Below are 56,675 nucleotides of genomic sequence, written 5' to 3'. Positions count from 1 at the left end.
CAAAACAATGGAATACAGTTCTATCTATAAGCGAATGCAAAATTCAAAAGGGCAGACTGTAAATTCGACGACGAGAATAGATTTCAGTGCCATAAACAAATACGTAATTGCCATGTAATGCCTTCTGTTGACAGGGATCCGACAACTACATAGAGATAGAGATACGAATAAGAGATAGAGAGAGAAAAAGAGAAATGAGAAAATAGAAATTAGCATAAAACTTCGATTTCGCACACAAACAGCTGAAAAAAAGGGGGCAAAAACGCAATAGCCATAAACCAAAGTGGAGCTTACATGAGATGGAAATTGGCTACATACATACATGCTCACACACACACACACACACACACACACACACACACACACACACACACACACACACACACACACACACACACACACATACACAAACCACTCGCTTGGAATATATCTGTAATACTTTTGCATTAATTACTAATTTATTCTAACTTTTAAAACTTGCAACTTGGCACACAATGGTTTAGCAAAATTCTCGCCCTTCTTTCCCTCCCCTTTATTGCCTGTCTGTATATTCTTCTTCATTTTTTGTTTTTTGTCTATTTTGTTCATTTGACTAATTAAATTTTCGAAAAGTTATCTGTTAAAAATTTTATGAATATTTAAAAAGTTTTGGGCAAATGATTTGCCTCCACCAACTTCACTTGACTCGTTGAAGAAGACAAAAGCCTTCAAATTGAAAATTCATCATCAAAAAGTTGGAACAGTTTTGTAAAGTGGATAAAATATTCATGCATGCAAGTTTTTATTAGTACCTACCAGAGAAAAAGTTGGATTGGCTAATAATTCTCGAAAAAGCAATTAGCTTTGGCTCTCAACACCACAAAACTTCAATTGCTGTTGCCTCAAAAAAACAAAAAATGTGCAGAGAGAATCCAAAACGAGAAAGGCTTGAGGTCAGATAATAACTATGCAAGTTTTTCAAGCTAATCGAGCATAGAAGTTTTGGCCCAAAAATTAGACAATGAGCTGCAAAAACCCTTTACACATAAATAGATGGAAAGAATTGTCACATAGTTTTAGGACAAGATAACCCTAATTATTTATATTCTGACCTCTAGACCCATGACCCGAGCCATATTTGGGTGCAGCTCGGAATCTCAAAGTTAGAATAGGCAAAAACTTTACACATCTTGGTTTTTTCTTTGAGACGCAACGCAAAAATGGGTTGATGGGGAATGGGAATCAGGCGAAACTACTTCACGCATATTAAACTGACATTTCACAAGCAGAAGGAAACTTTTTCTAATATGCAAATTCATGGCAAATACCAAAGGCAAAGAAAAGGATAAAGTAGCGACACACAGTAGTAGTAACGGCAGGCAGTAGGCATTACACCCAGTTGAAGTAGAAGCACATCCTTGAATTAACACGTGCGAGTTGGCATTAATTTGTGTAAAACTGGTGTTGGCAACCAACCAGACAGAATGGGTTGGTAGGTTTTCCTTTTGCATCCACACATGTATCTGAGCATGGTCGTAGCTGACCAGTTTTCGAAAGGGAGAAAAATAATAATAGCAAGCAATAAGTTAGCTCTATGAAATCAAGAAGAAAAAAATATCAAAACAAGGCAAGACATATCCAAATGGTTCTATGAAGACACATTTGACTAAAAGGTATTTAAAATATTAGGCGGTTCGAGGGTTAAATAATGAGGGAATTACACTACTCACGGGGTACATTGCAGATATGACGATCTTGAAATAGTTGCAAGCCAAGACCCAAACATTCAGTGGCTCAAATATCGCCACACATTGCGACCCGTTTTTTTATAGTTTTTTATACCCTTGCAAAATATAGAGAGTAGAGTTGGTCAGAAGTGTACAACATTTCCGACCATATAAAATATATATATTCTTGATCAGCACCACGATAGCTCAAAGTTCGTTCGTCTGTCTGTCTGTCCATTCGTAAGGATCAACGCAAACTCCTCTTAGACCGTAAGAGCTACAGAGTTAAAGTTTTGCATCTAGGCTGTACAGTTTGTATATTTCGGATTCAGGCGGTTCTGATCACTATATCATATAGTTCCTATACAAGGGAAACCTCCCATAGGTAAGGAAAGAGTAATAAACAACTTACAAGGTATACAAACTTTGACGCGGTCGAAGTTAGCCCCGTCCTCTGGTTTTTTTTTTTTGGCTTCTACGCCCTTGTTTTTTGAGAAAGCAGTTTTTGTCGTTAGATATGCAAATGTTGGGTGAAGACTGAGGGAGAGTCAGTGGCATGCAACTAAATATTATTTACCACACTGGCAGATGCTCAAGATGAGAAACTGTGCCGCCACTTCTAGTCACAAATTAACATAGAACAACTAAAACAGTCTTTTATAAATATTTATGAGTGGTTGAGGATTAGTACTTTACTTTACTTTATTCCACTTGGTTTTTTCTTTATATACCTATGTACATATATACTTTTTTTTTGGTTTCTAGCATATGAAAAATAAATAATAAAATGTGTGGTTCTAAAGGTGTTTCCTTTTTTAAATTGCAAGTGTTAAATTCCTTCAAAAACTAGAGGGCCCTTGCAAGTTTTTTCCCGAATTTTCGCGAAAAAACGGACTACAATTTTAGTCTGGAGCAATGCGGCGCAGGTAGCGATTTTTTATCGTACATGACAGCTATTTAAAAAGGTCTTTAATTGTTATATCAAGCTTTTAAATAATATCTTCTATTACGATAGCGTTAAAAGTAACGAAGTTAGTTCCAAAAGTCACTGTTTACCACCGATCGTTCCTAAGAGAACTGTATAATATGCACACACAATCTTGATTAAGTTTGGCACAGTCATTAACGGATATATTAAACTATTAAATGCTTCATTTCCAAGTAGTCGCGTCAAAAGTAACGAAGTTATTTTTAAAAGTCACTGCTTTCGACCGATCGTTCCTATGGGACCTATATGATTAAAAGGTATACAAAACAAACAAATATTAATTTTTATGAAAATTGCTTAAAAAACAAGAAATTTGAGAAACTATTGAGCTCCACTCGTCGTGCTGACCAAGAATATATATATGTATATAAATGTATATATATATACTATATATGGTAGAAGATATTTTCTTCTACTTATGCGTTGCACACTTCTGATCAAAATTAATATTTCTTTGCAAGGGTATAAAAAAATCATTACTTTCATTTGCTTAATTCGACTTATATTCTTTATAAGTTAAAGAAAAGTTGATTTGGTGCCTCTCAGAATTGTGGTACACTTCATTACTTTCAACACCCTGGGTGAAGGGAAAGAATTTCGATTGTTAAGTTGTGACAGGTATAAAGTATGCTGTGAAATTTACTTCAAATCTGAAAACGTAATGCTGTCAAAACCTTTTTATTATTTCTGACATTCGTTTTAATCGAAAATAATTTTGCTCATATCGGAACCACATTTTTTCGTAATTTTACTATAATGTTGAGACCAAAGAATTCAGTATGTATTTACTTGCATTTGATTTGATTGTGTGCAATATCATTAAGCTTTAATCCCTTTAGGAGAACCAAGGGGAAAAATCGAAGATTGGTGACGTTTGGGCATCCATGGAGGCACGACCTCTGTCATCTTCTGCTCCCGTTGATGAGACTGATATTCGATTGCTGAAGGCCTTCGGGGAACAACATTCGCCACTCTCCGTAAATGCAACTCGTGATATGGAAATAATAGGCTCCAACACTATTTGCAGGAAATGCTTGCTTTTCACTAATGTGTGCTACACTTTGGGACATCATTTGAAGGAGTGCAATAAGGAAATCGTCAAAGAGACCTTCCCATCTGGTGGAAATATGTAGATGATAGATAAATAAACTAGAATTACAGCACAATTTTGATTTATTTTAGTTTATTTCTATTTTTTTTTTTTTTTTTTTTTTTTTTTTTTTGGTTTCATTTGGGCGTTTAATTTTTGCGGGACTAGGAATAGGTTTTCTTAAATCGCAAGAGTTCAAATGTCCTTTAGCGCCTTGTTTGAGATTTGCCTTTACGTCACGGAGTTTCTTTCGTTTTGCTGGCGGTGGCATTGGCAGAGGATCCTTGATGTCCTCAGGAATTAATAAGGATCTTTCCATGCGAATATCTTCCATATCAACTTTGGATCTAAGCGTAAGCTTGGTAAAGCGTTTGGTATCAACAAGTGCATCTCTGGCCAAAGCTGGAAAGATATTGACATAGTGAGTTAAGTATGTATGTATATACTTGTATCGTTTATAGCAGATACTTACTGTACATTATATCAAGAAGAAGACCACGAACTTTGTGCTCGGCATTTATATTTTCCGAGTTGAGTAGATTGTTCACGAAATCCATGTCCGCATCAATGTCCAAGTTTTCCGCAACCATAGTGTATTTACGTGCTGGTGCCTTTTTTTTATTTTTTTTTTTATTTTTTTTTTTTGTTTTTTGAATGTTGAGCAAAGACATATTATAATAGAGACAGGTTCTGTCACTTGTACGTAATCGTTTTTCAATACTGGTCGATAAATATTTCTAGAGTAGCAATCGAATTAGTTGTCCTTGACTCTTAAGGTGCTTTCTGCAAACATAAACTGTATTAAGATGACCAAATATGTGACCACAGCAGCAAACATCTGTTGTATTAAAATGAATCTTTACTAAGCGTTTTAAAATATATTTGGAAATTTTGACATCACTTACACTGCTCAGCAGATGCAAATTGAGGCTAAAAAAGTCCTTGGCCGTGATCACAAACCGTTGATGCAGAGTCTGTAGCGAGAATTCGCATACCAAGTTGTTGTAACGTTTACTGGCTAGCGGTTTGATCAACTTGGATATAAGGCAACCTATTTGACGACCCTGAAATGTTATAATTTATTTGTGAAAATATTTTCAATATTAATTGACCTGTTAATCGTCTCTCACTAGATTGAAGCTTTGTTGACAATACCAACAAGTTATGGACAACTGTAACGAGACATTGAAGAGGAATCCAAAGTGTTCTATGAAAACTGTGACATGTAGGCCCCTCGTCAATTCCAGAAAAACCCAATACGAGTTGAAAACAAAGTCGAGAAAGAAGACTATAAATATGATCAACAGACTTTCGCCATACTTCACATTAAGTTTAGCAAACAGATTGTATAATTCGCTATAGCGCAGCTTGAGACTCTTCACTTCATTTGTAGAGTCATGCATATTTTCCGGTTTCCGCCAATAAAAAGGAATTGGTCTAGCTAATAATTCCAGCCGACCACGAGCTAACCTTACCTCATTGTTGGCTTCAACAATTTCCGCAAGGAACGCTACCAAATGCAATTGCAATCCCAAAGTACTGGGCAAGGATCTCCAATAGAAAATCGTGACACTCTTATCACAATTGACAATTTTGAAATAAGTCACCAAGCAATGCACCACTAAGATGGGAGTCAATAGACCGATCACAAAATAGGCCACTCTAAGATCTCTCCACAGTGGTGTTTCACGTCTAATCTCGCTATTTCTGTGAAGATATATGTGGATCACTATAATAGCATGTGCTAGAGTTTGAGTGATGAACAGAATATGCTCCAGCATGCAATCGAGTCGGCATTCTTTTAGAAATACTATCGTTCGATATAGAGTCAATATCCATATGGTTATATACCAACAGAGCCAACTGCAGGATAAGATCAAATGTTGGGCACATTGTCGCTTGCAGGAGCCCACGCCAAATAGGCTGACTATCACAAAAAAAGATTTTAGAAAAGAACGCGAGGCGACTTGTGACCAGTTTGAGGTGAACATGGTTACTACTGAATAAGCCGTTGGTCCTTAAGGAGCTTCAAAAGCTTTTAAGGCGATTTAATCCATCAATGTCAACTCGAACAACTGCAATTAGGCTAAAAGATAATATCTTAACTTACATTTTCAGCCCCTGCGTCGCCGTACCAGAAGAGGGCTATGATCAAACTGCCCATAGACAGAGTTGTAGCTGCATTGTAGATAAAGACCACAATCACGATGTTAGCAGACATCCAAGCCTCAAGCATCCAATAGGCGTTTGATATAAATTCAAAGCCTGTTATCAATTGCAATCCGAGTATTCCCCAGCCATAGCAATCGCTAAAAGCTTCGTAGCACTCAAAGATACGTTCATAGCTTAGACGGAGTGTTTGCAACTGTCGGCATTCCTGCAGGCCATACGGTTGCCAGAGATCATTTCCACTGGCTAGGGCAAGCAGGGAGCAACGCAGCTGAACGGATCGCTGATTCAGGTCCATGACATGCTGCAGCATCTGGATATATCTCATACGCAATAGCCAAATCATTGGCATGGAAAGTCCGTGTATGGGGTTTATGGAACTCTTATGATTTGCCCAAGTGCGTACCGCATCGCAGACCAATTGCAAACTGATCAAAAGTAATAAACGGAACGACACAATGCGACGACCACGGGACATTCCGAGGCGTTGAAGAAGTAGCTCCGACTGCAGGCGCAAGGTGTCCAAATGGTAATGGACATTTCTCTTCAAAATACTTTCAAAGATTAGCAGCAAACCCACCACATTGTTGCCCAGGAATAAAAATGTTCCCACAAAAGCGGAAATAACTTTCTTGGCACTATACAGAAAACCGATGCCTCGGCTTAGCATATAGCTAAAATATAGAATCCAGATGACACGCAATGCAATGAATGCTATAAAAGAATATATCTTTGCCGAAGACGGTAAAGGAACCAAGGCCCACAAACAATAACTTGCCTGGAGAAAGCGACGCGTTAGGCAGGCTAGTGAATTCATTGTCTGAGGCACCAAATACAACTGATTTAACAACTGGGGAAAATCAACTAATCGACTACTAATGCAGTAATTATATAGAATGACTTGTGACAAGAGAGAAGCATATGTGCAAGACTGTGTGATTAAGTGCGGGAAATAAGAAATTTCTACAAAGAACCATTTTATACACCGACATACTTAAAACAAGTTATTCATGTAAATCAATTCTTTGGTTGTCTGTCCTTTGTTTATGGCAAAACTGTCAATATAATGCGAATTTCCTTTTCTCTCACCATCAATGCAAAAAATACATAAATCTAAAATTCCAAGTATTTTGAGGGCCAATAAATTTTCATTTTGATAAACCCCCTTAAGCCTTTTCATGGCCAAAAACAAAGCAAAACCAAAACCAAACCAAAGCGAAACGAAACAAAACAAAAACTTTTGTGATTTATGAAGTTTTCAGCTACTTCTCTGCTCTTTTGGTCATAAAACACAACCCACATAACAACATTCGGTGGACATGATAGAAGAACTTTGTGTCCAAGTATTTCGATTTTAAAGACTCGATTCGCACACAACAAAACGGAAAGACAAACGAAAACAAGTCACCATTAAAAAGACAATCATAAAAACGAACACATTAACCCAAGTGCCAATAACAATAATAAAAACTGTTCATCTGTTAACATAATTTTCAAAAATATTATCGATTTAAATTATAATCATACAAATATGAACAATCTTCTTTGCTGTAAAGAGGAGATTGGACGGTCTCGGAGGGTGTTACAACAGCTTGTCCTAATGTTAAACCATAAACAAAATGTGACACAATTTCTTCTAATATATCTACGACAGCTTTGTGGCAAGAGGAGTAGGTGCCAGGACATGTCATCCTCATACTGGTGACATTTGCGTCAGCTGGCGATCAAAGTCAAATTAAATTGAAACAACTTTTCTTTTTTTTTTTTTGTTTTTCTCTTTTTGGCTATAACATGTCATCTTGTCTGCCGTGGAATGGATACGTGACATTAGAGCTAAAAACATCAAAAGAAATATTCTTGTTCATGGGAAAGACAAATAAATTTAACTAATTTCAATAGGCTGAAACACAATTTATTTATGTTTCGATGCCATGATAAGAGATTACAGTAGATAGTACTAGCAAAATTTCGTTTCTGCAAGGTCTGACTAACTTTTAGCCATACAATTTGTATGTTTGTAGCATGTTTCATGTACGTGCCCAAGTGATGCTTGAATAATTTTTGCAATTTATTTTGAGCTTATGGCCCCAAATGAGCCAAGAGTATTTGATATCGAGCCAAATGACTGCCAATAGGCCAAAATATCATGCCATTTAATAACTAAGCTAAGGCCCAAAGGAAGATAGAGGCTTTTGAATGGCAGCTATCATGGATTGTTATTATTTTCCAGTCATGGCAAACTTATTAACATTTACACATACAAATGAAACAATTTTTTACAGTGCTCTAAGTTAATATGTGCACCTCGTTCATATTCATGACCTTTTTTCTAATTTTTGAACTGCATACAATTTCTAAAAGCTTGAGAATAGTTTTTGTGGCGAAAGGCTACTATAAACAAAAGACAAAACAGTTTTTAATTATGATGAATAAATGATTTCTTTTTACATTCATTTACTTGGTCTAATCTTTTTTTTTAGGATTATTATACATAGGTTGCTAAAAATATATGTTATAATATATAAGTGTCATTTGCCTATTTATTTGGGGCATACTGTATATAAGTACATTAATTATTTTGATTAATGTCATTTTGCATTTACCTAATTAATTACTACGAAGGTTCACCACTGCGTATACACAACATTCATTCTAATCCACACACATCGACATTCTTTTTCTAAGCAGTGGCGACTAAGATTTTTCTTGTTTCATAGTTAAGCACTTGGCTTTGCGGCCATATTTTTGATCACAATCGGTAATGATCGACTTAAATATCGCAAAATCGATGTTTCCGACAACAAATTTATGACTCAAGAATTGCGTCGACAAGTGTTAATATTTGCCCGAATTATAAACGAAAAGGTGAGCTACAGCAAATTATAAACAATTGTATCAATTTATTATATAAATTTTATATTTTATAATTTAATTTATAAGTTTACCGATTTACAGTATGCCTGTTATAAGCTATAACAGCAGATTCAATCCATTCATTACCATTGGAAATTGAATATCATGTATGTTCATCTCCAAAATTGCCCTTTGCATGTTAATCAATGCGATAACATGTAAACAAGAACTTTTTAATTGATTTTTAAATATTAGAAGTTCCTTTTTAATTTTCAAAAGCATTATCAATGTTATTAATACAGTTTGGGCCTTTTTAAACCGTACACCAAAATGTGTGTTACAGACAGAAGAAAGCTCTTGATCAGGATCAACAGTCGAGTCGATCTAGCCACATGGCCGTCCGATCAATTTTTGGACTATCGAACCCAATTTCAGCAGACTAATTAATCCTATTAATATCTACCAACCTACCAAATTTAGAGCGTTAGAGTGCTCGTTTGTTTTAGTGAGAGTGAGCGAGATAGCATATGCTATCTTCGAATTTAATAGACATACATTTGGTGTTCGAAATTTAAAATATTTCGTCACCTAGTGGATGGTATACCGAAGTCGGCGAGATGACTTACTTACTTCATTTGTTTTGCATTGCTTGCGCCATCCGAAAATGTCTGGCTATGAGACAATTGTGCCCCTATTAGTGTCAAAAATGTATACAGGAGTTTGTAACCTTTACATACTAATGACTTTTTGACTTATATTGAAAACTAACTCAGTGGGATTGTAATAAAAGAGCCACTAATTTTATATGTGACATCATTTCCACTAATGCCATGTGATAATTTTGAAAAATTTTTTGTCGTTAGATGGCCATTTTTTTTGTCATTACAACTAATTTCCGCTTAGCTAATTAATATTTAAGGCTATGAATATTCTCTTTGGAACTATTTAACGCTTCAGTTTTTCATGAAAATGTCGCCTTGTGGTCTATTGACCACATTTATTAAGCGTTATAAAAGAAAGCTTTTAAAATTATTAATCAAAGCGTTGGCTCAAGTCGTATACAAACTCTGTGTCCTTCTAGATTTGGGTGGTTTTCACTATGTTGAAGAACTTGGATTAATGAAAAGACATCACATATCCTGGCAAGGAGCGCTTTGTGCAGCCATTTTCAAACTCTTTTGGATAATATTGGAGTTGCCTTATTATTTTGCCTGCTGTGGGCTTGTGCGTTTGTTTCTCATTGTCGGCGATATAAAATTTGAATTGCAAACAGATGTTTACGATATTATAAACAGCCTAGTCAGTATGTCTATGGCTGCTGTGATGACATTCCGTCTGCTCCAGCTATCACATAGTCGATCATACAGTTTGCTTTGCATTTCAAGTGTAAACAGATTACTCAGAATCCAACGTCGCATGAGAAGAATATTGGGACCAAAGCATTTTACTTTTGACATGGATTTGGTTTTAATTCTCTTCATCAAAATTCTTTGCATTTTGATACATGTTTGGACTCAGTATACACATATGCTTAATACTGATATTTTAATCTACGTTCAATTTCCCACCATGAATATTGTACTCTTTGAATTGATATTCATATCATACTTTTTATATCAGCTGCATGTGTTGAGTTGGCAACGTTCTTTGCTGATATTTCTACACTCATATGTAGAGTGTATTTCCCAAAAAGGTGTACCAACCAGTAAAAAAGCTAGAAAATTGGTAGCTTCTTTCAATCTCTACAATAGAATTGGCCATCTTCATGGCAAGGTGTCTAAGGCATGGCTAAAGGGTTCGGCGGCACTCTTCAGCTACATGTATACAAGTGCACATGAAACCGTTTATACCGCATACTGCTTATATAGTAGATCCGAATTAAGCATAAAATGGCGATTTTGGTTTCTAGTGTGCTATCAATTAAGCAGCTGTCTATATGGCTATTTGGCCACATTTCTTATTGCCGTTTGGAACGATCGAGTTAAGAAAATTGAAATTGATTTGGTTGATCAATTCTTTTTAATCGATTTAAAACACATGCACTGTGAGGAAGATGTAATGCAAAGGTTCGCTCGATTTATAAGAGGAAAGGTAAAGTAGAAATTATTAATCTTTTATATATATTTGATATCTTGTGATGTATTTACAGTATGCCTGTTTTTTGTTGCAACAAAAGACGCAACCTATTCGAAATCATATTTGGAACGAGAATATCATTTGTGATCGGGATCTCTTCTTCAGCTTTATCATCGCAATGCTGATTAATGCCATTACATTTTTACAATTCTTGTATAGTGCCAATGACATTACCTGTCCTTTATACAAGCAGCTTTGAGTCCTGTTTACGCTATCGATTTTGAGCCAGCGCACAGTGGTCAATTTTTTAATTTTGGCGCCATAAAGTCGAAAAACAAATTTATAGCTATAAAACTTGGCATAATTGATATATGTTGTTATATGTTTTATTTTTTGGACCGAACAAGCCACGCTCATGCCCATGGAATGTAATATATATTTTATAATGCTGTAAAAATATGAAACATTCTTTTGTTATAAATGTAGGGCCTGAGTCCACTATACCAAAATTAACAAAACTTGACACCATTTATTTATTAAAACAAAAGAATCGTCTTATTGAACACTTTTTAATTTCACGAAACCAACGCAACATCCTCGTCCAGCAACTCAAAAACCTCTTTCCATCTCGATTGTCAACCTATCGATATATCGATATATGTATGTACCTATTGTCCCACATAAATGAATATTAATGTGAAACCAATTTCGTTTATTAAGAAATGATTTATGTAAAGAAAACATTTATGTAAATAAAAATTCAAATGGCTCGACAAAAATATGCAAAAATTTTTTGGTTATTGCAATGGTTTTTATAACACTAAACATTCTTCTATAAAATTGTATTATTCTTAAATTATTAAGAAAAATATTTCGAGTCGAAATCCTGCGCTGTATATTGTTGTTGCAAAGCTTAATTTGTTATTGTAATTTCTTTATATTCCTAAATCTGAGCAAAAACAATTAGTATGAGTATACTATACTATAATATACTATTGAATAATAAGATTAGTATATTGCGTAGTATATCGTCATAATTTGAAGCGATTATATCCCTAGAGTTGTTAAGAGTATCCAATGAATCAAATTAACTTTTTATACCATGCACCCATAGGATAAAATTGTATATAAAAGTCGCCAAAATGTACAAATGTAACAGGAATAATGAAGCTTTGGCAACCCCAAAAGTATATATATTCTTGATCACCATCAATAGCCGAGTCGACCTAGCCATGTCCTTCCGTATTGACACCTTCACCTAGAAGACTACAAGAGCTAGAGCCACCAAATTGGGTATGTAGACTCGTGTAGTATGTACTGTGATCGAGTTTATGTCAAATTTTTTCGGCGCCTTCTGCTGCCCTCGAAAATTTAACAAAACTGAATTTCTCGAAGACTAAGAAAGTAAAAGTCACCAAATGTGGTAAGTAGACTTGTTTAGTATCTGCATAGATTATGATTATTTAAAAATTTTTAACAAGCCTACTTCCGCTCCTATAATTTATAAAACACTGATTGCCTTCCACAGTTTTTGTACTATCAACTATTTTTTTTACCTATTGTATGGTATACCGAAGTTGGGGAGACGACTTAGTCACTTCATTTTTATACGCTTGCGAAAAGGGTATATTAATTTTGGTCAGAGGTGTGCATCGGATAGTAGGAAGCATCTCCGAACATAAAAAGTATATATATTCTTCACAATAACTTCGTTATTTTCTGAGCCATTGTCGTGAAATTGGTGAGTTTATTACATCTATAAACGACTGTGCCAAATTTGATTAAGATTGGGTGACTATATCATTTAGCTCTAATAGGAACGATCGGTGGAAAACAGTGAGTTTGATCAATATCTTCAGTATATCCTATGCTAAGATTGTAGGCCGTTCTTTCGCAAACATTAGCCTTTTTAGATAAAACGTTTTTCCACTTGGATGGCTATAGGTAAGGAAAGAGTAACCAACGTCGACGCAGTCGAAGTTAGCCTCGGCCCTCTGGTCTATCATAAGTGAGTAAGGGTGCTTCAGTAATATACCATGCACCATGTGAAACCAATATTTATAATATCAAATGAATAAAATTCTTCTAGTAGTCATGTAACATATGTACATTTTTGTGACTTTTCACCTACGGGTGTGTAGGGTAAATTGGTGTAGTTTATCATAATTATGAAAATCGTTTTGTCATTACATATGTATGTATAATTTTATTTTAGCTAATTTGTATCCAGCTATGTAAACATACAAGTCTTCCTTATTGCTTACTAAAAGAGTAAAATTATTTCACTTTTCAGTTGCTAATGAAAATGACGCCTGGTGTTCAAAGTATTAAAAGTGGAAAAAGCAAGTTTTTAAAATTATTAATTAAATTAATGTTACGATTGGTATACAAATTCTGCATACTTCTAAATTTTGGTGCATTTCGCTATGTTAAGCGATTTCGATTAATGAAAAGAAGTCAGATATCATGGTTTCGAGCATTGGAACTAACGATTTTCAAATTATTATGGTTTGCAGTGGATTCGCCGACCTACTTCACATTATGTATGCTGTTACAAAACTTTCATATTATCAGCAAAAGCAGCAAAGTATGGCTATTACATAATAAATCACAAAATGACCTTTACAATTTGATGCATAATTTAGTCTGTGTAGTTATGGTTGCCTTAATGACATTTCGTCTTCTTCATTTGGCACATAGTCGGTCCTACAGTTTGCTTTGCATTTCGAGTGTGAACGGAGTACTCCGAATCCAACGTAGCATGAGAAGAATATTTGGATCAAAGCATTTTACTTATGATACAGATTTAGTTGTTCTTTTCCTTATCAAAATGCCATTCATTTTGATGCATGTATGGACTCAGTACACAAATTTAGCTAATTTTAGTACTGCTAAATTACAGCTTGACGTAGAATTTCCAACCATGAATATTGTACTCTTTGAATTGATATTCTTATCATACTTTCTATATCAGTTACATGTGTTAAGTTGGCAACGTTCTTTGCTGATATTTCTACAGTCGTATGTAGAATGCATTTCCCAAAAAGGTGTACCAACCATTAAAAAAGCTAGAAATTTGGTAGCGTGCTTTAATCTTTACAAGCAAATTGGCCAACTCCATGGCAAAGTGTCTAAGGCATGGCTAAAGGGTTCTGTTGCCCTCATCCCCTACATGTATGCGGTTATACACGACAGCACTTTCACAGCATACTGTTACTATTATCACTACGAGTTGAGCATTAACTGGCGATTTTGGATTTTAATAAGCCATAAATTAAGTCCCTGTGTATTTGGTTTTGTGGCCGCATTTCTTATTGCTATTTGTAATGATCGAGTTAAACAGATTGAAATTTATATATTTGATCATTTTTTTTTAATTGAACTAAAGCACATGTACTGCGACAAATATATAATGCAAAGATTCGCTCGATACATAAGCGGGAAGGTAAAGTATAAAATATTAATCTTTTAAATTTATATTTTGTGATTTATTTACAGTATGCTTGTCTTTTGTTGCAACAGAAGGTGCAACCCATTCGAAATTGTATTTGGAACAGGAATATCACATGTGATCGTAATCAGTTTTTTACATTACTTATTCTGATGTTGATAAATGCCATTACATATTTGCAATACTTGTTTAGTTATAATAAAACTAAGTGTGAGACAATTGTATAAAAATAAACACGCAAATCGTTTTTAAGGTAATATTTATAAATATCAAATACAGTTATATGTATAAAGAGAAAAAAATTATTCTAGACAATGTACTTTTGTAACATAGAGTAAGGGTATGTACCGTATGTACTTCATTTCATTCCAAGCACTTTCGATCTCTCAAATTTGTGTCTCAATTATTAATAATTAAGAATTAAAAGTTTTAATTTAAAACAAAATTAATCTAATATAAGTTAACATGAACAGGAGGCAATAGCGGATGCAACTGCATTATTGGCAGTGGCCACGATCACTGGGTAACATGAGCCGGCCAATGCTTATGGTTCTTGGACTTGGCGCCTACATTCACAAATGCTTGGCGATAGGTACCGATGTGTTTCGCAAGGTGACAGGGTGTCCAATGGTCTACTCTGGAGTGATGCCACTCTGTTGGTTGATGTCGTTGGGTTTGGCTACCCTGCAGTTGCTTGCTTGAAGTGCATAAGTCTATATTACTTATGCTGATAATGATATTGATCAACTTTAAGAACATTTTCTACATTTTTCTATGAATCTTGGCCCTAAATTTAAAGAAAATATTAAAATCACAACGGTTGTATGAAAAATATTATATTGAATGAGATACTTAGCATACTTTTTTGGGCAAAATACGGGTTTTTGACCGTGGAGGCGAGATGCCACGCCGGTTTTCTCTAAAAATAATTGCAAAATATATTTATTACCTAACGCAATGTAATGAGACTGAAAATGATTGTTAAACATACATTTTTTAATTAAGTGCTCAAAAAACGGCTTGGCACCCCTATGTGCCCTGGTGAGCTGTCAATCGTCTTTACTTTATTTCCGGTCTATGCCCCATACAAGACACATCGCTCGTAAAAAATATAAAAACTAATCTTAAAAACAAGTCGCAATCCGTTTATTTAGAAACCAAAACACGCTTGCACGAATAAATAAAAACGAAACACTTTAATATAATTTATACAAACTAAAACCCAAGTGTCAATTTATTTGCCAATTTATTTATATTTTTAGAATTTATACATATATGTACCGGTTTTGTATCAGAAGTTAAGCTTTCAGTGTGCATTAAAATCCCAAATACTAAAATATTCCTATTTTCGGAGAAAATCACGATTTAGTGAAATTATGTTTTTTGCAACGAAAATTTTAAATATCCTCATATAACCATAAATTGCTGACTCTGTAATTGTAATTGTAAGTTTGCAATAAAACCTCAACAACTAAAATTTTTCTGAGAAAATCACAATTAAATATAAATAAATAAATAATAATTTTAAAATCTCAAATATACTCTAATAATCCTAACTTTTTAAGACCAGTAAATCTGGCAGCTTTCGACCGATTTGTAAAAGATAATATAGTACTACATTAGATTAAAATTTTCCATTCTGAAATATTTCACCCATAGACTTAAGATTAGGTTTATATATAGACTTAAGTTTATATTTGGAAAATGCTAACTGAAGATTCAATTTATATTTTTGCTCTCTGGAATTCTTTTTATCAATATATGTAGGATTTAGTTTTAAACTATCAACTTAACTATAATTATACAAGTGCTAGCTAGCTATGGTTTCGTCGGCTTATTGTTAGACGAAAATGACATCCATACACGAATCCTTGTTGTTTAATTGCCTAAATGTCTATCGAGAACTTTCGTACTCAAAATAATTTAAAATTGAATACATATTTAAGTTTTTAGTAACTATGAACGAAAATTACGACCGCCAAACTCAATTTATAGTCGAAAAATGTATTGAATAAGCCCACAAAGATCTTACGAGGCATCATTGGCAATCGAACTGGGAGAATCCAAGGCAATCCTATTAAAAAGTTGAACCATCAAAGTTAAATTGAAGTGAATTATGCATTCTTGCCTCAGGACTTCTTTTGCTGTTCAAAGACAAAAAGGATAAATATTTGCCTTTTTTTTTTGTCAGCTGCTCTGGCAGATTAGCCAAAAGTTTGAATTGGTGGTAGTTGGCTTTAGCAATACACACACATATACATACATACAAAGTGCATATAAATTGCATAATTTTGACAAGAGTTGGCTAAAATAAATGAAGCTGGAAATATCTAAGGCAAAATTTTCAATGCTATCTATGTACATAAATTTATACATGAGATGATGCTTTACACATAAATACCTTATGAATCGTTTTTGTTTCTGAAATGAGTTCCATTTGGCATTTCCTTCGTCTGTGTTATTTCTGGTTAACCACAAAAGATTTTACACTAGGCCAAAAAGGTGTCTCGCAAATGGACTTTTGCAATTTTAATAACTACTCAAAATGGTATCTGAAACTGAGTCTGTTAACTGGCAACTGTCAGCACTGTCAGGTAGAAGGACAAACCAACCGACCAACCAAGCAGCCAACCAAGCAGCCAACCACAAGGACAACAGAACCGCAAAAACAGTTCGGTTCCACTTTTTTGTCTTTTTGCTCTTTGCATATTTAATGCTATTGGAATTTAAATGGAAATTAATGCCAGAGATGAGCTTTGATAAATGCAACTAACCAAGCTAACCAAAAAAAAAAAAGAAGGTAATTAACAATGAAAAGGAAACAAAGAAGTGCACGAAAAAATGACTATAAAAATGGCTAATTGGTTGCAATTGTCTTCCAATCAGAGTTAACCGCAGAACAATTTCATATTTTTTGTGTGTTTTTAGCTGGCAAATTGGCAATTAAACCGAAATGGCGACAAAAAAAATTTGCCAATTTCAAGCAAAATGGAAGATGTGAAAAGTTCGAGTAGCAAAGGTAAAACTAAACCATTTGTTAGATGCTTTTAGCACGTCGGAAGCATACTTACATATATTGTATCAACGGGTCACACTACTCGAATTTTTGTTAGAGTCGAAGTGGAAATACTCTTGAACAAGTCACCTATGAACAGAAGGAACTCTGTTTATCCTGAAAATACATAATTGGTAAGGTCAATTTTATAATATTTATAACAGATTTCAGATGATAAAAGCATTCTGATTGAATGCTTATAAATTTTAAGCGGAAGTTCATCAAGTGAGTTTATCCGTCTTGTTTATTAGATTTCTTGTTTATTCACTCGGTCACACAAATTTTATACAAATATTGGAATAATTTAGCGGCTATATATGATTTTACTATTGTACAAAACTATATTTTGTCTGTTTTCTTGTTGATCCTCCTTAATCCTTATGTATACTGGTTTAATTCCAAAATATAAGGTTACAATTGATTTCTTGTTAGATATTTAATCGATATACTCTTCCTGTTTAGTGTGTATAAAAGCAAGTTACTTCGCATAATGTGACAGTTTCCTCTAGCGAAGTTTGGCAAAATGTTTCTTTATTTATGTATGCATGCCTGGAACTGCTGTCTGCTCTATGCGCCTGTTGCAACTCGAGTTCCCTCGAGTTGTGGCAACTTCTGTTGCACTTTGCTGTTGTTGTTGTTGTTGTTGTTTTTCGACAACTTTGCTACGAACTCGGGGTAGTGTAGCCCTATATTTCGAAGGCTAACCACCAAGTACAGTGGCACTAGTTGTTTGGTGGTCGCTCAACAACATCTGGATGGTAAATAAATCACGTATTTAAACAAGTTTTCAACTTTAACAACAGCAAAATTGTAAACACTGCACGTACAGAACTTTGGTTTATGACAAATGGAAATACATGCAGCAAACAAAACAAACAAAACTGGAAAACAAACACCAAAACAAAAAAAAAAAAGAAACCTAAAAGAAAAAGTACATTAACAAATTTTGAAATATGCAGCTAGTATTCAGTCGTATAGGAGTAGACCATCTTTATCGTCTTCAAGTTTACGTTCCCAGAGTAATTTGTAGGTTATATCACCAAAAACTAAACTTTTCTGCTCTTCCTCTGTTAGATAGCCATCCTTGAAATCAGACAAAATGGGCAAGAAGCCGGCAATGGCAGCCCGTGTTTCGCTATGCTTAGACGAATGTAGGACCATGACATAACCACTGGCAAAGACAACAAATCGCATCTCTGTACCCTCAATGGAATAGGTAAGAAAAGGTCGTTTGTTGATATTGTAGGAAACCTGTTCGCCATGGAGTTCAGCCAACATTTCCAGGTCCACTTTAAAGGGCATACAAAATGAGGCATTCACAATGTTATGCGTAAGTGTGTGAACCTCAGCTTTAATGTTCAGAGCCTGAACCATTTGAATGACACTAAAGATTGCATTTCGGGCAGCATCTGCTGTCAGGGCAGACGAGAGCATTTTTCCGCCTTCATAGACTTTCACCCTAGCCATTGGAAATGTCGTCTTAATCGAAACGGAAGGATGACAGCCAGGTTCATAGCGCGAATCGGTTATTAGAAGGCATATTTCGCATAAATTGAAACGGCAATTAGCATCCATGAGACAAGTGAAGGGTCTATAGAGTAATTCCAATTCTTTCTCGATTTTCGATAGATTACCAATATCTTCAAAAATATTATAAAATTTTAATCCGGAATTCCCATCGCCTTCAGAGTTTGAGTCCCAATTGAATTTGCTGTCGAACATATCCAATAGTTTACAATAACTATTCCAACTATCATTATCAGAATTATTATCTTCGTATTTAGTGTACAAAATGTCAGTTGAACTGAAGATTTCATCTAATTGATCTGTATTAGTTTTTGTCTGATCAATGTTATTGGTTACTAGAATATCATCTTGATCTTGAATTGGTTGAAGTACTGCATTTTCTTCTTTTGTAGGCTCTTCAAATAAGCTGGTAATTTTAATTACTCAAAGATGATGAGGAGTATTTTTTACAATATAACAAACTTACACGTTTCCATCATCAATTTGTATTTTCTTCAACTGATCAAATAATGACTCCATAATCTGAAAGAATTTTGTATCGAATTTCGCTATTCCTATTTAGAGTCTAGTCTGGTCTACTATAATATTTCCTTTGATAGTAAAATCAAAGACTACTTGGCATTATACATTGACTAATTGCATTCCCATTTCAAAAATCTTTTGTGTTATGATAATCGAGAAATGTGGACAGCCATTTGTGGAGTTAATTTTGATGACCGGTCGGAGTGTGGCGAAAAGAAAATTTACACTCTGTTGACCATATTTTATGTTCATTTTCTGTTTATGAAATTTACAGAGCTGTCAGAAAGAGTTCAGCGACATTTTAGTAAATATTGAAATTTAATCAAGCAAAGTGCAAAACACTCGCCCTGTATGACAACAACAACAACAACACGGACAAGGGAACCCACCTCTTTCACAGACACCTGTCACCGTAGCTTGGCATTACCTTCCTGTTCTCTGCTGGTGCCGGTGCCAATGCCAGTGCCATGATGACATTCCTCTTCCCCACACCCATAACCATGTGGAATATACACAATGCCTGCATGCATGTATGTGTGTCTCTGTGTATGTGTGGATTTCTGTGTGTGTTTGCCGAAGTCAACAATCAATTGAATCGATTTCATTTTACAAATTGCGTTGAATTTTGTGGTGCAGTCAGCTGCAATTGACGGCCAAGCCAGCGGGACAATAATAACAATCTGACCAGAATCTCAGCAGGCAGAGCTGAGATAGAATATAACTCCTATGGACTGATTTTGATGTTCGACACACACACATGCAACAGCTTCTAATTGGAAGTTCACTGCAATCGCTAACAAAAGTGGCAACAAAACCGGAGATAGATGAATTTACGAGATGTGGGAGGAAAACGTGTAAACTGATCGACTCTACATTCGATGTGGCCTTAACCTAACCAACTAACCAGTGGGAAATCAAATAATGAGACATTGGCCAACAGTGGAACAAATTCATTTATTAAGTAGTTAAGTGGATTTAATCTTTAGCTGATGAAAGCTCATTTTAATGCAATCGCCTAACAAAATACCCAAACTGTTAATTGACGATATATTTTAGCTTCATATCGTTTGAACTCACATTCAGATATGGCCATTATAACTCGGGATTCTAAAGCGAAGTCTGCTGATGATAGAACTTGGTCGTTCTTAAAATATCTATACAGACAACCTGCTTACCCTTTGTCCTGCCTAAAAAGCTTATAAATTAGTATGTCTTAGAGGTCAAAATCTAGACAATTAGTATTAATGTCAAAAAACGTTCTTTTCTCTATAGGCCAGAAAATATATAGATTGCTTCAACAGAAAATATTTTTTTGTTAGTAAATCGTGAAGGCAGCCGCAATGGGTAAGAAAAAGTCTCAGGCTGAGATTTTTTTTCTGTGCTTTTTATTATCTGGAGCAGATCGGACCACTATATCATATAGCTCTAGGAGAAACATTTTCATAAAAATTGGAGTATCCCCATGAAATACTAATGTGATAGAAATGGATATAAAACATCAGATCCCAAAATTTCAATCCGATCGGATAAATAAAACACAAGTTACATGCAATAAAAATCGGTTCAAAACGCTACCGGCAGCGCTGCTTGCTGCCTATTACGTCATCATCAAATCAACAGGGCACATGCATACACACACAGACGCAACGCTACATGAACTGTATGTGTATGCGTGCCGTGCTTTGCTTAGGGAATGATGGAAGAAGAAAAAATTTTAGTAACAAGAGAAATATTGATGAATTGAGTTGCAGGGAAAAAAATTTCAAAATGTAAAAATATTATTCCCAAGGACTGCAAGGGTATATAAACTTCGGCATAGCCGAAGTTAGCTTCTTTGATATTTTTTCCTTGAGTTGAGGTTTGATGTTGGTCCGAGTTTAACCATGGCTCCATTGAGTGTCTTTTCTTAATGGACCCCCTTAATGGACGGCTGCAAATAGAAATCTGTATTTTATTATTAGAAGAATAATAATTACTGTACCCTTATCGATTGAGGGAGAAGTCTAAGCAAAATCAAATCAAACTATTTATAACTTACCCATAAGACTTTCCATGATTTATTAGCACATTTCTAGGAAAAAAAAACATTCATTAGAATATGACTTGCTCTACATTTATGCAAAAGAGTTAAGTTAGTGTGGACAGTAAAAGTAATTTATCGTTTCTGAAAAAATTGGTTTAAATTTGGAATCAAGGTGCACATTTTCCATGATGTAGTGACGCATCTGACAAAGAACCGAGTTGAACATAAACAAGCTTCTCATGGTAAAGGCTCAATAGACCGCAGGCCACAGGTCCAAAATGGACCTAGCAGAGAAAAGTCAAGTAAATGCTAAAGTAGCCAAGTAACATTAGTGCATTTATATCCGGCTCAGTGAGTGCTCGTAAAATTTCCATTATGATTTTCTTGGTAAGCCACAAAATCAGTTCTATAACCCAAATCCATTTGTCATACACGAAATTGCAATTTCGAGTCAGTCTCCACTCCATTTTGTTGTCCTGCCTCACATAATGACTATGCCTAAATCGATTATAGACCATTACAGGAGACGCCTACGCAGTCCGCAATTAATATGCTTTTTTGGATTTTTGTTATTGTTGTTGTTTTATTTTTTTTTTGTTTTTGGGGGTGTCCCGGAACTGCATCTGCAATTTTGTGTTTTGCTGTGTAATTAAAAGTTGTGGCGCCAACTGTGACCAAGGATAAGAGCTGCTCACCGACAACAGGGACAATCAGGGACAGCAGAGACGACGCTGATGGTGGTTGAATGGGTGTCGGTTTTGTGAATGGAGATGGGCGGGCAGCGGTTGCCACTCATTTTAATTCAAATTGAAGTGGCGTTTTTGTGTTGTGCAAGTAATTAGAACATAAAGTAGAATCGAAGCGATACCGAGACTCCTGGCCCATGGCACATGCCTCCGGCTCGACGGCTGCGTCGACCGAAACTCAAATTACATTCGCTTGATGGTGGATGATGATGATGATGAACAATTGGAGATAAGTGCAGGCAGGCATGAAATATAGTAGTACAACATACACATAGCAAATAATCCTGTGTCCGGGGGTCGGCGCTTGAGCCAGGGACAGGCACTCAAATATAGTGAAATGTCGCCGGCACGCAATGTTTTCATTTACATTTACCTAATCGTCATTAGGTGAGGCAAAACGACGACAACCACTACGTCGAGTTACATTTCGAATAATTACAATTCCTTTGCGGCAGTACGATTGGGATTTCGGGTAAGAGTTAGTTCGAGGGATCGTGTAATCGTTTTGTGTGGCCAACTTTTGCTTTTGTAATTTGTTAGAAAATTGATTAACACAACCCTCCACATATACTCAGGATCGGAGAGGGGGAAACAATGCCAACTGATGGCAACAAAATTGTTATTGGTTTTTTGTATTAAATGAAGAAACGAAATTTGTGGGGGGGTCATGTTAGGGGTAGAGTATTCCAATTCCACTTATATTAAGCCCATGTTTTATAATTAATCAGCTGGTGGAACAAATCTAATAATCTCAGTCCATATACATTTTTATGGATATTATATGTGTCTATATGCAAACATTTCTGGCCGAATGGATTCCATTCGACACATTCACAAGAAATGTGAACAGTTTCCTTAGAGCTATTTCAATTTATTTCAAATTATATCAAATTTTCAATGTTTACTCGATATTCTTTGTTTATAGAATATGTTTTTGATTTCACTTTTTGATTTCAGTTGACTAACATACGTACGCAGCAATCGAAGTCACACTATATTCTCAGTTCAAATTTATAAAATTTATAGTTGCAAGAGAATTTTACATATAATTTATTATTGTCGCAGTATATCGAGTTTAGACTGTTTAAAATTACAGCACGATGTCTTCGTCTAGATCATCCAGCATTAGCGAAGGTTCAAAACGTTCCATATCCCAGGAGTTTCTAAATATGCGGAATAAATGTGCAAGACGTGTGGATCAACTCGAAAACGATGTCCTACAATGCTGTCGGGATCTTAAGAAGCAATATAAGGAGGAGACAAAGGAAAAAACATTTCCGAGATCAGAATATCTAGAAAAACCGGCAAACTATGTGGAAACCGATAAATTTGTTTCCTGGCACTACGATATGTCAGAGTTTCCAGTGGAGAATATGTGCATTCAATTGAAAAATGGACGTGTCCATATCTCGGCTTACTTCAAGGATGATACACAATCTTTGGATATCAAGCGGGAGTTTTTGATCCCAGATCATGTTGAGAAGTCTAAGCTGACCGCTCGTTTGACTCCCAACGGTATACTGACCCTATCAGTTCCTGTGAAGATAGTACAGCCGGATGATCAAGAAGTAAAGAATTGATATCTATGATTTTGATTCCTTCTACATATATTATATTATTGCATTTTTGCATAATTTATTTTCGAATTTAAGAAAGGAAAATATATTTCTTGTTGACTGATTATCATGAGTTTCCACATATCTTGAACTACGTGGGTCGAGGCGATTGAGAGTACTGTCCCCAGCACATTATGGATTTCGTGTATGATTTTCCAAATGGATTATCTACCACACCATTCATTTGGCAGAAGGCATCTGGAACGCAAGGAAGGAACATTACTTGCGGTGTTGGCATCAGGCCTGGCCCTTGATTTCCTTGCAGTTTTAGTAGCAATTCCTTTTTCAATTCCTCAATAGCACTGCGCTGAGGGCAGACATTCGCCTCCACTTCAGTGACTTGACTTGGACATTCGGGGTTGCAGCAAACAGTGGGTAACTTTTGAGTGTCCTTCGTAGAGCAGTTGGGTTCGGTATTTTTGTGACAAGCCATAACTTTTTCCTGTGAGTTGTGTTTTGGAGGACAGTGACAACCTGACGCGGTTTTCTTTTGTGAATTGTTGCTACTACTGTTTCGAATTGCTAATGAATTTTTCCCTGAACTGATACTTGTTGTTGAACCGCTCTTCCGGGGAGAACAATTTATGACATTTCCATTGAAAGCGGTCACTTGGGGCTGAAATACTGTAGCAGAAAGTTTAGGATTCACACAGATTCGTGATGAACCGTTAGCCTTAATGGACATTTCTGAACAGGATCTCTTGTGCAGACTCCTTCTACAAATTGTTGGCTTGTCGACGAAAGAATCTTGGCTTGATTGTGTGCCACAGGCAGTTTCGTCTGTAAAAGTACGACAATTCGTATTCAGACTAACCCTCTTTGATGGTCGAGGTGTCATGTCATTTGGATCTCTTCGTACAAGACTGGGTCGGGAAGGTTTGCAGGGAGGCTTACTCCGACTAGAAGCATTTGACATACTTGAGAAACTGTATTGTGGACAAATAAGTCGCGGTTTTGAGATTATTGAGGCTCTTGACCCACTCTGACTACTGAGTGAACATGAGCATTGGCTTTGACTGGGGGAAAAAGAAACCTTTAAAGCACTTCGTACATTTCCGAAATTATTCTCCGGACACCTTAAAGTATCTAAACTAGGCGAACCAGCACACATGCGGTTATTGGCAGGATATTCAACGATGCGGCATTCTGTCCTTGAGCTTACAATGCAAGGACCAAGATCGAAACCATCATCGGCATCTTGGCATTGGCATGATGTGATTACATTTGGTGGTTCAAGCAAATTGTCGTCCTCAGTACGAATAGTTAGGCATACATTGATATTGCTGGGCGTGAGGGAACTTTCATTTGAAAACTGACTATCGCACGCACAAGTTTCTGGATATCTGAAAGTTTAATGCAAATATTTACAAATTCCTTCGTTCTAATTGGTATAGTTATTTACCTTAAATTATTTACCTTCGAACATGAACTAAGACAAGGTCTCGGGCAATCATCATTCGAATAGCATTTCTGAATACAACATCTGCTTGTAGGAACTCTTGAGCGTCCTGTAGGACATGCACGCTCGCAGTTCAGCATTGAATACCTTTGATAGTTTTCCTCATTGCAGAATCCACAGGTGGATTTCTCGCGATAGACCGTGGGATAGACATGTTGTCTGAAAGCATTACATTTGACAGATGTTTCATTACGTGACCTGACAGCACATGGGCAATCATTTTGTGGCTTACAGTACCATTTATTTCGGACTGTCAGTCGCGAAGCACTTCTTTTTATAGTGTCCAAGCAACTCCTCGATTTGGGTGATGAGCCGTTGGCACAAGCACAACATTGTGACTGAGGGTTGTTGAGATAGCGCTTGGACCCAAAAGCCCTTCGTTTCGTTCGTTTTAGGCATACTTTCGACTTTCTCAAGAAACCGGAAATACGCTGCTTTAAGGATCTTCGGTGAGAACGGCGTGGTTCGTAAAGGCATCTGTAGTTGGGACGTAGACAGGCTTGAGACGCTTGACATCGGCATGAACGCTGGCAAGCAACTGAAACACGGTTCACATTGTTTCTATAGTCACATCCCGAATCGTGTCTTTTCAGAGGTTGTGAATCGCACCTGGCTGCAAAAGAATTTCGTCTTTCCTTCTGCTTGTATGGTATATCCACACCCGAGAAACGGACACCCGTATGTCCTTCCCTTTTATCTGTACAAAAATTGTTTCTTTTATTTAGAGATACTGTTGTCGATTGCTTCATGATTCTATGCGGAATCTCAGTATCACCATCAAGGCCCGCAAAACCTCTAAAGTCCACAGACTTTCTGCTAGTGGAGTTCTTCTCTGTATGAGTTTTACGATAGACCTTTTCGGGGTGATCCTTTGAGTATGAAGGAGTTTGATAATTGCTGCTGTACTCCGTTGGAAATGTTGATTTAGGAGGTTTTGACCTTTTTTCCTTGTATTCATATTTGGATTTACGAGATGGCTTTAATGCATCGTCTCTGCTGGTATAAAAGCCATATTCATTTGGTATGGGGCCTGGAGAAATGCTCGATTGAGCTTCCTCATAATAGTAATTGTCCCTAGAACCAACTGATGACAGTCGGTTACGTGGAGTATCGTAGTAATCGTAGTCTATTGGTCTTTGGTCATAGTAATCGTACTTGGCATACCGACTATTTCCATGATAGTTATCATGATCCGCCATCCTGTTAGTATGTTTTTTATATCTATAGTCCGGGGTATATGGAGCATAATCTTGTCTGATATCTGACTCATAACTGCCGTGCCCATAGAGAGGTGGATATTCACAGGCCATAGAACCAGACGCTTGTCTTTGTCTCTTCCTTGCCGATCTAGGGTGAAAAGAAGTCGGCTCTGAATCTGCATATTGTCTGTTTGAATACCTGTATAGTCTTTGAGGAGTTTCACAATGGGAATTGTATTCATTCGGTACATATGCCGATTCCGGAATTGGAGGAGGCCTTTTCAAAGGTTGAGTTATATGTTTGCAGTATTCGTAGTGACTTTCAGATCTCGGATAAGGCTTATGTTTTGAATAAGCTCTCTTAATATCTACAATACTTCTATATGAGGGTCTCGGCGACAACTCGGGCTCTCTTATATATTCTTTGGAGTCTGTAGAATAATGTGGTTTTCTACATGATCGCTCCATGCCATAGTTTTTCATGTTATACTCAAAGTCCGAAATATCTACTGGCCTTTCTTGCAGATGAGATGGAATTTGACGAATTCTATGTGGACGAAATTGTCTGTTAGGATGATCTATATTATCTCTGCCATTTTTATGCTCCATAGGACGATAATGATGACGATAACGGGAATGCTGATCATCACATTTTGTCGCTGTGTGTCTATTGATTTCATTGTTGTAATTGCAATTGGAATAGAATTTATTTGGTTCACCAATGGATGTTGAGCTTTTGTTCCCTATTCCCACTCCCCCACCCGGATTACGTCCTAAATCAAGAAAATATAATTTTAAGAAGGCTTAATTATTAAAAATTCTTGTATTCGTCTTACCGTTTTCGTTGCAATTTCTTTCATTATTCAATCTATCTGAAAAATCAATATTAAAGAACATCAAAATCCTTCTCAATTGATCCTCTCTCTCCTCAATCCTTATCATGCTCTGGTTAGCCATCATGAATAGATAGATTCATCATTGCCAATCAGAACAATAGTTCTGACATGGATACCATTCAAACCATATTACTGCAAATTTCGCTTTTCGAATACAAAATATACAAATTAATAATTTTTGAAAGAATATGCAAAGTAGGCTGAGATGGATTTCACTTGTATTCCCTTCCACACATCGACATAAAAATATATTCTATATTTAACCAATATGTTGAATTGGAATTGCAATTTAGATCAATAAAATAGTACTATAAGAGTTTCATATTCATTTCCATGGTCTTTCCTATCAAAGTATCAAGGTGAGGGGGAATGGGAATGGGCGAATAGGATTTTAAAAACTTTGTTTTTCCTATCTTCTCTTTTACTATTTTTATTATTTCCTTGTTTTAATTGCAGAGTAAATACTTTATACAAACAACAAAGGCGGATGGACGGATAAACGGAGGAGGGAGAAGGCATCATCATTATATCAAGAGTACTAGAAAATATGTTTTTAATTGCGAGAATATTTGCATTTCAAAAAATATAGATGTGATAATTATTCGGAATGGTGCAAATTTCCATTACATTAAAATTTCAGACAATAGGCATGGGCGGTGGGTGCTTTTGATAACAGTAAAATGCAGCGTTGAGCGTGTTTAAGTGCGGAAATTGCTGAAAATTATTTTCAATGCAACAAAAGTAAGTACTTTTTAAGTGCCCTCTCCGCCAAAATACAGTACATATACATCGGAATCGGAATTAGAACAGGACGAAACGGAAATGGTAACTAAATGCAATCGCATGACACATGGTTTTGGATAATGGCCATAAGAAATATTAAGGTGGATCAATTTTAATTACATATGTACCTATTTCACATTGGCATACAGATTATACAACTTATTTAGATGTGTTTTCGTTTTCGAGTCCGTTTTAAACGTAAATTGAGAACAATTTCGTGCCGTTTTCGAAATTTAAAGGAGTAGACGAAGTAAAAGTTCTATAATACTGTGCCAAATGTTTTGCAGAGTGATATTTGGTGGCCACTTTAGATCCATGGAAATAAAAAAGGGCAAACTTGATTATGTCTCATGTGGAAAGCTTAAGTGATCACACATTAATCCAGTCGAATGACGACCGTTGGTCAATTTGATCACTGATCTTCAATGTTAAATATAGTAGTCATTACAAAAAATCTGGCAAGGACATGCTTAGAACTTAATAAATCGATGGCTGGCAAGACATTAGAGGCCTCAGTAGCCATGGCTACAAACTGTTGGCTTAAACTTTGTAAGTTTAAGTTAACTCTACAAATAAATAAATAAAGTTAGAAATGTCTCAGGAAAAAAATTCTAAACAATTTAGTTTGTTGACTTTCGTCGCGATGCAAATAATAACTAGTAGTTAGTTGAAGGTAGTTAGCAAAAATCAATTAAAATTATTTAAAAACAAGTGTATTAAAATGTATAATTCAGGAAATCTATATATATAAAATTCTCGTTGTGTTTGTGTTTGTTACCAAACTACTCCGAAACGGCTCGACCGATTCTCACGAAATTTAAGAATAGCTTTAAGAGTAGTAAAAGATTTTGCTCAACCTTTTGCCATCCATCTAAATTACTTTTACATTGAATGTTTTCGTAGTATGCCAGCTTTCGTTTTTCATTTATAAATCACCCAAATGTATATTGCTTAACAAATAGACTGTAATTTATACTTAACTGCAACTCAGCAATAGAGTTAAATAGAATTTAACATAGTAATAAGACGTTCAACATATCCAAAGACGTCTACTTCAAGGGTTTAACTTGAATTTCAGCAATAAAATTACCAACCGCAATTTTAATTTTTCAAAAGCGGGCACAGCGAAGCGTGGCAGGGCATGTGAACATGCGCGCTCAAACGCTTCAGGATCCATCCGCCGAAACTTTTTCGAAACAGCTATTAGATATTGGCAATGGGAAAGTTGCCGTACATGAAAATACTGGATCAATAAAATTACTAACCGGTTTTTGCACTCGCAAGATGTTCTCATCGACTGTATATTTCCCGATGTATACACACAATATATAAATCTTGAGTGGCTGGCAGAAAGAGCCATTTTAGCAGCGAAAAATGTGGACGTTCATGGATTAAATTTCAAGATACAACAATTGTTGCCAACAGACTCTGTGTCATACAAATCTGTTGATACAGTTTGCAATACTATCGAAGCTGTAAATTACCCAGTAGAATTTTTGAATTCCTTGGATTTGCCAGGCATGCCACCGCACCACTTACAATTGAAAGTAGGATCTCCGGTGATTTTGCTCCGTAACTTGAACCCACCACGGATGTGCAATGGCACACGATTGGTTATTAAAAAATTAATGAAGAACGTGATTGAGGCCACCATTTTAAATGGCAAGTTTCAAGCTAAAAGGTAACACGAAATTCTTTGTCTGTTAGGCGTTACGAAGTTCGCCGGGTTTGCTAGTAAAATATAAGTTTTAATACTAAAGATCTCATATAGAAGAGATAAGAGACTTTATTGCGCCCAGAGAAGTCTGTATGACTTTCAGTAGTAAAAGCCAACCAAAAGCCGCTCCTATTATGAAGTAAACACTCATCTATAGTTCAGGAAATAAAACGTTTATGTAATTGTGGCTGACATGTTGATAGGACTGACAGCTCAGGTGTTATCGATATATTTTTTCCTCTGACTAATGTGGAGAAATTTAAGTTAAACAATCCGACCATTTAGTCTAGTAGCAGTAGCAACAAACTAGTGGCCACTTTAGATCCATGGAAATAAAAAAGAATCAACACTCATCTATAGCTCAGGAAACAAAACTTGAGATACAACCAAATTTAAACGAGTAGACGAAGTAAAACTTCTAGAATACTGCGCAAAATGTTTACCTGAGTGATATTTGGACATGTAATTGTGGCTGACATGTTGATAGGACTGGCAGCTCAATTGTTTATGTAAAAAAATTTCAAAACCTCATCACAGAAGATACAGCACAATAATCCAATAGTTATTGCGGATTGGATGTACATATGTATGTAAGTTACAAAGAAATGGAAGTATAATAAATAAGGAAAATATTTTATTCGCCAGGCGTACAAATGCCGATGTCAGTCACATCTCCAATTTAGAATTCAATAGATCATTATTGAAATGTGAAAAATTAAATGTAAATAATAGCGAATAAGTGCATCCAATTTGACCCCAATAAGTAGTCACAATTGGTTGTTGTTTGGGATAATAAGGAAAATTGTTTAAACGAAAAACGTTTTAAACAGCTTGCGGCGCTGTTGGAATGTGGACCAAAGGGAGTTAAAACGTTAATGTGTTAAAGCGGGCGAATAAGAAAAAAGGAAAATTAGTTGATCCTATTCCAACGACTTTAAGAAACAGAATGAGCTTTGCCTATCCATGAGCCTCTATTTATACCGCTTCTGAGAGGTAAATGTCAGAGCTAACTAGATTCGATTGTCAGAGTTGCATTTTTCGTTTATCGATTATACACCAATCGATAAAACCATGTCAGTTATCGATTTATAGAGCTGCCACATTTTCTACGGTAAATATTTATTTAAGCTACTCGAGATTTCAGTGTTGAAAAGTGAAAAAATCAGCTAAAACTAAATTTTAGTGTTGGCAAATGTTTTTTTTTATTTTGCGCCGCGTTGATTGGCAGCCAAATATTTTACTCTGAATTATAGAATTAGGGAATGTTTGGCTGCTCTGGCAACGGAATATTGTATTCTAAACTATATTTGTTCTCTAAAATCAAGAAATAATGTAAACTCAACAATATTTTTGTTTGTTGAGAATAGTGCGAACAAAAGTTTCAAAAAGCCCACGTATTCGAGTATCCGAAATTTGGCATCTGGCAACACTATCTCAAAATTTGACAGCTTTTAGCCGCCATTATCTACTTTTATGTATAGTCGCGCTAAAAACATGATTTTTCTTTTAATTACACAAAAACTACGTAATAAATCGCCATGGCGCACCTGAGGTCGTGCTAGCGGAATTTTTCTCTGTCGTTTGATACCAAATTTATGTAGTTCAAGGGCGTTTTGGGCCCGAGTAACTTAAGTACACAAAATGTTGGCCTTAAACAATTCTTTATTAATTAACAAACATTATCAACACCATCTATCATCCCTTTATAAACAAATCTTTGCCGCAGTGTTGTAAAAGACAGGTTTCAACGGTTTGAAGTTGACTTTGCAACAAATTTGAAAATTCTAAATGGGATTTAAGATTTAGGTTTATGAGAAATATGAAAATATGCGTAAAATCTCAATGTTTGAGTTAGACACTGTGCCCCATGTTCCACTTCACACTCGGGAGAAGCGTCCCAGGAAAACTACGGAGGTGTACAGCTTATCTTGAAAGGAGCATAGCACCTTATCCACGATGCGGCAACATTGTTCAGAAGTGCCGTAGAAAGCTAAAGTGATGTCCGGAACTAGGTTGCCTTCGTTTAGTAGTGGCAATATTCTAGCCAGAAGTATTCTTTTGGAGAGAATTTCCAACGAACTAATTAAACTTTACGAGATGACGGTTTTCCAGGTTTCGGAATCATTATAGTCTCTGCGTACTTCCATTGTTTTGGAAAGTGACAAAGCGAGCGTCGTCCTCTTCTTTTTCTTTTCTTAAGATAAATATAGTTCATGGTTTATAACCACTATTGATTTGTGGACTTGAACCGGTTAACCCAACTACTTAAAGTTTAGTTGTTCATTTTTTGTTTCATTATTATTATTTGATCATCGTTTTTTCCTTTCGTTATACTGGTATATAAATTGTCTGGAACAATACAAACATCCTTCTAGATGCGTAACTTTTTTATCGAAGATTGGGATAGAGGAAAATTTATCAAATCAATGGTATCAAAGTATCAGTTATTTTTCTAAATCAAAAACTAAATTAACGACAACTGAAATAACTTGGATTTTTAGATTTTTTGGTTTTGCCATTTTATAAAACTAAATCCTATTTAATACCTTTTTCAATTGGCTTCGGCTTAAATTTTTATATTCTTAAACTGTGTGAAAGAATTATCCAGTGTCACGTTTAAGCTGCTACTCTTGGTTGGGTACAATTTTTATAAGCTTAAAATATTTGATATATTGAAGTCTCAATTCCGAATAAAATGTGAATTGGTTTTAAAGTCAGGTTCGAATTAAGTAAAAATTAGTTTTCAAGTGCAAATCGTGTCAACCATAGGATCAATTAAATTCTTTCGGTAACGAGATGAATTTCAATTCGGCAGCTGTTATAATGTTTTCAAAATCAATTTTAAGGTTGCTTCTTAAGAATTTTTCTTGTAAATTTATGGTTGGAACAAAATTATCCACTTATACCTAGAATTTCTTTCAAGTAAGTCGACTCTCCGACTTGGGTATACCATACACCAGGTGAAACAAATATTTAAAATTTCGAAACCCAAATGCATGTTTATTAAATTGTTTTAACATACATACATATGTATGTTAAATACGCATATTTTGCATGTTCTAGTCCGATTTCAATAAAATGGTAGTTTGGTAGAAATATATAAGATTAATTAGTCCGCCAAGTTTAATTGCGATGGTCAAAATATTGCAAGAGACAATCGGTTTTTTCTAAATTATGGAGGCGTAAGTGGGCGTGGCAACATAATAAACTACTAGCAACCCTGCCACGCTTCGCTGTGCCCGCTTTTGAAAAATTAAAATTGCGACTATAATTTGAGATTTAAACTATCCTATCACTCAAGTTAGATGGAACAATTTGGGGCGTGGCCAAAATTCCAATTAACTCTATACATTTACATACCACACGAGTCTACAAACCAAACTTGGTGGCTCTAGCTCTTATAGTCTCCGAGATCTGCGAGATCTGTTCATACAGACGGACGGACATGGCTAGATCGACTCGGTTGTCGACCCTGATCAAGGAACTTTATGGGGTCGGAGAAGCTTCCTTCTGCCTGTTACATACATTTTGGCGACTTTAATATACCATTTCACCCAATGGGTGTATGGTATAAATATTTAAAGACCGTTTTTTTTTTCATGGGTTTATAAGTCCAGACTCAAACCTGTTCCCGTTTCCGAGTCGATTTCAAACGTGAGAGATGTGCTTAACATTTATCGATATTTAGTGTCATCTCTAGCAATAAATGACTTACTCAAAGTTCACAATGAATTTTAACTATTAAACTTTTAATAATAGATTTTTATATACAATTGTTTCAAAATGTTTCAAATGACAGCAGATATTGTTATTGGTATATGTTGCAATGACTTTGTGATGATGGCTTCTGATACCATGAAGAGCAAATCATATGTATTTTTAAAAGATGGTAAGTTTTATTTTCTTGTAAGAGTCATAATCGATGCTTTCCGTATATCGTATTTGCAGATCTTAAAAAAATCCATAATATTTCCGATCATTCCGTGATTGCCGTAATGGGCGATGGAGCCCATGCCTTGCAAATAAGCAGCTATATATCGTCAAATCTTCATCTATATCAAATACAAAATGGATATTTTCCATCGGCAGAGGCATCAGCAAACTTCGCTCGCCAATCACTGGTTACCTACATGAAGAATCTTGTCAAAGTTCGAATATCTGTCTTAATCGCTAGTTACGACAAACAGAGGGGAGCTGAACTCTTTTTAATCGATTCACTGGGCAATTCTCATTCGGTCAAATACGCGGGTCATGGTTGCGCAAGTGGCCTCTCTAACAATATTTTGCAAAGTGAATGGAAACCGGATTTGACTCGTACCCAGGGCCATGCGCTTTTGAAGAAGTGCATTTGTACGGTACACCATCGTTTGATTCTCAATCTCAGGAATTTCATTGTAATTATGGTGGATAAAGACGGAGTGCAAGAAATGGAGCCGATTACATTTAATTCACCAGTTCCGATTGAACCGTGGTACTTTTAATTCTTTATTTTGTTATTTGCAAAAATTAATAAAAATGTGAGTTCTATTTATTGCCAGCGTCTCCAATTAGAGTGAAAATCGAATAGGCTGCCTTACAATTCGCCATGAAAGTTGTCAAATGAATGGGCACCATGTGACCAGCTAAGAGTAAGGGTCGCTTCTTTATTCGTTCAGCTAGAATTAAGGCATTCTGACGATATTGACGACTTTGATTGATCCAATTACTGCAGAATATAGCATAGTGTAAGCGATCAAATTGGAAATCTACATTGGCACCAATATAGCAAACGGGAAATATTTCACAATTGAGTCCCACGAGGAAGAATGTAAAGAAGAATCGGTCCTGTGGCGTCTTCGCATAGAAAATCAAAGTAAACATCGATGTACCAAAATCGATGGCAATCACAATGAATTGGATTAGCATGGGCCATGAGATAATATCCATGGTAAGCTGGAAGAGTCTAGATAACCAAGATGTTAAACGAATCTTTTATCTTTTACTTGGCTCTTACCTATGAAGCTTCTCTTGATCGCAAATGCAGTTGATTAGCTCCTTTTCATTTGTCCGTTGGTTATCATTTTTGTTGTGTCCTATGCCAGAGATACGCAGTGCGAGTAACTCACACTGACCAGCAATAAGATTTAGGGCCAAAGGCGGAAACAAGTCGTCTACCATGTTCTCCATGATTTGTATGAAAATGCTAACACATTGAAAACTTAGAGCTAAAACATAATTAATCAATGACTCCGACCAATCCAGTGGGAACCATCCTGGAAAAATTAAACTTCGCCCGCTGCGCAACCAAAACGATATCTCAGTAAATAGAGTTAACGATATATAGATAACCAAATACAAATTGCACAGTATGCGATTTTGCTTGACCATTTGCCAGAAGCAAAGACCTTGCTGCGAACCGTTCACACGAGTATCCAGTTGTTTGAGTATTTTTTCGAGTTGTTCAAGTGTATCCATTTTGGACATATAGCATAGAAATTTCAGTGTCGTGGACACTGAAGTCACAGCCATACAAAAGTTGGTAATATTCTCCATAGGCGTATCAAAACTTGCAATGGCTCTCAGCAGAGACAGTGGCAGCAAAACTCCCGCAAAAATGTGAAACACAGTAAAGAAGTTCCAATATTGCCTGGCATTCAGTTTGAAAGCGCCTAGAAAATGCCAAATGATCCTGCAAATGCGAAAATGGTCGATTATCTTCTTGTTGGTGTTCTTCATGTTGAGGACTGCTTTCCTTGATGACTGAATGCCTCAAAATGCGTTTGGGTGGCTTTTATAGATGACACCCATGACAATTTCCAGCAATTAGCACAATTATCAAGTTTTTTTTTTTAAAGAGAATAGCAAATGAGGCAAAGAATTATAGTTCAAATTAAGTTATTATTGCACTTACATACATAGAGTAAATTATGGGAAGTGTTAGCTATAGATAATTATAATGCAGCTGCATACAGCAACGATTATGCAATAAGAATCGGACTTTTAAATATCTAATGTAATACGAGTTACGAATTAGTTACGAAAAGAGAAACCTGTTTTATGGTGACGCAAGGACTTACAGAATGGTATTTACATATGTAAATGTATAATATGCGTTTTGGCCTTGGAGGGTGAGAAAAAATTTGTGAATTCTGATTGATTTTAGTCAATTTTGGGGTTCTAATTTGATTAGAGAATTCACTAAACATTTGAATAAAAATATCAACTGTTTTAGTCCAAACTTATTCATTTAGACTACTGAAATGGTTAAAGATATTTGCGGAAATTTATTTGGCTGATATCATGTTTCATCATAGTCAATAGATCGACAAATCAATGACAAACACCAAAAATCAAACCAAACAATCAATTTTTGTATGAAAATACATCTGTTTGGGTTTTTAAAAAAATTATCAATGTTTTTATTACAAAGCGCCTAGAAAATGCCAAATGATCCTGCAAATGCGAAAATGGTCGATTATCTTCTTGTTGGTGTTCTTCATGTTGAGGACTGCTTTCCTCTTAGCTCTTACGGTCCAGGAGAAGTTTGCGTATTTGAGCTATCGTGGTGCTGATCAAGAATATATATACTTTATATGTTCGGAGATGCTTCCTTCTATACGTTGCACACTTCTGACCAAAATTAATATACCCTTTTTGCAAGGGTATACAAATTAAAGAACGAGATAACTTTGAAAAACCTAAATGGGGTTTTGTTATTACTTACAGAAAAAAAGTGGTCCGGTTCGGTTTGATATTAGCAACCTTCACTTCAATTAAGAAATATGTTAAAATTCATTTGGAAATTTCTTACCAAATATAAAGCTATTATTGGCCTTAGTAAGTTTTTTATACAAAGTTCGCATAACTTTCTCTTGACATGTGAGTGTCAGAAATCAACGCGCAGTTTGACTTCGTTTGCCCTTCACCTGTGTATGTATGTTTGTATGTATGTTTCTATGTACATCAACTACATATACTCATGTACATATGTACCTACATACATTCAACTTTTTGTCTTGAACTAGAAGGGCAAAGCAGATAATGCTTTTGTAAGCTGCCACCATAGCTCCCAGGTCCCGCCCACTCTTGCCGAGCAATTTGTGACGTTTAAGGGCGCAACGAGGCAGCGACTTCTTGACAGGACATTAACTTTCCACATGGAGAAGAAGACGACTACAACAGCGATGATGACGAGGACGACGACGACTGTCTAACTGTTTGTGTGTGACGACTCTGATGATGATTCATGATGATGATCCTTTGCCATTGCCTTGCAGTTTTTCTTGCCATTTTCGTTGTCATTTTTCATTTGAAGGATGGGTGGAGCGGTATCTGGTGGGGGTTGTAGCGATGGTTTGGCGGCTGTAGATTTTAGCTTTCTCTTGCTTTTTCGACAGCCTATTAGTTTTTATTATTTGTTGCAATTAGTTTGCCCAAGGCACGATACGGCATCGGCGTCTGTTCATGTCTCTCTATCTCTGTGTGCTTTTATGACACTTTTCTGCACATTTTTCAACGAAATGAGCGTCATCTGTTGATTGTTGTTGTAGTTGTTACTTACAGTGGTCTGTGAGTCCCGTAAATTGAAATGCCTTAGAAATGACATTACTAAGTATAAGCAACAATTATTTAATACACATTCTTTTCCTATAACTTTGTAAAGTTTAGTTTACAGAAGTTGTGGAGTGTTTCAGACCATTTTGTAAGATTTTGACTCACTGTAGCCGCTGCTACTGCCGCTGTTTTTCACGCCAAACAACAGGAGAAATGGCAACAAGAACATCAGGGCTATATCTATGATAAATTATGGCCAAAAGTCAAAGTCATCAATCAGAGCTTGGGTCATGGTTTATTTGCTGCTCGTGGGCATTTGGCAGCAGTTAACTTCCTCTTCCTCCTCCTTTGCTCACTGCAATACACTCTCCAACTCTCGAACCCTCTTTCTCGACTCGAACAAGAGGCATTTCTATATGCAGGCAGGCAGCACAGGACAGAACAGGACATCTGCTAGCCAAAAAGGATTAAATATAAATCGCAAGTGCGTAGCAAGTAGCCCAACCTCAACTCGGCTCAGGTGTTGTAGCATTTCGATTTAATTTTCATTAAAATTCAGATATAAAATATGCAAAAGGTAAACTGCGGCAACTGGAACCAGTCTGCTATATACTGGTCCTGTTTCTGTGTGCCCAAAGCCCATTAAAATTCCTTAAAGACCCGGGACACACAGGCCACAGGACAGAAACTGGAAGATGGAGGATGTAGGAGAGAGAGCGAACTGGTCCTAACACGACAGTCGACTTGACTTGACTCCTTTTCATTTTCGAGTGCTTATTAAAATTGCAAAGGTCCAGGATTTGCGGACATTATGATGCGGTGAATGCGAATTTATGCGGCTCCGGCTCCTGACGTCAACGTGTTTGGCCTCAGCTGCGTTATCCTCGTTTTTATTTCATTTTTTCCTCTCGCCCCTTCAACTGCTGTTTAATTATGCATTTTCATCTGGCAAGCCAACCACCAACAGCAGCAGCAGCAGCAGCAGCAAAAGCAGTAGCCGCAAGGGCTGAGGCAACATCCGCCCATTCCAGTCAAAGGTAAAGCGATTTTGGCCAGCCACTTTTTGCCACTCAAGGTATGAAAACTGTAAATCTGCGGGGGATAAGCAAAGCAACATCAGCGAAAGATGGCGGATTAAGAATTATATTTCAATTTGTAGGTAAAAGAGTCAAGGGTACAACTCATTCACTTCTGCCGCCTGCGATGACCGAAACAACCTGGGCCCGCTTCATCTGGTCTAGTCTATTGGCAATAGTTTGTCATGTGCGGCCAATTAGCAATGGCAACGCAAACAAAAATCGCTGACGGCCACTCTAGGCATCATCATTTGACAAGCTCCTCAACCTACTCTATGTCCACTTCCACATCTATTGCCAGCCTCAGCCCAAAGCCAATTCTATAGCTCAATCCCCAGCTAAACTAACGGAACAATGCAATGCAGGGACTGAATGTGAGTGCATTTTTTCCCTGTTTTATTTCCTTTTTGCTTTTTTTGTTGCAAGCTGTGCTCATTTTTATGAGTTTTGCTGTCAACCAACTGACTGAGTGACTGACTGACTGACAGATGGACAGACAGACTGAATGCTTGTTGAAATGGGAAATAGAGACATGTTGGCTTTTCTGCTTCCGATTCGCAACAGTTGACGTTTCATGTTCTGCCTGTATCTCTACCCCTAACCCCATCCCTTACTATTGCCCGGCTTCTACACAGTGTATCTATTGTTGCTCAAACAGAGATCGAGAGATGTAGGTTGATGAACAAGTGGAGGCCACATATGCTAATACATGAATGCAGCCAACCATGACCATGTTATGCCACCCAGTCACCACACCCTCAGTTTTTGCTTAAGCCTGCCATGTCAACTAATCCTTGAAAAAATACATACAGCACTTACCATAAAATTTAATGGGAATATTGATATTTTAGCATTTAAAAATATCTGCTAAATATATTAACATCGGCTGTAAGATTAAATTGAATCTTGTTTTTCGTAATAAATCACTGCGGTTTTTAATACAGTTATATTAATATACATACATATGTAGAATCTAAGTATCACGAACTATTTGTCGGGGGTGAGGAATACTGTACTTCTTTTCGTATTGTACATATCCCCTACTTCCGATCCTCTCTGCCAGCTCATATAGGCAAAAGACATGGCACGCTTACGAACCTCTTCAGTGTGCGCATGCTCACCGACAATGGTCACCAGACGCTCCATAGCCCTTGTTAGAGTGGGTGAGTTGTGATTACACAACTGCGGACAGGCTAGTAGATAGTCCTTGATGGCATTGGCCAACATCTGCATGAAAATTTGCTTAAGAAAACATTGTATATACTATATGAAAAGGTTAATTTACTCTCATGTAATGCTTCTCGACTCCGGCTTTCATATGTCGTGGCAGATTCTCCTCTAGTGCCAGACGAAATTCAATATTATTGTCAATATTTTGTATCAGCCTGGTCAGCAATTTCATCATGGTCAAGGCATGAGAATGAAGTTTACCCAATTGGATGGTATTATAATATCGAAATACATTGATCAGATGATCGTTGGTGGTCAGAAAACTGTTGAAAAACAATTAGAAACCCAAATTTACATACATTTAACCAATGTAGCTCACGTATAGAAGTTATCCTTGCCATAGCGTCGCACAAAGGGCTCTACGAACCTCCAGGCATTACGCAGGGCAGCCTTTTCAGTTATACTAAAACCATTCTCATCGACCTTATGGCTGACATCACGAGTAGCCAATGGCTTTGGATAGATGGGCAGACTGTGGATTTCCGGTATATGGTCATCTCTATCAGCGTTCAATCCGCTCTCTTCCATTCCTCTGATATGGGCAGGGAATATCCAAGAAAATGTACTTTTGTGTTTTTTGTTTTTATTTTTGTGTTTGATGTGGAAGATATGACTTACTAAAAGTACATATACTACATAATGAAAAGTTTTGAAAAAAAAATCAAAATTCCTCTAACATGTGCGCCGTTCCAAACAAATTGTTGTAGAGATTATGAAAGCGTAACTTAAATTTTAATTCAAGTGATTTTTTGTTTTGTTTCAAAATTATTGAGGTTTCAAAATGTTCAGTTAACTAAACATTTTCTTTCAAAAAACACGTAGTTTTTTCCACTAAATATAACAATTTTTTATCTATCATGGCAATGGAAACAATTTTAGGGATCAAAGGGCGTGATTTTGTCATGCTCGCTTCAGACACTATGCAGGCCAAGTCGTTGATTTTCATGAAAGATGGTAAGTTCACAAAAAGAATGTACAGGATTAATTGTGATGCTATGTTTTAGATCAATCGAAAATTCATCGTCTATCGGATTTCTCGATGATGGCCACTGTGGGCGATGGCGGTGATACGATACAATTCTCCGATTATATATCGAAAAACTTGCATCTCTATAAAATTTCGAATGGTTATCACTTAAGTCCCAAAGCAGCTGCCCACTTTACGCGTAAGAATCTGGCAGATTATCTGAGAACCAACACTAGATATCAGGTGGCTATGCTTTTGGCCGGTTACGATGAATCTGAGGGTCCCGACTTGCATTACATTGATTCATATGGAGCTTCCCAGTCGATTAATCATGCTGGCCATGGCTGGGGTAGTATCTTTTGTGGCAGCATTTTGCAACGGTATTGGCATCAGCAACTAACTCAACAGGAGGCATATGAAATATTGAAAAAGTCTGTGATTGAAATTCAAAAACGTCTGATCATCAATTTAAGAAATTTCGATGTATACGTTGTGGACAAGAGTGGCATGCGTCAAATGGAGCCCATCAATCCGGGCTCGCTGATCCATGAGAATCTAAGTTTAAATTGGTAAAAGTAAATTGTAGACGAAATTAAAAGTGTAGAGAGAAAACTCCGCTTTCGGGTAATGTTTGCCTTTCTCGGCATATACAGAAATAAAATTTTACGGTTACACACCCACGCACTTGTCGTGCCTGTGGCAATACAGGTCCCTCGATGGTCCTGCTATGGTCACATGTTTTTAGTTATGCAGGCAACACGGCAATGCCTTGGGGAAATTAACAGGACATTTTCACAGGAAAACAAAAACAACTACAAAAAAAAAGAAAACGGTTCGTTTAAATAGCTTTTCGTTCGAATGATGACCAACCATGAGAGAGCAAAAAAAAAAATGGCAAATCCTTCCATGGACACCATAGTTCTCGGTGTGAATTGTTAGCTTACTGCTAAAAATTACAACATTTTTAAAGCCAATAAATGGCCTATAAATCACTCACTTTACACGCGATAGATTCCAAAATTTCCTTCTGTTTTGATTTCCTTTCGTACGTTCGTTTTTTGTTTTTATTATTGGGCATTTCGCTGCACTCGACGGAAATAAATCACAGCATCACTTGATGGGTGGTCCTAGGATGTGTCTATATATTGGTAGGTTCGAGCGTTTCGCCTGCAACAATGATGCCTGATGTCCCAGTGTTAAATACCATCGCGATTGGATGGCGAGGGGAGGGCATAATTTATGAGCAAACACAGTGTCGCGACGCCCCGGAGACAGATGTGACATCAGCAATGACCACCAAAAGTGACATTAATGTTATCCTCGAGGCGAGAATGTATTGAATGCTTCTGAATAATATTAAAGAGAAAACATTTCGTAATAATTTGTTTTGAAATCCAATAAAATAATCAAACCCTTAAGTGAGTCCTTAAGGTTTATATATTGTTTACATCAATCGAATCCATATATAACCACCGTAAACGTAGTCCCTTTAAGAATGAAATCTATCAAGTAGCCACATCTATTGAACTTTTATTCCATTCTTAAACAGTGTAAAAATAATTTCGTTTATTCTTTCAAGCCATTTCTGGTTTGTTAACAAATGATTGCAAAACTTCGTTTTGGTTTTAAACGAATTTATTTAAGGTTTTTAAAAACCCATCGTTTCCATTAGATTGTTGCTGATTATGGCTTCAAAATTCTACATTTGTTTCCTAGAGAAAGAGTTGTTTCATCTAATCCCTGGGCCAAGTAGTTTTGCTATACACTCCTATTTGTATTCCTACTCCAACTTGTGTCTTTAGAGTCACATTGCATATGGAGTAGAAAATAAAAATAACGAGAAAAAAAGTTGCAGTTAAACTTTTCAACATTTGTCAGAGTCAGAGGATTTGTTTGCCTTAGGATGGGGGAGGCAGTCTGGGCTCTGGCACTGGGCTTGGAGATTGTTCGTGCGTTAGTTCGTTGGTCGTTTTGTTTGTTTGTTTGTTTATTTTTCGTACGCCCCACTATTTGTTTTCTTTCCAATTTTGTAATTTCAAACTTTTTCTATTGATTTCTTGGCACGCATGAACACCTTCAGCAACATCAACGAGGAATAGGATACGGCACTGACGACGATGGGGACGACGACGACGACGACGGCAAGGACAGCCAGCGACAGCTTGGAGGCGAATCGCAGGCGAAACTTGCCAAAGTCCTGGGCATTCAATTTAAGTTGTGGGTGAGTTTGTTTGCTGCCAGCAGCTGCTGTCCTGCCCCAATGATGACCATGCGTGGAAGAAATGCACAAAACGCTTTATAAAAACAAAAACTATCGAAACAAAAAAAAAGAAAATTTTGGCAAAAAAAAAAAAAGGAAGCAAGTAGGAAAAGGAGTAAAACTTTTCAATGCACTTAACACTCTATTCCGAAGACGTTTGAGGGAAAAGAAAAAACTGTCACTAACATTGTGCAACATTTATTAATGTGTCAATCGAATTGAAGACTTTGCCAACAAACAAAACAAAGAAAAAAGCAAAGTAAGGGGAGAGACAAAAGAAAACGATAAACTTTTGGGATAAAAATTGGAAACTGTCTTTACCCTAATATTTCAAAGCGTTACAAAAGAAATATTGGCTACACCTTTGTGCCAAAACTTTTGATTGTTCAAATGGATGATGAAAAACGTGACTGCAAATTAATTAAAAAACGTTGCTAAAAAAGCTTTTAAAATGAGTCATAAATGATGTTACAAAACTGAATAGCAAGAATCAATTACTTTAACGGCTGTCCGTTACATTTTTATTTTAGATTTATGCACTTTATCAATACCATAACGTTTCAATTATACACTGACCATGCGACGCTAACTTGACAGTATAAAAATTAAAAGTGTTGCAAAGATATTGACTGCCTGTAAAATATTGTAAGCAGCATTATTCATTTACAATCAATAATATTTCTCATATATTTTAAATTGTTGTTTGTATTTGTTCTTTTGTTTTCAAATCAGTCGAACTTCCTGGGCAAGTCGAGCGCAAGGAAGTCAGTGCTGCAAAACGTTTTAGTGTGATTTGTCTCTATCGATAACTTTAAGACGATAACAAAAAGCAGTGCGTTATAGTTGATTTCACTAATTGCAATTGCAAAGATAAAAAAACCAAGAAGCGAAAATGGGTGACGTGGCCAACGACAAAGATTCGAGATTTATAGTTGGTGGTTATCGTGTAGTGACCAAACTCGGTGCCGGTTCTTTTGGTGACATCTTCATGGCCGAGAACAAAGTCACATCGCAGCGTGTGGCCATCAAGATGGAGAGTAAAGGATGCCCCTATCCCCAATTGCATTTTGAGTATAAGTTGTACCGCCATTTAAGTTATGCCAAGGGAATACCACGAATCTATCAATTCGCTTCCATTTCGGGATACAATGTGATGGTGATGGAGCTGCTGGGTCCATCGTTGGAGGAGCTGTTTAACTTTTGCTCTCGCCGATTCTCACTAAAGACAGTGCTCTTGCTGGCAACCCAGATGATTGAACGCGTGGAACATCTTCACAGCGCCAAGTTCATTCATCGCGACATTAAGCCGGATAATTTTCTGATGGGCGAAGACGTAAACAGCGATCTCGTGTATCTTATCGATTTCGGATTGGCCAAGAGGTATTTCGATGAAACGAAAAAAACTCACATTAGCTACAAGAGCGGCGGTCGCTTGACAGGAACAGCTCGTTATGCTTCAATCAATGCCCTACGCGGTGGAGAACAATCCCGTCGTGATGACATGGAAGCCTTGGGCTATGTTTTTATGTATTTTCTACGTGGAAACTTGCCATGGCAAGGCCTGACAGCATCACCTAAAAAGCAAAAGTATGAGGCCCTCACCGAAAAGAAGAGTTCAATCACATTGGAGGAACTTTGTAAGGGTTTTCCGGAAGAATTTGCACTTTACCTGGGCTATTGTAGGTCCCTGGGCTTTGAAGAGACGCCACACTACACACTTATACGTAGGAGTTTACATAGTCTGTACACACGTTTGCACTATGCCCAAGATAATATCTACGATTGGGTTACCTTAAAGCAGATTTACACCGGACGATCCACCGTCAAGGAGCAACATAACGAGAATGAGTCTGAAAGTAAAACCATTTAAGGATTTATTTACATTTGCTAAGAATTTATTGTACAAAATAATATTCAACTGACAAGTAGAGATCTAAAATGTCAATTTTCTATAACATCTGCCAAATGCAGTTTTTAAATACATCTCAAACCAAAAAAGTTAATTTATATTTTCTTCAACCATATAGGATGCACATATGTATGTGTGCACATTCTTGTGTATTTTGAAATCAGTTTTCCTAGTTCGCCTGTCAGAAATGCCAATTGGAAAACACACACAAGTTGCAACGTTTTCGTAAAATGAGTCCAATTAACAAGAACTCGCTCTGATTTTCAGCAACGTTTGCATTTTGTGCTGCCAGAAATGTCTGCCAGCAGCACAACCAGCAAAAGTCAATGTAAGGCTGCCCCGCCCTGCCCATGGCCAGGCTGCCTCAGTTCGCCATGTCTTTTCGCCCTGGCCTGCTGCTAGTGTGGCTCTTGCGTTTCGAACAAATGAAAACGTAGCAAATGACAGCATCCAATTTACGTTTTGCAATTAAACTGACACCGAACAGACACTTTTGATTTAGCCCTTACTCCTCCGATGTCACCCACATGGGAGAGCATTCTGCCTCGAAAGATTTATGGTTGAAAGTATTAAAAACCTTTTATTTTATGAAGCATTTTCAAGGGATTGGACTCCATGGGATAGTTTCTTCTTATTGATTTGGTGCAGTTTGCCGAACAATCATAGCCAGCTTGCGACATTTGAATATATTGGTACAATCGGCCATCATTCAAACTGAAACTTTCTGTTTTTTACTTTTAAAATTTTGTATTTTACGAAAAATGCTTTTGCTTACTCATGAATTTTGAAAAGGTAACTGAGCTAGAAGACGTAAAGTTGTTTTAAATTTGAGTTGACAATTCCCTCAATATCATTTAATTTTCTAAACTTGAGTAATTAACGAAACAAATTCTAAGTCTTCCAATATTTTTGAACAAAAGGATTGCTACGACTACAGGATCCATTTCAATTCTAAGAAATATTTAAAAATCAATTTTCATAAAGTCATTTTGTGCTACTTAATAGAAACATATTGGTTAAAAGTCTTAAGACTCTATATGCATTTATATATTACTTTCATTTGAAATCATGAAAACTCACTTATTGTTAGGCGCATAGTTAACCCTAACTGCTAACAAGAAACTCATTGAAATCGAAAGTCATCAGGGCAGCAAGCCCAATTTGACAACGCGTTGACGTTGACGATGACTGACAACTTAATTGTGGACCCTGGACAAACAGAATTCTATTTTTGTGGCCTGAAATGAGCAGGTAAAGTTCGCGGCAAACTTTCGACGCTTCCACCTTGAAAACCCAATGACAACAACATTAATAATTCAATTTGCTGTTCAGAGGCCCAGCAAACAGGAAAAGGAAGTGGGCACGCGGCCGACTCTCCCAGCTTTTCTATGGGCCACCCGGTTGTAGTGCTCTGGCTGTCTCAATATTTGGCAATTACTTTCAGTTTCACTTGGGTGTGGTGGTGGATAAGAGGTAGAGTAGTAGCAGCAGGTGCATAACCCCGGCACTTAGTTGAAAGCGATATCCTTAATCTATTTAACCTCCATGTCAACTGGGTCTTGGGTCTGGGCTTAGAAAATCTAAATTACCTTTTTGCTTGAGCGCCAGAGCCTTAGGATGTGTACCACGTTGTTGTCGCATCCTGGCAAAAAACGGAGACGGCAACTGAAGTGTCGTTTTAATAAGCGTCTCCAGCTTATGTACATGTATATGTAGATGCTACAGTCATCTATGGACTTGATTTCATTTTTCGTTAATGGCCCACAGGTCGACCATTGTATAAGCCTCATAATATTAAAGTGTGTGTGTGTTGTTTGTTGCAGAAACCCATTTTGGCTAGGAAATGACCCCATCATGCGATATCTCTTCTTCGGGTAATGTGTTTTAAAGATATTCTATTATTTGAGAAGCAGGAGAGAGACAGTTAAAAGCCTTTATGTTAAGATTTATAATATTTAAAGCCTAATTTATACAATCTTCCTATTTTGCAGATTGTTTGCCCATCACTCGTTTGCAAACTAATCTCTCAACACATCGCTCACATTTTATGGTATTTGCCAAGACATTTCGGTTTAGAAATGGCAACAATTTTATCTTGATGTTCTGCTAAAATGCTTCTTGGTGTTAATACATTGCTAAGTGCCCGGCAATTTGGTCCAGAGTGTAGGCCTGACTAAAGCAAAGAGAGCCATTCATGTGTCAATCAAATGTTAAAAGCTTCGACTTAACATACATATGTATGTATGTACATGCCTAAGGAGAATATAGTTCGTGGGTTGTTGTTACCTAGGCGGGTATATCCTTGTGCATACAACTCAATTTTGAGTATGGCAATTTGTAAATGTAACTAACAGAGATCTTTTCTATTTGAGGGAGCAACCTAATCAAAATTAAAATAAGATTCTCATCGCTCAGCCGCAGACATTCGCATTCTTTTATTTTAAGATACATTCTGGCAGATATGACGCAACGAACAAACGACCCAAACAAATTACACATTTTCCTCCACTCTCTCTTTCTCGCATTTTTCCCCATTTTCTTTTTTTGCTTTATTGTCGGCAATTTATTTGCAGCTAAATTGAAATACACACCATTTACCTGCAGACAATGACAACCAGAAAGCAAGTTAAGAAGGAGCGCCTGGAATGATGGCTCATGGACGGAAAGGGACGACTCGAAGCGACATTTGTCGCTGACTCCCAGTAGTGACACACGCATTATAAAACAAGGACTAATGGCGAACGAGATTAGAGAAATACTGTGACATCATCTTTCTAGTCAATTCAGCTCACAAATTCATAAGCTCATGGTAGTTTGAACCGTGCGAATAGCGAATATTTCCTATGGGATGCAGCAGATTCGGTTATCTTGTTAATTGAACTGCCATAAAAAATTGTAAAATGAAAATGGAAAACTGAACGACAGAATATTTCTCTTTAATTTTATTATGAAACAAATTTCATATATCCAAACTAATTGAGTCGTTTTAAATTTTCCAAAAGAAAACATTCCGATTTTTCAGATCGCAAAGGAACATACTTGGTTTCGCATCAAAATTTATTCTTTTCGAGTTCAACTCCAACATCATGGTGTTCTGTATGAATTCAAAAGTGCCTAAATACCTTTCATAAATGGAAGCGAGGAGTAAACTCATGGCCGAGTTTCGATTTGCCAACCATTTGAGCTTGTTGAATGAAATGCCCAACTCTGTTGGAGTTTTTGATTTTAATTTAGATAAAGTGCGCGCTATGGAAATCAGTTGCGCTGTAACTTTTCCAAGTTTATCCGCGCACAAATCGGCTACAAGGCGAACTAAACACTCTATAAATACGATACACAGCATAAGAGCGAGGGAGAAGGCGAGCTGGTGGGCGGGTACAGTTGAGGGGGCGTTACAGGGGCTTAAAGGTAAACTGTAAATTGCACGCTTTCATGTAGATAATTAATCACCGGGAGTTCCACGGACACGGGTTTCATTGGATTCTATACTCTTACCTTGTCCCCTTGCCTCACATTGACTTCGAATTTCGTTTCGAGGCATTCTATTCTTTTGGTCTGGTTTTGGTTTCGTTTCTACACTTTTATGTTTATTGTAGTTTAATTTATTTGTAGAGAGGCATGTGATCTTTATCGTATAATTTCAAGTTGAACAACAATTGTATTTGTTGGAAGGATTTATGTATGTATGCTTCGCCTTGTTGTTCCGTTTTTCGGGTAGGAAATTCGCGGAAGTGAAATCAATTATACGCCCTGTTAGGCAAAGGAAATGCGAAAATTATTTCAATTGAATTTAAGCTACTTTGAATTAAAATTACAATTTAAAAGGCATTTAACCAACAATTGTATTTAATGTATTAGCCATTCCATAGGCTTATACTTAAATTTAGAGGCTTCGACTAGTATAATTAGATGTATCAATAAGATATTTGATAAGTTTCTTTCAATTATTCTGTCAATTTCGGCAACTCAAATGAACCTTATGTACATATATACATAAATATTGGTCTTAAATTAGAAAAATATAAAGTATACGCCATGCTGGCTGAAAACAAAATATTATAAATCAATTGAGTTCAAGTCAAACTGATTTGCAAAATTTGAAAAGAATTCGTATACAAATTGAAATTGAAAAGCATTTCTTGAACAATTCTACAAATGTGTGTGAGCAAATACATACATAAAAATTGCATGCTCAATATCATTTGTGTACCTAAATATTATTATTGTCCTTTTTCCAATTGCAAAACTCAGCTGGGACAAAGTTTTTGTATGCATATTTGAAAACGATTGCAAATGGGACAATATATGTATAAAATGTAACTCAATTTTTAAACTCAATATGCCAGAGAAAAGCTGAGAGTGTTCCCTATTTATGCCATGCAATCTAAAGAGTGAAATGGTATATTAAACTCACCAAAATGTAACTAATAGGCATAAGAAAGCTTCCCATTAAGTATATGCTAAATGATGGGAATGGGCTCAATTTGGTCTTAAAGACTTACAAATAATTGTTTTACTTGATGCATGGTATTCCGAAGTCGGCGCGACGTCTTATGTACCTACTCTATTTTACATCTATTCACACACACGTATGTAAAATTTACATACATATACACATACACATTATATGCAACTAGATATTTTGATTTGATTTATTTATAAGTTCAATTTGTGTACATTATTTTTGCAATATTGAGCTCTGACGTATGTAAGAAATTGCATCTGCTGGACTCTAGGGGAAAAGGAATACACAATTCTCTTTTGCCCGAAGAGCGAACCAACGTAAGTAAGGCAAATCAATTTTTCAGTTTGGCACTAAGGAAAAAGAAGTTGAGAATATGCAAAACGAATGCCAAATGAAAATGCCTTGCCAAAGAAAAAAAAAGCTTATAAAATATGTGTATTTATATATGTATGTACATATATAGTATATACAATATAATATAACTTCTATTTTCATGGGGTAAATGGATAAAATAAAATAAAATAAAAGCAAGAATTTGTCATATAAGGCAACCAGAATTTCCCCCCTTTTTTTGTGTGTCGATGTTCCTGCTCTTTATTTTAGCCTTTTTTTCGTTTCACAAAACTTCCTGAACAACCTTCAACAAAAAGTATACACGAAAAAAGGCAAAAACAATTGCATGAAACACCAAGAGAAAGATTCTTTTTTTCTCTTTTTTCGGTTTCTCCTGCTTGCTGCACATAATTACATGAAAAGAAAATTAGTGTCGAGATTTTCTTTGAGTCTCGGCGTTGTCGTCTCCTCAGGTGAAAACTTTTAATGAGCAATTTTCTTACAAATTTTCAAAGTGTTGCCGCATTTAATTTTTTAATTAAAAATTCTCTATTTATCACCATTTTTTTTTCTTTTGGGAAAACAGAAAACACAATCTTTTCAGAGCCCTTAAAGAAATATGAAATCAACCACGGCAAAGACATAAGCGTAGCAAGAAGGGTGTATCGAGGCAAAACTATCAATTTCTTAAGGATTTTAAGTAATTTAAAATTCCATACACTTCATTAGTCTCATAATATTATTCACATGATCGGAGGGCATACAATATTGAAGGACTACAAAGGCGGAGTTCACTTCTCAGCTTGACAACCCTCCCTCGAGATAAGGTGCTGGCCATGTCCATGAGACATGGCTATCCTTTAATCCGTCTCCTTTTATTTATCGGTGTCGAACAGAAGTGAGTCCAAGTCCATGTTAACGGCCAATTGACACGCCACTTGGCTTTGACTGTGGAGGCTTTTAGCCTAAGTTCATTTGCTCCCCCGAAAAAAGACGAAATGTTTTTCCTCCTGCTGTTGCTGCTGGTGTCCGGCACTTTGGCACGATTAATGTATGGCCTTGGGTTGGGTGGCACCCCCCCTTCCATTCAACCGTATACGATGGGAACCACACATATAATGAGGTGTTAACTGAGCGTGCTGATTGCTGCCATTTTTGATAAGGTGTCCGCATTAATATTTCTATTGCGTTTATTTGCCACCTTAAACTCCCGCTTTTTCGTTTTTATTTGTAGGTGTGCAGGACGCCATTAGCTGATAAGGATAAAGGGAAAATTTATATTTAAATGACAGAGATGTTCTTGTACCTTTCTAATTACTTGCATTTGGTTCATACACAGAATGTGCCTTGATAAAGACATATATTTGCAACAAATAAGAATAGTGTGGACCATCGAACGGACGCACAGACAAACGGACATCGACTCAGCTTCTCAAGCTTATTAAGAATGTATATAATTTGAATGTATATGTCTGAATGTATAAATCTGACCAAATTTGATAATATCCTCTGGAAGGGTATAAAAAAAATGCAACGCAGCAAACCGAATTTGGTGACTTAAGCTTTTCAGTCTCAGAGATTTCGGCGTTCATACAGACAGATTTCTCCAAAAGGAGTCGGCTGCTTAAGAATGTATCAGAAAAGATACCTGTTGGCTAATTAAGTACACAAACATTTATTTCAAAAACTAAAATACAAATTTTTTTTTTGAAAAGAACGCTTTTCTACAAAGTAATTAAAGATATTCGTTCGAAATTGCCCAGAAAAGTATGCAACAGAATATACATGGGTAATTGTAATATGCTTCTAGAGTAGTCGATTATAGAATTAGACGAAAATAAAAGCTATGCAAAGAAATGAGATATAACTTATAGACATCGGTTAGTAATTGACTAAAAGTTTTCTAATTTTCGTAAAAAGACATAAAAAGTCATCCTAACATTTTTTCTTTTAAATCGGCAATGTTTAAGGTTCACATTCAACATACTGAAAACATTGCATAAAAATGATATTAACTATATATTTATTAATATTGAATGACTTTTAAATCGATTAGCTAAGCCAAGGGGATTGCACCATAATAAGAGCATACTCTATTATCAATATGGTAAACCCATTAAAAGAAAATGAAAATTATTGCTGAAATGGATTTCAAATTGGATTGAAACGATTGGTCATCAGTTTTTCTTCTTGTCAGATATTGGTCGTTTATTGGGCATGACACTCAACGTTATTAATTTTGCTATTCTTCCGGCTATAAAATTGACATTTTATTAATGCATTAGTTAAATGAGACATGTGGGTGGTGGAAAGACCAAGAGGAGAAAAAAAGAATGAAGTGGAGCTAGGACATCTGCTTTGGCTTTGTTTCGCATCGTGAATTACAAAATTAATTACAAGGGGAAACCAATTAATTTCTAGTCTTAATAAATTTACAAATTTATTTACTTTTCTTTGTCATTGTGGAAATGCAAATTCTTGAAGCACTTGAAGGATGCTAGAGAGGCGCGATTATAGAGTTCGAGGAGGCATCTTTTGTTATTTTTGAGTTAAGGTGGCTCGAAATGCCTAAGGACAATGAAACCGAACGTAGACGGAGCAGCCTAAGATGAACCGTGCGAACGATGTGGGCGAGGGAAAGCGGCTGTGAACAAAGTTGTCTTCAAGTGGCCACTCCACTTGTATGTTTCCAAACAGCAAAATCTAAGCGGCACAAAGGAGGCGACGAACGTGCCAAGTGCCACACAGTGGCAACAGCAGCAGTAGCAACACGGACCTTACACTTTCCCATGCACCTTGGGCAAACAATGGTCTTGCGTCCTCTCACCCAGACCCCAGTGCTTGGGGGGAAATGCACTTAGTTCATTCGTATGATGTGTCATCTGGCGGTGTGCATTGCAGGTTATTTAGGCCTGGGGTTTATTGTGTATGCTCAGCACTTGGGGTTTCATCTTTGGCAACGAGATGACAAGGATATGGAAGCAGATGTAGTGTGTATGTATGGAAATGGTGTGCTTAATATAAGATAGTAATTTTGCAGTTTCAAGACGCTTGGAAAAAAGAAGCAAATATTTTGTGATTCTCCAGAAAAATATTTCCATTATTTAATTATAAGTATTTTGAAACATACAACTGGAATGCGTTTATATGCGTGTAGATTTTATAGATCCCTATTAATCTAATGGCAGTATTTCCATCATGTAATGTAATTTAAACTAACTTAACTTATGAAAGTCTGAAATCGTCCTTATTTAATTTCAATACAAAACCCATTTCCAGCCTGTTTGTTGGTTTCTTGAAATTAAAAATTTCTTCAAATCTATTGAGAAGTCCTGGAAATCGCCTGTATCTATCAAAAGAATTATAATTTGCCAAGAAAACACCAAGTTGCTGGAGCAGTCAGTACCACCAGTCAGCAACCATTTCAGGCCATGGTGAAAGTCATTTAGTCTTTGTGAAATATGTTTTAATTGCAAGTCAAGACTTTTTGTGGGTTTTCATCTGTTGTTTTTTTATTTTTATTCATGTTCTATAAAGAGTAGCAAAGAAACATGAAGACCTCAAGGGGACCAAGTGGCAAGTGCCAAGTGGCAATTATGTGCTCAGACCAGCCGTTGAAGTATGCGCTCAAATTGGCAAAAGGCAACGAGAAACAGAGGTTTCAGCGTGTTGCACGTTGACAAGGCCAAATGCATTTAATTTCCTAAGGAGGCGCGTAATTAGTTGGCTCCTTTGGAGGCATATAAAAATACATACATACATATATAGTGTATAATATATTACCTGAGCAAGGACCTGGAATAATTTGAGAACTTGCGAAGTAAGCAGCAAGAACCCAACAACCACTAATGTGCCTCTTTGAGGTGTTGTAATTGTTTTCCTAATTTATTACATTGAAACATTCGAGCAGGGTTTAGTCATTTATAATTAAGGACAAACAAATCTACATTAACCAAGTAGAAATATGGGTGGCGGCTTTTCCAGTCTGTTTTACATTTCATTATACTTATTCTTGATTCTCTGCTTTTCGTATATCTACGGTACCAAAATATTTTAGCAGATTGGTAGAAAATCATTGAGGTCTATAATATGTATGTAACAATCCCATATAGGGATGTTCTCAAATATTATACAGGGAGGCTTTGTCACATATATGGACATCTTACTCTCCACTGTACATCACATCCTACACCAAGGGTGGGCACGAAAATTTAACTTGGGAGCCAGAGCATCAGCAGCAGAGGCTGGGCAGAGAAAAAGGTTATTTTTTGGTCTCGACGCACACAAAAATTTGTGTGTCTCGAGTTTTATGACGGGTCATAAACGACCTTTTTTGGGTCGAGCGAGCGATCGTCATCGAACTTGTAGGCAGAGGGACGGACAAGTCCCGAATTTTACGGGGAGGGGGAAAAAGGGTCGAGATCTCGAGCTCGCAACTTTTAGGCAGAGGGACGGACAAGTACCGAATTTTACGGGGAGGGGGAAAAGGGTCGCGATCTCGAGCTCGCAACTTGTAGGGACAAGTAAAAAATAAGGGTTGTTTTGATGAGTGCTCGAGATCGCGTTCCTTTTTCCCCCTCCCCGTAAAATTCGGGACTTGTCCGTCTCTCTGCCTAAAAGTTGCGAGCTCGAGATCTCGACCCTTTTTCCCCCTCCCCGTAAAATTCGGTACTTGTCCGTCCCTCTGCCTACAAGTTCGATGACGATCGCTCGCTCGACCCAAAAAAGGTCGTTTTATGACCCGTCATAAAACTCGAGCACACAAATTTTTGTGTGCGTCGACTCGCAAAAGTGACCTTTTTCTCTGCCCAGCCTCTGCCGGTAAAGAGCCACGGGAGCCAAAAGAGCCACTACGTGCCCACCCTTGTCCTACACCATCTTGTATTAGACCACTTATTTTTATTGTTCCTAAGTTCTTAACTTTACCGTCTGAGTATCCTGAAGCGACTTTTTTGTGCTCCAAGTGTATACTTGGCTGTCTGTATAGACGGCTTTAGTTTAAATAGGTTGCAACAAAGAAACCAAACTTGCTTTCAGATTTTAATGTGGAGATAGAGGTATTTCTATGCGTACTATATTCTCCTTACCTTATCTCTTTATGGGCAAAGTCCCATTTAGGTCATGTTCTTAGTCAGTTAGTTTTTGGACTTTTTAAATTAATTATTAATTTTTAAATTATGTTTTTAAAGGAGCTTAGTAATTGTTTGGTTATCGAGATTTTTTTTTAAAGTATCCATCATCATTTCATCTTATCATATTTTAAGTGCTCTTAATTATATATTTAATCTATGTAGTGTAATTTTATAATACAAGAGAAGTGTATAAATATCAGTTCAAGATACAAGTTCAAGATCAAGATTATCTAAAATATTGTGAGTTATACAATATGTAAAAAAAATGCTTTCATTACAAATTTACCAAAAAATAGTTTATTTTGCTCTACTTTTGCCTTTTTCTGGATCCCAGATAATAACAAAATCTTCTATTTAATTTAATTAAAATCGAAACCATTTGGGCAATTGAGCTGAAAAACAGTTTTTACTTAAGAACATTTTTCGTGTATTAAATAATCGATTATTACTATCTATTACATGAATTTAAATTGTAAGTAAGTTATATGTAAATGTAAGTAAATTTTTGTTCCCAGGGCTAAAATACACATTTTCAAGTTGAAAAGTGCAATTTGTGAAAATTACATTTAAATAATTGAAATAACAAATGTTTTGTTGGCCTGTGGAAATTTGTTTGTTGTGTGCACAGAAGAATAAGAGGAAGAAAGATGGAGAAAGGCGAAGGTAATGTCGGGGGTGTGAAAGAGACAGAGATAAACGAGGTCGCTCAATTTGATGAGACAAAGCCGAAATGAATAATTCATGTAAAAAATATAAACTAACTGCGGGCATCCATTCAAAACACTGACATATGTAAGTGCTATGTGTACTTGTTATATTTTGGGATCAGGATGAGAGTACAGGAAAGGACTTCAAACATATGTACGTTTAATATAGCACCCACACACACACACACACACCCACACACATTGCTTTGGTATTTTGCTCGCCAGCTGTGGGTAATTTGTAAACGTCAAAAGGCAAACATTCATGTCCTGCCTTCTGCCTTCCGCCTCCTGCCTAGTGAGTCCCCCTATTTCACCTTTCCATCCACTTCCATCCTCGTCGTCATTTGGCTGTCTATGTCTCCCCGCACTGTCATGTCAAAGATCAGAATGAATTTGCACGTGTTCGGAATGAAGAAGACGCCACCGTGTCTATCGCCTGCCTTACTGGGTCTCCCTCTGTGACAGTGACTGTGTTTCATTTTAAATACAATTTATTGTTGATGCCATCTCTGGATTTGGCTAAAACTAAACTTGGCCCATTTGAGTCTCATCATAATCCACACCATATGTACATATATTTGTTTTTCGCCTTATGGCTTTTAATATTTAATGTCCCAGAAAGTACTACAAACTGTATGATTAATAAAAACAAGTTGCGGCATACAAAAAACCAACACAAAAAATGCATCTGTCATACAAGTTTGTTTCTGCACACATTTAGTATATACAAACATTTGTGTTTGAGTATGTGGGTGTATGTTTGTGTGTGTGGTCTAAGGAACAACATTCCTTCACATGAAAGCTGTCGAAATATACAACTAGTAGTAGGCAGATGTCAGTTGGCATCACGTTGCCAGTACGTGTTCAATTTTGAATATTACGCTCATAGTTTTTCCCCATTTTACTCATTTTCAATTGCGAATTCATATTTCTGTTGCTTTTCACGTGCGTCATCAGAGAGCTTAGCAAAATTGTTAAATGAAAGACCAAGATGAGAATACATATTGATAATTATTGAAAGGTTGAAGCACATTTCATGAAGGGATCCACTCTTGTTCTACAATGCAGTAGAATTTGTTGATGTGAATTGGTATTAACAGTATAGATAAAACTTATGAGATAGTCCACAAATTCTTTCCTTTGATGCCTTCTCTACCTACATACACTGAAAGTACTGAAAACTCAAG

At 36.5% G+C, this 56,675-nt stretch overlaps 10 protein-coding genes across 12 annotated transcripts; 5 read left to right on the top strand and 5 right to left on the bottom strand.

Moving 5' to 3' along the window:
- The first annotated feature begins 3,341 nt into the window (after positions 1-3,341).
- LOC111518846 lies at positions 3,342-3,860 on the top strand. The gene is made up of 2 exons (XM_023176782.2): positions 3,342-3,471; positions 3,534-3,860. The coding sequence occupies exons 1-2, from the start codon at positions 3,451-3,453 to the stop codon at positions 3,825-3,827; spliced, it is 315 nt and encodes a 104-aa protein (XP_023032550.1). The 5' UTR covers positions 3,342-3,450; the 3' UTR covers positions 3,828-3,860.
- A 53-nt stretch (positions 3,861-3,913) lies between these two features.
- LOC6644353 (gustatory receptor 23a) lies at positions 3,914-6,805 on the bottom strand. The gene is made up of 4 exons (XM_002066547.3): positions 5,895-6,805; positions 4,690-4,848; positions 4,257-4,622; positions 3,914-4,186 (listed from the first exon to the last, which is right to left on the bottom strand). Exons 1-3 carry the CDS (start codon positions 6,768-6,770, stop codon positions 4,539-4,541), a joined length of 1,119 nt encoding a protein of 372 aa, XP_002066583.1. The 5' UTR covers positions 6,771-6,805; the 3' UTR covers positions 3,914-4,186; positions 4,257-4,538.
- Positions 6,806-18,212: 11,407 nt separating this feature from the next.
- LOC6644352 lies at positions 18,213-19,533 on the bottom strand. The gene is made up of 2 exons (XM_002066546.4): positions 19,382-19,533; positions 18,213-19,321 (listed from the first exon to the last, which is right to left on the bottom strand). Exons 1-2 carry the CDS (start codon positions 19,432-19,434, stop codon positions 18,355-18,357), a joined length of 1,020 nt encoding a protein of 339 aa, XP_002066582.3. The 5' UTR covers positions 19,435-19,533; the 3' UTR covers positions 18,213-18,354.
- A 3,621-nt stretch (positions 19,534-23,154) lies between these two features.
- On the top strand, positions 23,155-23,835 carry LOC6644351. Its single transcript, XM_002066545.3, has one exon. It carries the CDS (start codon positions 23,307-23,309, stop codon positions 23,784-23,786), a length of 480 nt encoding a protein of 159 aa, XP_002066581.1. The 5' UTR covers positions 23,155-23,306; the 3' UTR covers positions 23,787-23,835.
- A 15-nt stretch (positions 23,836-23,850) lies between these two features.
- LOC26528972 lies at positions 23,851-27,554 on the bottom strand. 3 transcript variants are annotated; one of them, XM_023176615.2, is made up of 3 exons: positions 27,317-27,537; positions 25,225-27,253; positions 23,851-25,165 (listed from the first exon to the last, which is right to left on the bottom strand). In XM_023176615.2, the coding sequence occupies exons 1-3, from the start codon at positions 27,438-27,440 to the stop codon at positions 23,914-23,916; spliced, it is 3,405 nt and encodes a 1,134-aa protein (XP_023032383.1). In that variant the 5' UTR covers positions 27,441-27,537; the 3' UTR covers positions 23,851-23,913. The 3 variants fall into 3 exon arrangements, with proteins under 3 accessions (XP_023032383.1, XP_023032384.1, XP_023032385.1); XM_023176616.2 differs by having other exon boundaries at positions 25,072-25,165; positions 25,239-27,253; positions 27,317-27,552; XM_023176617.2 differs by lacking the exon at positions 23,851-25,165 and having other exon boundaries at positions 25,380-25,440; positions 25,519-27,253; positions 27,317-27,554.
- Positions 27,555-33,566: 6,012 nt separating this feature from the next.
- LOC124460233 (probable proteasome subunit beta type-2) lies at positions 33,567-34,403 on the top strand. The gene is made up of 2 exons (XM_047010714.1): positions 33,567-33,765; positions 33,825-34,403. The coding sequence occupies exons 1-2, from the start codon at positions 33,660-33,662 to the stop codon at positions 34,355-34,357; spliced, it is 639 nt and encodes a 212-aa protein (XP_046866670.1). The 5' UTR covers positions 33,567-33,659; the 3' UTR covers positions 34,358-34,403.
- LOC6644348 (odorant receptor 23a) lies at positions 34,371-35,591 on the bottom strand. The gene is made up of 2 exons (XM_002066542.3): positions 34,870-35,591; positions 34,371-34,818 (listed from the first exon to the last, which is right to left on the bottom strand). The coding sequence occupies exons 1-2, from the start codon at positions 35,589-35,591 to the stop codon at positions 34,401-34,403; spliced, it is 1,140 nt and encodes a 379-aa protein (XP_002066578.1). The 3' UTR covers positions 34,371-34,400.
- Positions 35,592-39,394: 3,803 nt separating this feature from the next.
- On the bottom strand, positions 39,395-40,376 carry LOC6644120. Its single transcript, XM_002066541.3, has 3 exons — positions 40,035-40,376; positions 39,771-39,978; positions 39,395-39,712 (listed from the first exon to the last, which is right to left on the bottom strand). Exons 1-3 carry the CDS (start codon positions 40,241-40,243, stop codon positions 39,473-39,475), a joined length of 657 nt encoding a protein of 218 aa, XP_002066577.1. The 5' UTR covers positions 40,244-40,376; the 3' UTR covers positions 39,395-39,472.
- A 121-nt stretch (positions 40,377-40,497) lies between these two features.
- LOC6644119 (probable proteasome subunit beta type-2) lies at positions 40,498-41,358 on the top strand. Its single transcript, XM_002066540.3, has 2 exons — positions 40,498-40,669; positions 40,720-41,358. Exons 1-2 carry the CDS (start codon positions 40,573-40,575, stop codon positions 41,253-41,255), a joined length of 633 nt encoding a protein of 210 aa, XP_002066576.1. The 5' UTR covers positions 40,498-40,572; the 3' UTR covers positions 41,256-41,358.
- A 2,316-nt stretch (positions 41,359-43,674) lies between these two features.
- LOC6644118 (casein kinase I) lies at positions 43,675-44,934 on the top strand. The gene has a single exon (XM_002066539.4). It carries the CDS (start codon positions 43,835-43,837, stop codon positions 44,810-44,812), a length of 978 nt encoding a protein of 325 aa, XP_002066575.1. The 5' UTR covers positions 43,675-43,834; the 3' UTR covers positions 44,813-44,934.
- Positions 44,935-56,675: the final 11,741 nt, after the last annotated feature.

This window comes from Drosophila willistoni, assembly GCF_018902025.1.
Source record: "Drosophila willistoni isolate 14030-0811.24 chromosome 2R unlocalized genomic scaffold, UCI_dwil_1.1 Seg167, whole genome shotgun sequence".
NCBI classification, from domain to species: domain Eukaryota; kingdom Metazoa; phylum Arthropoda; class Insecta; order Diptera; family Drosophilidae; genus Drosophila; species Drosophila willistoni.
The sequence above is the reverse complement of the archived record's forward strand: the minus strand, read 5'-3'. Positions and strand labels throughout refer to the sequence as shown.

Coding starts and splice junctions, on each gene's coding strand:
- LOC6644120 (XM_002066541.3), bottom strand. CDS start 40,243: ATGGAAGAGAGCGGATTGAACGCTGATAGAGATGACCATATACCGGAA. Junction 39,979..40,034: donor GGCAAGGATAACTTCTATAC/GTGAGCTACATT, acceptor GTTTTTCAACAG/TTTTCTGACCACCAACGATC. Junction 39,713..39,770: donor TCGAGAAGCATTACATGAGA/GTAAATTAACCT, acceptor ATTTTCATGCAG/ATGTTGGCCAATGCCATCAA.
- LOC26528972 (XM_023176615.2), bottom strand. CDS start 27,440: ATGATGGCTAACCAGAGCATGATAAGGATTGAGGAGAGAGAGGATCAA. Junction 27,254..27,316: donor AAGAAATTGCAACGAAAACG/GTAAGACGAATA, acceptor TTCTTGATTTAG/GACGTAATCCGGGTGGGGGA. Junction 25,166..25,224: donor TCGAAGGTAAATAATTTAAG/GTAAATAACTAT, acceptor TTAAACTTTCAG/ATATCCAGAAACTTGTGCGT.
- LOC6644353 (XM_002066547.3), bottom strand. CDS start 6,770: ATGAATTCACTAGCCTGCCTAACGCGTCGCTTTCTCCAGGCAAGTTAT. Junction 4,849..5,894: donor GCGACGCAGGGGCTGAAAAT/GTAAGTTAAGAT, acceptor ATAACATTTCAG/GGTCGTCAAATAGGTTGCCT. Junction 4,623..4,689: donor ATTTGCATCTGCTGAGCAGT/GTAAGTGATGTC, acceptor TTAATACAACAG/ATGTTTGCTGCTGTGGTCAC.
- LOC111518846 (XM_023176782.2), top strand. CDS start 3,451: ATGTTGAGACCAAAGAATTCA. Junction 3,472..3,533: donor TGTTGAGACCAAAGAATTCA/GTATGTATTTAC, acceptor TAATCCCTTTAG/GAGAACCAAGGGGAAAAATC.
- LOC124460233 (XM_047010714.1), top strand. CDS start 33,660: ATGTTTCAAATGACAGCAGATATTGTTATTGGTATATGTTGCAATGAC. Junction 33,766..33,824: donor ATATGTATTTTTAAAAGATG/GTAAGTTTTATT, acceptor TCGTATTTGCAG/ATCTTAAAAAAATCCATAAT.
- LOC6644119 (XM_002066540.3), top strand. CDS start 40,573: ATGGCAATGGAAACAATTTTAGGGATCAAAGGGCGTGATTTTGTCATG. Junction 40,670..40,719: donor GTTGATTTTCATGAAAGATG/GTAAGTTCACAA, acceptor GCTATGTTTTAG/ATCAATCGAAAATTCATCGT.
- LOC6644352 (XM_002066546.4), bottom strand. CDS start 19,434: ATGGAGTCATTATTTGATCAGTTGAAGAAAATACAAATTGATGATGGA. Junction 19,322..19,381: donor CAAATTGATGATGGAAACGT/GTAAGTTTGTTA, acceptor TAAAATTACCAG/CTTATTTGAAGAGCCTACAA.
- LOC6644348 (XM_002066542.3), bottom strand. CDS start 35,591: ATGAAGAACACCAACAAGAAGATAATCGACCATTTTCGCATTTGCAGG. Junction 34,819..34,869: donor GATCAAGAGAAGCTTCATAG/GTAAGAGCCAAG, acceptor TTGGTTATCTAG/ACTCTTCCAGCTTACCATGG.
- LOC6644351 (XM_002066545.3), top strand. CDS start 23,307: ATGTCTTCGTCTAGATCATCCAGCATTAGCGAAGGTTCAAAACGTTCC.
- LOC6644118 (XM_002066539.4), top strand. CDS start 43,835: ATGGGTGACGTGGCCAACGACAAAGATTCGAGATTTATAGTTGGTGGT.